Genomic DNA, 69,931 nt, shown 5'->3' with positions numbered 1-69,931 from the left:
AATTTTACTAAGTCCTGAGGATCAACCCTTACTTCTCTTTACTACGTATTTCCTTATTTATTAACCGAGAAGAAGAAATTTTATTTGAAATCAGAACGACAGTTGTCAATGTATATCATACATAATGGAGGGACTTGACTCAAACTTGAAAATTCATCCACTAATTACTAAAATTTCGAGTTATTCGAGTTGTATTTTACAACTCGGTTTGAACTTGAATTTTTTTCGAGTCGAGTTGAATTTATGAAATTTCAACTCGAAGTCATTTCGAGTTGAGTTTTTTCGAATCGAGTAAAAAATCAATTTTTCGAGTCGAGTGAGTTTTGCTCACCCCTATTTACATCTACTAACTTAGCTTCCACACTAAGGATTTCAACAAATTCACTAATTTTTTCAAACCTTTTAGGACAAGGTATAACCTTACAACACACTTAGACACCTAAAAGTCTCAAGTGTACAACCATTACTAAGAACAAATAGAAAACTTAGAAAACCTCACTAGAAATGTGTTTGCAAAATTCAAGAACAAGGAAGAATACTCAATAAATGAAACAAATGAGTACAGAAGTGTTTTTTGAAAGCACAAAGAATGTTGACTTGATTTTGGCTCAATATGATTGCTTTGGCTTTCTCTATAATCTCTTGTCTTCACATACTACCTGGAATCTTGTTTTTATACCCTTACATTCAATTCTAGCCGTTTGGGTTGTTGTGGGAGTTAATAGAGTCAGTGTGATAAATTTTTCCGCAATAAATGTTGCCCAGACGCCTTGAGTACCAATACTTGGGCTTGGAGTATCGGTATTATCTGCATTAAATATAAATATCTAGTTGTTGGTGAGAGGGGAGTATCGCACTTTAGTTAGAGTATCGATGTCATTATTAATTCTTAGAGAGTATCAGTACGAAAATAGTCTACTGGAATCGTGTTTGTCAAAAACTTAAAGGGAGTATCGGTACCAGTATCAATACACTAGTGTATTTTTACACATTAATACTGGTTCCTGTATCGGTACTACAATGTATTTTTACACATTAGTATCGGTACCATTATCAATGCTATGTGAACACTATTAGTATTGTTTTTGCTCTATCGGTACTCTAGGTTTGAAAATTGATTTTTGACTCAATTAAGATAAAAAACCCTTTGTAAAAATGTTTGAAAATTATTTACAGTATATGACTTGATTTTTTTCAAAGTAGTAAGGAGTAAAGATGGAGTTTTTGACTTTAAAAAGAATTTTTATATTCAAATGGTTGAATTAAATATAAGCTTGAAAATTAAATTAAAAATAATCTTAAAATTTCTTTAAACTTATTTACTTTTGGTATATCAAAATCACAAAGCATGATTCAACACACCTAAAATGATAATATTTGTAACGTTAAACACTGTGATGAGTCAAAAAATATTTGAAGTGTCCATTCGTAAAAAAACGATATAATTTGGACACTTATTTCATAATTTAAAATTATTTTTATTATAATTATTATCGTTAATTGTCATTAAGAAATATGAATGGGGCGCACAATCTTCTTTCCGAAAAACATTAAGTTTCTTAAACATGAAGTTGGCAATCGTTGCTCCTATTTTCGTTGCCATTAAGTGGTTGGATAAAAAAATCTTCAAACTATTCTTGTTCTCATCTTCTTTCTTCTTATCAACGTAAACTCATCTAATTTTTTTAATCTCTTCAAATTTCAAATAGAATTAATAGTTAAAATATTTTGATTTGCTATCGTCAACTATCAAATCAACTTGAAATTATATTATATTAATTTTTTAATTAAACGGAATTTTTTCATCGTTAAAATTAATCGAATTAGACAATTTTCATTTGTTCTAATTTTACTTTGTTTATTGTATGTTGTTATTGGTGATTATGGATGTAGATGATGACCAAATTATATTTGTGATGGTAGCTTGAGGTTGATTTGATTGTGGATGATAACTATAGTTTGTGGTTGTGGTGTTTCAAATCTGAGATGAAATAGTAGTGATGAATGGTTTGATGATTGTGGAAAGATTGTGAAATTCGAGTATGATCATTGTTTTGTTTAAAGATAATGGTAATCAGGAAAATATCGAATGATGATATCATAAGAAAAATAAGTTAGTTATTATTAATTAAAATAAAAAATTTAATAACGATAATTTATAATAATAATAATACAAAAATGAGTTTAAAATTTAACAGTAGTGTTATAAATTTTAATTACAAACTCTCTAAAAATTCAATGATCATCAAACGTAATTTACTTTGAATAGATTGAGAAAGAAATGAGGTGTGGGGAAGTGAATTGTCCTCTACTCCAAACTTTTATTAAAAACTTCACTCTTATCTGGAATCCAGCGGTTCCTTCTTCTCACTTTCCTTGGTCTGACAAGAAATAAATAAAGCAGAAGAAAAAGCGAGAGACGGAAGAACCCTACCGCTTTACGTTTTCCCCTGTTCTCACTCGTTTTCTCTCCTTTATATTAACTGCCCTAAACCCTTGCTCACCATCATCTGAGAAAGGTGGGGGTAGAGACCGGCGTTGGAAGTATTTGGAGATGGGCGGGTTGGCAAAACGCTGCAATCTTTTTCCACCGTTGCGGAAATAATATTTGTTTTGCCTACACCGCCCATTCCAAACATTTCCTCTGCTCCTCTCTGTCCCCTGTTTCTCTCATAAAAAAACACAAAGAAGATATGGAGATGGAGGGCGAGGGAGAGGGAGAGTGGTGTTGGGAATAATAGGTATGGGGGAATGGGAAGTGTTATATTTCTGTCCGGCAGAATTAATTCTTCCCAACGCCTCCCATACCCTTCATTTCCAACCGTTGCTCCCCCTCCCTCCTCCCTTGTTGCTTATCTTTTCTGATGATCTTGGTCTCTGATGGTCTTTTCTTCTCTAGTGTTGTAAGTGGCGGCTGCTTGGGTGATGCAACGTCTGGGGTTTCCTTGAATTTGGACTCTAATAATCCATTTCTTTATCGTTAATGTATGGTTAATCTATAGGTAATGCAAAATTGTTTAAGAGAATATGAAAAAAAGTTAATTTAAATATTTATTTTATAATTTTCAAAATTTATATTTAATATATTAAAATATATTTGATGTGAGATTTTTATATTTTTTATTTTCATAATTATATTGGATTAATGTTTTATTTTCATTAATAATTTTAAAATTTTATATTTGTATGCATACATATTCCTATTTTCTCTTTTAAAAAATAAAAATTAATTTATATATATATATATATCTTATATGGTATTTAAAAAACAATAACATATAAAAAATAATACTATTAGTAATTTAATTTAAATATTTAAATAATTTTTAGTTGTTCGTGAGCTTTTTGAGTTATGTATCAAGTAGATCGTTTAGTTTGTTAAAAATTCAAGTCGAATCTATTTGATTATAGTATTGAGCTTTGATCAAGTTGAATTCGACTAACTCGTGATCTATATTGTCTCATTTGCAATTCTAGTTCTAGACACACTTTCGTGCTTAAATTAATACTTTGTTAATAAATTTTAAAATTAAAAATTGAAGGTAGTTAAAATAATCTATATGTTTAGCAATCCTAGTTATTGATTGGTTGAAACTAGTTTTGAGTTTGATTTTTATAATATTATTTATATTTTAAAGTATAAAATAATCTATCCATTGTCGGGGTTAAACAACTCAAGTATTACATTAAGATCACTGGTTCAGGAACTAAGCAGACTGGCATACACCATAGTGAGTTGAAACTGAGCACCCCCGCTACTTTCATGTATCACCATATTAATGAACTGATTAGAAACCTGGAGAATATCAACCACAATTGTTTCAGGCCAAAGCACCCAAATTCCACCACTAAACCCGTGCGCTTCAACTCTGAATGATCTAGGGAAACCCAACTTAAAAACCACATCATCAGCGGTATTTCCACTAATATGTGGTTCAAACACAGCCATAAGGGATGGCTTATGCTCACGAACGAAATATTTGAGATGACGACAAAATGCTCGGCTCGCCGCACCCTGACAATTCTAACACAAAAACTTCATTGCGAAATTTAGAAAAATATAAACACCAACCTTAGAGTTCGGCAGTAGCAACATCGCCCTCATCAAGATCAATGTGATCGTTGGAAGCATAGGATTCCTCATCCTCCGATGACTGAAGCATGGGAATTACCCCTCCCGCAGACCTCACTGCGTCACCTACGACTTCTGCATTCTCCAACATATTTGATAAGTGTGTCGCCAGATCCGACGCTTTCATCGGCGACTTTATATATGTACCACGAGTCTGCCGGCCTACCACTGCTATTTGTTACTCTGTAGTTGGACCTTTCCTGCTCTCTCCATTTTCCAGCTACCACCCTTATCAAACCTGGAGGAGTCACCAGTCTCCTGCTCCACAATGGAAACAGCTCTATGTTCACCAACCTTGGTATGGTTCGCATGCTCCACCACTAGCACAACAGATGAGTCAACAAGGAGAATGATCACCTCCAATGTTTTAGATATCTCTTGCTTTAACCTTTTTTTCTCTGGGTTCAACACCTTATACACATTATTCTTGGGGACCTGACGAATGGGCTTTTTACCCTCAGTACGTAGCCATGCATCTTTGGATTTATCCTGCGCTACAGTCTCTCTACCGAGAACAGCAAACTGAGATTCCAACCCTGGCATACCTGCATTCTTCACAATCGGTTTATCTGCTCCTCCCTTATGTCGTCTGTCAGCTACAATAACCCACGTACCAAATAGGTTCGACTCCGACACCTCAACCTTATCTTGACTAGATTTATCCATGATCCGAACAGGTCCCTTCCCTTCCCTTCCCCGAGTCTAGTCTCGCTTCTTTATTCAACTCACAAATTCCCTTGGTATGACCATATACCCAACACGCATAGCAAATGTTTAGCAGCTCCTCATATTCAATCCTTTGGAGAAAACCATCTATCCGAATACACGAGAGAGGCGGCTTTGTAAGATCCATAATGAGTGCTAATCGAGCAAATTTACCTCGTCCCCCGGCGTCCGTATTGTAATCAATTTTAATCACTCTTCCTATAAAGGATGTGATATGTCTGAATAGTACCTTGATATAGTAGCGAAATAGTAGTCGTGGTAATTGAGCCGAGACCATCACGTAACTCGGGTGTTTTTCTGAAATAGAGAACCCTCTACCCCAGGGTTGCATCGTAAGGAAGCTGCCATATATGGTCCACGGACCCTCCGTAAGAACTTTGGCGTAATCATTGGCGTTAGAGAATCGAACAAGGAAGTAGTAGTTGTCAAGGTCGTCAATGTGTAACTCACCCATCGGTTTCCATAGACTTTGCACCCTAGCCACAAACGTTTTGTATCCAATCGTGTGACTTAGGAGCCGCACTATGATCGCGTTTCGTAAGTTCGCATTAATTTGGTCGTGAACTCAGTCAGAAAATTGGATAGATGGAAACTTTCCGGATCGATCCATTAATATATCTTCTGCCAAAACCGTTACTTCATCATTAACGAAACTAGGGTTTCTACTGCCCTCTCCATTCAATTTTGACTGTCCTGCAAGTTTACTAGCATAAGACTCCTTCACCTCACCAAGCTTTGGAGTCGTATCCCGCTCTCCCTCTCCATCCGGAGTCTCAAGATCAACAGTCCCATTCTCTTGGTCCACGCCATCGTGGCTATCTCCATTGGTATATCTTCCAACTTTTCTCCCGTGTTTCCTCCATTACAACCCTTCTTATGAGCATGTTCTGCCTCTAAATGATTAGGTGAAGCCGACCTTTCCCTCACCGGCCCGGCATGAATCCCCGGTATCGCCTCCGGCGGTTTCCCACCGGGATTTTCAAAGGCATTCAAGTTTGACGGTAGAGGCAAGTTTCCCGCATAGGAGTCCATAACCCTATTTCAATTAACTAATTTAATAACTTTTTATGTCGATATATATATCGAATAAAATTATTTCCTAAAAAGCATTCATGTAATAGATAATTACATTTGAAAAATATAATATAATTTAAAAGTTTACAAAAATATACAATAAATTTCAGTTTTTATTATTTATCATTTAAAATATTAAGAAAAAAACGAGAGCCACTTAATTTTAGTAAATTAAAAAGAAAATTATTAAAATAAATTCAATATATATTATCCAAACTTAATCGAAGCCTGAATGAAACTGAAACCTAAATCTTTCTTGGATGGCAAGTTTCTCATTTTTCTTTCTATAAAAACCAAGTGCAACAGCAAAATATAAACCCGATTTCTGATTATTCTATCAAGTTCAAATTCAAACCTAAACCGAAAACACTTCCTCCAAGAACTCATAACGGCTATGGCTTTCTTGTATTAAAAGTTTAAGAGCTCCAAACTCTTCCATGCTCATTCCATTAATGATCGGTTCGTCCCAGTTCATGATTTCAAAGCAGAAATCATTTCTTCCAAGCGTTACGGCCACGGTAAGGATTTCGATTTGTTGATCAGCGATGCCGAAAGTGACCAACAGTTCACCGACAAGTCGTCGTAATTGTTCCGTTTTGATTCGTCGCGTTACTGGATTGCCTTCGTTCCCCATTGTTGTCGGCGAAAGAAAACCCAAGATTCCCAACAATCCATCATCTGCTTCAAAAGATGTTCAAGAAAACGTGGGACTTTATTTTAATTCAGTCCCTGAAACCCTAATCGTGAATCCAAGGAACAGACAATGTAAAGAAGACAAAATCAATGGTGGGTTTAAGATTGAAACTGAAAAAGGATTCGTTAAGGGTTTTGTTCAAAAGAGCCGAATCCCTCCACAGGGATACGTTTGCTATCGGTGTAAAGTGACCGGACATTGCATTCAACATTGCCCCACCAATGGCAACCGTAGCTTTGATTTCAAAAATGTTAACACGAGTTCGAAGATGTCTGTTTCGAGCTCAAACAATTCTGGGATTTCTTCGATTTCCAGTAACGGTACTTCAGTTGATCAAAAGATAGCACCCGAATTGTACTGTCCGCTGTGCCAGAACACAATGAAGAATGCCGCATTGACAAAGTGTTGTTTCGCTAGTTTCTGTGATAAGTGTATAAGGGAACGCGTCGTTTCCGACTCCGGAGGAAAATAGCTGCCGACCCGGAGGAAAATAGCTGCCGATGATATTCAGCCAAATATGACGCTTAGAGATGCTATCAGTCGAACCGTGAATGTCGAAAGTAGAGGCGCCACCGCCGTGAAAAGGAAGCAACCACCTGCAGAGGATGAGACACAACAACAGAAGAAGGTTGATGGTGGTGGAGCAGAGTTTACGAGGAAGAAGCAGAGGGTAGCAGAGTGGGGGCAATGGCAAAGAATGCCACCACTCACACAATTAATTATGGAGAAGAGCGTAGGCAGGACAAATTTAGAATTTCTTTCAACTCAACATGCTGTACAAGGAATTTTCCAATATGTTCCAACTTTTACATGCTGAACACTTGTGTGCTTTTATTTTAGCAATGTAATTACAATATTTGGTTTCATTTTCTTATCTTATTGCATTGAGAATTTCAGGAGTTTTGTGCACTCAACTTATTTTTGAGAAAAATTAATAACATCACAGAGAAAACATCTTTTTTTCTTCAGAAAAAGCAAGATAGCACTGAACTATTAATGGTGATCAATTAAAAACTAAGCTCTAATAGATTCACTCCACACATCCATTCTTAATATTCTTTACAATTACGGGGAGAAGAATATTATTTTAATTTATATGATCCGCATGCGATAAAGTTCTTGTTAGATTTTATTTACTTTTTCATGAGCTAAAACAAAAATCGAAACTGAGATCCCATCATAATAAAATTTTTGGTAAGCAATTTTTTTGTAATTAGTGGATTGATTTTCCAACTTGAGTCGAGTTTCTCGAGTCTGTCTGATATATATATATATATATATATATATATATATATATATATATATATATATATATATATATATCACATATGAAACAAATATCAATAAATATATATGTATTGTATATGGCTATACAAAATCATTTAAATTGAAATAAAATAATATCATAATATTATAAATATTTAGAATTAAATTTAAACAAAAATTCAAAAATTTGACTCGACTCGCATTTTATAAACTCGACTTGAATTTTTTTTAAGACAACTTCAAGTTAAAAAATGACTTGTCAACTCGAATAATTTAAACTCGACTTGAACGAACTTTGACCCCTAATTATTCTAAAGCATAGTTGTCTTGGTTCCAAACTGCATTAATGACCAACGTGCAATTGGATTTGAGAATAACTCTATTTATATGTGATTCTTGAACCAAGGATGGACCAGAGTACTATTATTTCAATTTCAATGACACAAGTAAACGTGTAGAAAGTTAATATTTAGCTGCACCAGTCAACACTTTAATATAAATAAAAATAAAATTTTTAAAAAGTCAATAAAAAATTCAACACATAATTATGGACATTTTGAAACCAAGAACTTAAACTCTTTATATATACATGTTGAATCTTTTCCCTTGCTTCCACAAATGATACACAATTCTTTTGTGTTTATGCATTTTCAAGTATATAAAGAATGCTGTGTGTTTGAACTAGTTGGAGGTTAAAGCGATGAAGAGAGAGGAAAAGATAACTGATATGGTTAAAGAGAGTCATGAGTTATGAGAAGGTCTTGACATACCATTGCTGTTGCTCATCTCCATCACCGTATTGCATTCAAGCTTATGATTCACGGGAGTGATCCCAGCCCCCAACAAGAACAAGAAGAATAAGAATAAGAAAGGTGAATGGGGTTATCTATTTCTTACCTTTCTTGCTCTTGTTGGATCTGGAATCACTCCCATGAATCAAAAGATAGCCGATCCTTTATCAGTTGAAGCCAATGGAGAGAGAGGTTCCTTCCGTCGTGGCTGCCGGTTAAGCCTATGGAGGTTGAAGCTTGTTGGAACTCTTGCAATGTTCTTGTTGATGTTATAGTCATTTTCTCATTCGAAATTGAAGCGCATATGCATGCACACATTTAAAGTTTGTAACGAAGTTTCTGATTTTTCTTATTGATTGTTAAAGCTGTCAAATGCTGGTGGGAGGCTTATAATTGCTTCGGATGGCATATAGGATGCCTTATCGTCCGAAACCGCAGCAAAATCTTACCGCCCGTTACCAGCCGAACTTACTGCTAGACTAGTTATTAAGGTGATCCAAGTTATTGTCACACGGTTACTCCTTTTAGACCAGTTGTTTTTCCTGTTCTAATATCGTTTTGTTCAGGAAGCATTAAGGACTCGAGGTTAAAGGATGACACTACTTGCATTATCGACAACATAATCCCCCGCCTCCTTCGCCTCTTCCCGGAAAGCCATGGAAGGAAAACGCCGCAGTGGAGTTAAATTGGCATATTCTTTTCAATTATAATGATAGCATGTCTTCAATTCTAATTCTTTTGACAGAAGTCCTTTAATTTTTTCACCAGATTAGGCAGTTGTTTCAATCCTACTACGATGTGCAAATGTATATGTTCCCACTCATCTAATAATATATGGTATCTAATAATATTACAGATCTTGAGGTAATAAAATTTATGTGTTTCAAAACGATCTCATTGATTCTGCTTTCTTACATGGTTCCATACTCTATTGATGAGGTTCCATGGAATAGCCTTTCCCTTGCTTTACTCGCCTGCAGTTTTTTGGCACAATCCAAAAAATAAAATACAAATGATGAAGACTAATCCAAGCAATAAAATAAAATACAAATGATGAGCTTTCATACTCTATTGAAGACTAATCCAAGCAAGTAAGCAAAATTGAAGTCTTTCAATGCAGTTCGGTGTTAACAGTCTACAAAAAGGTGCAATTTCCATTACACAAATGAAGATGTCAATCAAGCTAAGTTGCAGTATTACCTGTTCTTCCCAATTTACGCAACTTGTAACGATGGCGAGCAGAATATTTTGGGTTAATGAACCGGACTGTATACCGACCCACAGGCCAATACCTTTCAACTGTAGCCAGAAGGCAAGGGTGGCAGCGGCAGGGATCCCGACAAGATAAAATGCTCCGAGGTTGACATAAGCTCCTATATGCTGCCATCCGCTTCCCCTTGCAACACCTGATCCAAGCATGTAACAATTTGTAAGACTGCCTCTGTAACATTCATCTCTCGGAAGTATATTAGTTTTTCACCAAAAAGATAGCGAGTTTAACCTTGAAGAACCCCCTGTAAGCCGTCAAGAATAACAGACATACAATCCAAGGGGGCCATGCTTGTCACAGAATCCACCACTTCCTTCTCATTGCTATAAACATAACCGAAAACGTGTCGGCTCGCAAACAGGATTCCAGAAACTATAAGGGTGTTTAAAGCTTCAAGAGCTATTGCAGCATACACCGCTACACGCGATGCTTGGGGGTTCCCTGCCCCTAGTTCATTCGAAACTCTAGTACTATTTATACAAATAGAAAATGATTCTTAGTTACATTAACTTGGTTTGAATAAGTTTCAATTTTGATCAAAAAAGAAATACAAAATAAGTAGTATGTGCATGCATATCAGGGCATACCTTGCTGCAGCACCAAGTCCGTATGGTATGGCATAAAGTGTTGATATGGTGTTGAGACTGCTTGGGAAAGTAGAAAAACTTATTAATATAATAATTACAATTTGATGCAACTGAAAAATCATACCATTAAGCTTTGGAGGATACCAGATGCATCAATTCAAAATGATAGCAAATGAACATACCACACAGATAAGACAGATGTTTCCAGCTCTGGATGTGGTAAAAGCCCAGACAGAAGAATAAGTACCTCAAATGACCACCATTCAAGACTGCAATTGTTTGAATAAAGAAGACATTACGGATCTTCAACAGCTTAGGCATATATATTCAGGTGAGGAGAAGATATAATGTACCAAATCATAACAGCAGAAGGGATAGCAAAACGGAAAAACTCTCCAATTCCTTGGAATAACTCTGTTGCAACGGGGACACGAGTTTTTGCACAGGCGGGAGAGTACCACATATAAAGTGCAAGGAAAATCGCATTTAACCAGTTTGAGATACTAATCGCTAATGCTCCTCCTATATTTTCTAATTCAAACTTGAACACAAGAGCCCAACATAGAGGTATATGTACTAGAAGACTGGCACAAGAGCATATGAGCATGGGAATGATCAAACTAAACTTTGTGTTTGAAAGTAGCGAACAAGTGGTTGAGAAGTGGCATAGGCAAATAGCGACGGGATAAGCCACCGGATAAATTTACCGGCTTCGTGTGAAATTAAGGGATCTTGACCAATGAACACAAGTAACCTTCCCATGTATAGCCACAGGAGCGACAGAGGGAAGCAAACTAAGATCAAACAGAATATAGCAGTGTAGGTATGGATTCCCACTTTTCGGTACTGTTGAGCTCTGTAAGCTTGTCCACACAGTGTTTCCAATGCACAAGCCATCCCTAGCTGATAATCACAATACAAATTACAAAATTTAGTTGATTGATATTCTTTAAGTTCAGATAATAATAGTGGGGACAACTGACAATTCCAGTAATCCAAAATTCTGATCTAGACTTAGCAGCAAACCAATCATTCAACTATTGTATTTCTTTCTTTAATTTGCTAAAGTGATACTGATTGAATAACTACAAGTCAAAAGGCATAAATGATTTTCTGTCAACACACATACTTGCTGCCCAATGGATTAACTGAAAAATAAAGATTTCTCAAGTCAACATAAGCCCAAAAGGTCCAAAACATTAAAAAAGGATAAACTACTCCAATGGTCACTAATTTTTAGTTAAGTTTTTGTTTTCACCACTGATACTTCAAAAGTCACAAATTGGTCACTAACGTTATCGTTTGTTACAAATTGATCACTCGCCGTTAACAGACGTGACGGAAAACGCACGTGGACTGTTAACAGCGGTTAACAAGCTTACCTGAATGGTATAATTACTCAAATAGTCCATGTTATTTATATATTCTTTCAATTTGATCATATTTTTAATAAATTAAAATAAATTTATTTACGAATCAGGAGGTGCCATGTGTCATTGGTTACACACCTGTGATGAGACATATCATCATTTGATTGGAAGATTAAATTTATTTTTAATTTAATAGATTTATTTCTACCAATCATAGGGTGACACGTGTTACCCTCTATAATTGGAAGAAAATAAAGCAACAAAGAAGCAAGTGGAAGATTTGAACATAAGACCCTTGAGCGATAACACAAGCCAAACCATTGTGCCAAGACAACCACTTGATATATTTTGGACAACAAATTATCTTAAATTTTAAAATAATCTTTATTTTTATTTTAACTTATTAAATATTTTTATTTTTGTCTTAATTTATTAAATATTTTTTATTTTAATGTATATATATATATATATATATATATATATCTTTATCATCACTTAAAAATATAATTTTTTTAAATTTCTTAACTTGAAATATATTAAATATTTTATTATTAATTTAAAATTTTTTTTAATTTAAAATAAGAATAAAATATTTTTAAGTAAATATAAAATAAATATTATACATTTTTAATTTAAAATAAGAGTAAAATATATGTTTTATATTAAATTAATAATAAAATATTTAAATATTTCAAGTTAAGATATTTAAAAATATTTTTAAGTGATTATAAAGATAAAATATATTTTTTACATTAAAATAAAAATAAAATATATTAATAAATTAAGACAAAAATAAAAATAATTAAAAGTTAAAACAAAAATAAAGAGAAAATTATAAAATTTAAGATATAAAATATTATTAATTTTGAGTAAAGCATTTACATACTAAATATAAAATATACCATTTGTTGTCTAAAATATATCAAGTGGTTTGTAACACCCCCAACCCGTATCCGAGTCCGAGGTGTCACATTGACTTTTCAAAGTGTTTTTCCTTACAAACGGATAAAATTTAAACTCACATTTCAAGAAAATGAATATTTTGCATTAATTAAATCAATTGGTTTTCAAAACATATCAGAGCATATTTAACTCAATTCTATTAGTACATGCCAACTATGTTCCAATAAACAAAATACATTTAATCATCTCTTTAATTTTCTGATCTGAAATTTGTAAGGGAGATGCTAACCTGTCTTGCTTCTCTTCAATTCTCTTCTCGTTTTCCGGAACCTACGTGTGAAACATTCACACGCTAAGTCTATGACTTAGTGAGGCATAATAAAACATATAACATGATGCACACATACAGATATATTATACTTATCATATCATATATATAACCTTATTATCATTAGTCCTTTTTTAACATATAGACTTATACTTATCATTTATGCATAACATATAACACATTTTGCAAGAGCACAAATAGCATCACACAAGATATATTTATGTTATCTCTTTCATTAACCCATGTATACTCGTGAGAACTAAAGATATGCGAGTACATTGAGGTTGTGCACATATGATGTCACCATAGCTCGTATAAGTCCCACTAAGTGGCATGTGAAATATGTCCCGAAGGACCTATGCATATGGCCCGAAGGACCACTATCCATATGTTCCGAAGAACATAGGTAACTGTCCATATGTCCCTAAGGACATAGGTAAACTATTCATATGTCTCGAAAGACATAGGTAACCCTCGACTCTTGGCATGTCAACTATACCATTAGCACTCCTGACACTTACATGGGCATTCTCTTTCATATCATTTCACATATTCACATCTACATTTCACTTTTCATATGATTTCATAATCATTTGTCACTTAGCTTATCACACTTCTCTTGTGTTCATATGACATGTATATCATTGCCATCTCTTGTTCACATATGTTTCCCATACATCACATAAACTCATATCTTCTTATCACATAGCTTCTTATCATATCATTAACATAACTTATATTAACTTTCCAAGTCATTTCATATTAATAATTCCATTGCTTAATAACATATTTCATATATGTAAATAATAACTTATAACATATCATATAGCTTATGCTTCATTCTCTTATATTTGCCTAAATCATGTAACATATTTCATACTTATATATATATATATATATATATATTACTTTGATTATTTCTTTTATATACAAATTAATCTATTTACTTAATTCAATTTCATATAACTCCTATAATCTTTTCATATGGCTCCATAGATCTCTATCATACAACCCATGTGTCATAATTTTATTTAAGCATATGAATCTTTCTATCCAGCTTATCTTATATGTTCATATCATTACTTATGTTCAAGTCACCTAGTTGATATACTATTCTCATATCATCCTATAAGTCAATATTATTTAGTTTATTACACTTCTCATTTAATAATATAATTCTATTTTACTATTTCACCTAAATGATCATACGACTATGTACTTGCCCAACTCACATTCCTATTGTTTATACAACCTTTACATTTGTTTACTTGGCTCATATCATTTCTCATAAACTCATTGTTAGGATTTTCGGAAGCTCGAATCGACAACCTGAACGGTTTGCAAAGAGGGGTCGGAACGGTTTTGTGTTTAGGGAGAAAGGAGATTGAAAAATAGAGAATTGCAAAACGATTTATAGTGGTTCGACTTTTCTCAATCAAAGTCTACGTCCACTACCTTAGCTCCTCACCAAGGATTTTCCAACAAATTCACTAATTTGTTCTTTCTTTTGAGGATAAAGAGTAACCTTACAAACTCCCTAGTTTTTCTGGGCTAAACTAGAACCTTTCCCTAGCTTTTACACGGGCTAAGCTAGAACCTTTCCCCTTTACAAAAGGATAAGAAATGTAAACAAGAAAACCTCTATAAGGTAGGTGTTTACAAGATTGAGCTCACAAGAACAAAATATATACAAGAGAAAGATGAAATAAGAATGAAAAATTCTTCTCTTGTGTTTGATTGCTTGGATAGTTGTTCTATTACTTCTTCAAGTGTCCTTAGCTTGTATTTTTAGCTTGGAATGTGTTTAAAGTCATATCTAGCCATTGGGGATGTTTTGGATCCGTTTGAGAATGATTTTTCTGCAAAAATAGGCTGCCCAGAATGGGGGGAATCGGTACCCCTTCATAGGGAATCGATACCCCTTCATAATATTCAAATATTATGACCGTTGGGCTGATGAACAGTGAGGGAATCGGTACCCTCAAGGGGGGGAATCGGTTCCCTCCGAGTAATCTATTATTTATCGGAGCCAAACCATGCAGGGGGAATCTGTACCCGGGGAATCGATACCCCTGGGGGGAATCTGTTCCCCCTTGGGGGAATCTGTACCCCTGGACAATCTGATTTTTCTTGAAACCCTTTAAAAAGAAAATATTTTTGGCTCGATTAAGGCTCGAAATACTTTGTAAAATTGTTTTAAAATAGTTTAAGTATAAAACACAATTTTACACTTTAGTAAGGATGAAAATGAACTTTGAAAGACTTGGAGTAATATTTTGATATTCGAATAATTACATCGAATATACTTAGAAATCTTTTGTAAAATCTTAAAATTCATTTAACTTAATTTGTTATATCGAAACATCAAAATGTTTTCAACAATCTCCCCCTTTTTGATATAACAAAACATTTGAGTAATTTTAAGATTTTGAAATCAAGTTTGAAATTACTCCCCCTTACTTTAACACTTCTCCACTTTAACACCTTCACACTTTTGCCCCTTTTTGTTAAATAAAAAAGACTCTAATATTTGAAGTTCAAAATAACTTTGGAGAGTAAGTAGTAAATTTGACATTTTAAAAATCATTTGAAAAAAAATCAAATCTCCCCCTCAATAAATGCATTCCAAATAAAATTTTTCTTTTAGGATCTTGACACTTAAACAAAATTGAATTTCAACAAAGAATAACAAACATGTTAGTAGCATATGAAATTCAATATATCCAAGACTAAAATACTTTATGCAATACCAATTGTTGAATTTAAGATCATATGCATAAAGTTTTCTAAAAATGTTATGCATTTGAAAATTTTTGATGTCAATTATTAGAGGGATATCATTTTTATTTAAACCACATGCATAAACATTTAAATTTAGGTCAATTTTTTTTAAAGATTTATAAAATCAAAGTATTTGAAAAGTTGATATCAATTGTTAGAGAGATATCATTTGCATTAAAACAAATTTTGACCAAAATTTAATTATGATGAACTAAAAATTCTGAAAAATTATTACAATTTTAAAATGTTCATCATAATCATCTTTTCAACATACATGAGATTAAAACAATGATGCATAATCATTTAAAACCAAAACTCATGCATGCTTAAAATCAAATGAGCAACCAAATAATCCAAAATTAAAAGTATTAAGCTTAGAGGTTACCCATTCCTTTTTCATGTGTGGCTAGAGCATCTTGAATATCATCATTTTCATCACAATTGCTTCCACACACCTACAAGAGACATTTAAGTAGATTTTGGTATCCAAATTGCTTTGGATCCTTGAACGTTAGTTACAATGCCCCTTGTTCCTTTTGGAACCCATACTTGCCTAATTTTAAAATGTTTTCCTTTCTTGAAAGGACAAGTATGTTCCATATGACCATGATAATGGCAATTTGAGCATTTTTCCATTTTTAAACATAATAGATTGTTTTTAGAAATTAATTTTTTTATTTTGTTAAGCTTTCAAGCTTAACTTCTAACTCAAAATTTTCCTTTTCTAAATCATTTATTTTGATTTTTGAAAGTTCTAAATCATTTTTCAAAATTTCATTTTGATTTTCAAAATCAACTCTAGCTTTCAAAATCGATTTATTTTCAATTTTGAGTTTTGAAATTAATTTCGTATATTTGGAATTCATGGTCTTAAATCCCAAATACAACCTATTATAAGCATCTTATAACTCATCAAAAGTAAATGAATTAAATTCATTTGGGTAAGAAGATACCTCGAATTCTTCTTGAGTGGTCATGAGGCATAGGTTGACTACTTCATCTTCATCATTGGAATCATCTTCATCACTCCAAGATGCAACAAATGCCTTCTTCCCCTTTTTCTTTAGAAGAGGACATTCATACATGACATGCCCCTTTCTTTGACAATCGAAACATACCAGGGGACTCTTCTTCTTGGTTGATTCATGTTTCACTTCCTTGGAAATCATGAATCTCTTGAGTTCCTTCAAGAGCTTGACCATCTCTTCTTTTTGTTCATCATCGTCTTCACCCACCTCATCACTTGAATCTTGATAGCTTTCATTGATGCCTACATCCTCATTCTTCTTCTTCTTCTTCTTCTTCTTATTTTTCTTCTCTTCCCTTTCTTCATCTTCCTTCACCATCATCTCATGAGTGAGAAGGGAACCAATTAGCTCGTCGAGAGTGAGAGACTTTAGGTTTCTTGCTTCGATAATGGCCGTCTTCTTTGATTGCCACTCCTTTGGAAGAGAGTAAATCATCTTCCTCACAAGCTTCTCATTTGGGATTACTTCTCCATATCCATTGAGACCGTTGACAATCATAGAGAATCTATCCATCATAGCTTTGATGTCTTCATCGGGTTTCATCTTGAAGTTCTCGTAGCTATGATTGAGAAGACTTTTCTTTGATTCCCTCACTTCGTCGGTTCCTTCATGAGTGACTTGGAGCTTATCCCAAATCTCTTTGGCACTGGAACAAGATGAGACTCTTCCATATTCATTTGGGCCTAAAGCACAAAATAGAATATGTATAGCCTTAGAATTAAGCTAAAAATTTTTCTGCTCTTCTCTACTCTAATCGTTGTACTTGCCGGGTGGAAAGGAGTAACCGTCCATGATTGAGTACCAAACTCCTAAATTGTATGATTGAATGAAGTACATCATCTTATTCTTCCAATGTGCATAATTTGCTCCATTGAAGAAGGGTGGCTTGTTGACCGGTTGTGAATCCATAATAGGATATTCTTCAAGATAATAAGCACCAGAGGAAAAAGTCATTTCTTTGTCGGTTCCGTCGGGAATTGGTAGAGCTTCTTCTAGGATCGTCTCAAGATGGTTAAACCTTCTTAACGAGTTAGGCTCTGATGCCAATTGTTAGGATTTTCGGAAGCTCAAATCGACAACCGGAACGGTTTGCAAATAGGGGTCGGAACGGTTTTGTGTTTAGGGAGTAAGGAGATTGAAAAATAGAGAATTGCACAGCAATTTATAGTGGTTCGACTTTCTCAATCAAAGTCTACGTCCACTACCTTAGCTCATCTCCAAGGATTTTCCAACAAATTCACTAATTTGTTCTTTCTTTTGAGGATAAAGAGTAACCTTACAAACTCCCTAGTTTTTCCGGGCTAAACTAGAACCTTTCCCTAGCTTTTACACGGGCTAAGCTAGAACCTTTCCCCTTTACAAAAGGATAAGAAATGTAAACAAGAAAACCTCTCTAAGGTAGGTGTTTACAAGATTGAGCTCACAAGAACAAAATATATACAAGAGAAAGATGAAATAAGAATGAAAATTTTTTCTCTTGTGTTTGATTGCTTGGATAGTTGTTCTATTACTTCTTCAAGTGTCCTTAGCTTGTATTTATAGCTTGGAATGTGTTTGAAGTCATATCTAGCCGTTGAGGATGTTTTGGAGCCGTTTAGGAATGATTTTTTTGCAAAAATAGGCTGCCCAAAATGGGGGGAATCGGTACCCCTTCATAGGGAATCAATACCCCTTCATAATATTCAAATATTATGACCGTTGGGCTGATGAACAATAAGAGAATTGGTACCCTCAAGGGGGGAATCGGTTCTCTCCGAGTAATCTGTTATTTCTCGGAGCCAAACCATACAGGGGGAATCTGTACCCGGGGAATCGATACCCCTGGAGGAATCTGTTCCCGGGGAATCAATACCCCCTGGGGGGAATCTGTTCCCCCTGGGAGGGAATCTGTACCCCCTAGACAATCTGATTTTTCTTGAAACCCTTTAAAAAGAAAATATTTTTGGCTCGATTAAGGCTCGAAATACTTTGTAAAATTGTTTTAAAATAGTTTAAGTATAAAACACAATTTTACACTTTAGTAAGGATTAAAATGAACTTTAAAAGACTTGAAGTAATATTTTGATATTCGAATAATTACATCGAATATACTTAGAAAATATATTGTAAAATCTTAAAATTCATTTAACTTAATTTGTTATATCGAAACATCAAAATGTTTTCAACACTCATTTTTATCATATTCTCATATTATTACCTAATTTATCTCATATCATGTATTCGCGTAGTCTTATATTTTATTTCCATATATCTCATAGATCTTATCACATAACTTATCTTTTATACTCATATAATTTCTTAACTTATTTTATATTCTCCTATTATCACTTAATAGTATTTTTACATGAATCACATATCACATACAAGAACAGATCAATTCATATAATCAAGCATACATACACTCATATTAAACAAATGTTCATGTTCATAATTTCATGCGTAGCACTATAGGAAATAGACTTGTTGCAAGTCTTGTTTCCATCAAACATCGTATACTATTAAATATGCACTCACTTGGCCTCACTAGTCAATACCAATCTCTTATCTCTTTATTGATGATCGTTGCTTGTCGACTTGTCCGGACATTGCTCTCGATCGTTAACTACAAAATCATACATATTATATATCTATCAACATTCCCAATATCATGATTCTAATTCTTCATTTCTTAAACTAAAGGAAATGTTACTTTCAATTCTTACTTAAGGTAGGTATCGGTACATTCCTTAACGTGTGTATCAATACACTACCTATGTATCGATGCACAAATTACATTCGAAAGTTTTCCTGTTCAAGGGGGTATCGATACACTCCTTAATGTATCGGTACACTTTGAACATTTTCCATATTTTATTCTTGATGTATCGGTACCTATTGAATGTGTACCGATACACACCAACCCAGAAATCAATTTTAAGTACGAAAATTCCTTCTTTACAACTTCAACACTTCATGTTCTATCCCCTTTCATATACTAAACTCAAATACACATACTTAAGCCCATTTATACTAATTTATCACGTCTTAAATCTCAAAATCCTATCCTCTACATGGATTTCAAGAATTATACCAGTTTTTTCCACTTATTCTAAATCCAATTCTATCACTTCATATCTCTTTATTAGATTGATGACAAGTCAAATTTAACTTCCAATTCTAATTATGAACTCTATTCCAAGTTCCCATTCAAGAGCTCCTAATCTTTTATCTCTCCTAACTCCATCATCCTTTGTTTTTAGTATAAATTAAGCTTTCCTTAAGCTTAATTATCATCTAATAACCATAAACCAACTATAATTTCAACAAATAATTAACAACCAAGAAACTCACATTTGGGAGTTGGAGCAAACGGGAAGAAAAAGAAAGCTTCTAGATAGCTCTCTTCCCACGTGTTATCTCCCTAAATAAGGAGATAAAAATATCCTTTAAGCTCAAATTACCATAATACACTTTTAATCCTTCCATAATTACCATTTTATCCAATACCATAATATTTCACTTAGTCCCTAATCTTTTAACTTATTTGAATTTGAGCACAAAGTTTCCAAAATTTACATTTTAGTCACGAGCTCAAATTTTGGGATGTTACAAATCTCCCATCCTTTTAAGAAAATTCATCCTCGAATTTTCACTGCACACATTGATAAGAACATATTTTCTTATGTTCTCATGTAGTTTTCTTTACTTAATCTTTCCTGTCATCGTTAGAAACTTGTTTTTCATTCCCTTAGTTCTTCAACTACCTTTCTCTTTTATATCTTCCTCTACTATCACTTATCAGGTAAGCAATAACATCAATTCTTATTACTCAAAATCATAAATCGATCAAAATTCCTTATCGATCTTTAATTGTCTTGCAATAATAACCAAACTTTTATTTCATCTTTACTTAAGCACCTCATAAACTTCTTTAATACATATAAATTATTATTTATTTCACTGATTATGTATGCTTAACCAAGAAACATAACTTTAAATCTTCATCATAGATGGTTAAAACTTACACTTTGCAGATTCAAACAATCTCTTTATTCAACCTTACCTACTTTTCTTATTTCTGTATCCACTTATAATTCATACCTCAATATAACTTTTATCATCTCTGTTCCTTTAAACTTCATCCTTTTCAATTCCTTATAATATAAATCAAGATTCCCTTATAGCATAGGGTATATTTTTTCTTTAATGTCCACATACTCTTGTCCTATCACCTATACTCATCTCTGAGTACCAATCTTCATTGCATCCTCGTAACTTTGATAACCCACTTTACTTATACAAAACTTCATTCTTTATCATTTTTCGTACTTGTATTTCATTCTCTAGAGCCCATTTTTTAAAATGTACCAATACTTATTTCCTTACCTACATCATATCTATATGAACAGAATACACAACCACATTCAGAGTCATATCATACTTGATTAACTTAACTTTATCTTTCCTTCAAATCTTATAACTATATCACCTTTACTATTACCGTTAGTTAATAGCAACTATTAAATCTAGACACAAGCACTGATCAACCAATCATATGCATCATTTCCAATCGAAATTATCCCAACCATAGCTTACTTAACTTATCAAATACACATTTATTCTCATACACCATGTAGTTCCCGTTATTCAAACTTAATATTCTGACTTTCTTTGTCTTATAAACTGATCACTGATGTATCAATTCTTAAACTCTTCTTATCAACCCTTAGCTTTACTCAACATACACATCCTCACTTCCTTCACTATACCACATTACTATGATCCAAATATACAACTGTGTCTAGATCCACTTCATATTTGGTTATCTTAACCTGACAATATCTTAAAATCTTATAATTCTAATACATTGTTATCCAATAATCTTGTTAGCCCATGCTAACTCTTTCCATCTAAAATACAAACCCTTATTATATTCACACTCTTGCTTATACACCGTACTATCACTTTGTTGCAAATTCATAACTTTGGTTTCATTGATCTTATAAACTTGCCACTGATATATCTTGAACTCTTATACAAATTCTAACCACATCCTTTGATCTTTTAACTTTCTTATGGTAACACTTATTTACGATATTCTATCTTATTCACGAAATAACAAAAATTCTCTACATCACTTTTCTGTTTCAAAATAGTGAAGATCTTCTATCACTATTCTGATATGATTTCAATTTTCTGAAATCAACATTTGATTTTACGAGGCACTTCATGAGGTGTCTGCTCTTCATCCTACCTGGCCAGGGCAGGTGAACTGCTATCACCATCAGGTCTATCACCTCTCACTTCTTTCGAAACTCTCATTATTATACTTCTATTATAACGTATAAATCTAATTCTATTAGCAAGACAATACACTCCTTACACTATCAGATAAGAAAGTTTCACTTTATGTTGGCATGTACACATTTTAAAAACTCTTTTACCTTTGGTTTAAGCCTAGAATCGGCTAAACCTTAACTCTGATACCATTAAATGTAACACCCCAACCCGTATCCGAGTCTGATGTATCACATTGACTTTTCAAAGTGTTTTTCCTTACAAACGGATAAAATTTAAACTCACATTTCAAGAAAATGAATATTTTGCATTAATTAAATCAATTGGTTTAAAAAACATATCAGAGCATATTCAACTCAATTCTATTAGTACATGCCAACTATGTTCCAATAAGCAAAATACATTTAATCATCTCTTTAATTTTCTGATCTGAAATTTGTAAGGAAGATGCTAACTTGTCTTTCTTATCTTCAATTCTCTTCTCGCTTTTCGGAACCTACGTGTGAAACATTCACACGTAAGTCTATGATATAATGAGGCATAATAAAACATATAACAAGATGCAGACATACACATATATTATACTTATCATTATCATATCATATATATAACCTTATTATCATTAGTCATTTTTTAACATATACACTTATACTTATCATTTATGCATAGCATATAACACATTTTGCAAGAGTACAAATAGCATCACACAAGATATATTTATGTTATCTCTTTCATTAGCCCATGTATACTTATGAGAACTAAAGATATGCGAGTAAATTGAGGTTGTGCATATATGCTGTCACCATAGCTCGTATAAGTCCCATTGAGAGGCATGTGAAATATGTCCCGAAGGACCTATGCATATGTCCCGAATGACCACTATCCATATGTTCCGAAGAACATAGGTAACTGTCCATATGTCCCTAAGGACATAGGTAAACTATCAATGTATCTCGAAAGACATAGGTAACCCTCGACTCTTGGCATGCCAACTATACCTCTAGCTCTCTTGACACTTACATGGGCATTCTCTTTCATATTATTTCACATATTCACATGTACATTTCACTTTTCATATGATTTCATAATCATTTGTCACTTATCTTATCACACTTCTCTTGTGTTCATATGACATGTATATAATTGCCATCTCTTGTTCACATATATATTTCCATACATCACATAAACCCATATCTTCTTATCACATAGCTTCTTATCATATCATTCACATAACTTATATTAACTTTACAAGTCATTTCATATTAATAGTCCCATTGCTTCATAACATATTTCATATATATAAATAATAACTTATAACATATCATATAAATTATGCTTCATTCTCTTATATTTACCTAAATCATGTAACATATTTCATACTTATATATATATATATATATATATATATTACTTTGATTATTTCTTTTATATACAAATTAATCTATTTACTTAATTCAATTTCATATAACTCCTATAATCTTTTCATATGGCTCTATAGATCTCTATCATACAACCCATGTGTCATAATTTTATTTAAGCATATGAATCTTTCCATCCTGCTTATCTTATATGTTCATATCATTACTTTATGTTCAAGTCTCCTAGTTGATATACTATTCTCATATCATCCTATAAGTCAATATTATTTAGTTTATTCCATTTCTCATTTAATAATATAATTCTATTTTACTATTTCACATAAATGATCATACCACTATGTACTTGCCCAACTCACATTTCTATTGTTTATATAACCTTTACATTTGTTTACTTGGCTCATGTCATTTCTCATAAACTCATTTTTATCATATTCTCATATTATTACCTAATTTATCTCATATCATGTATTCGCGTAGTCTTATATTTCATTTCCATATATCCCATAGATCTTATCACATAACTTATCTTTTATACTCATATAATTTCTTAACTTATTTTATATTCTATTATTATCACTTAATAGTATTTTTACATAAATCATATAGCACATACAAGAACAGATCAATTCATATAATCAAGTATACATACACTCATATTAAACACATGTTCATGTTCATAATTTCATGCGTAGCACTATAGGAAATAGACTTGTCGCAAGTTTGTTTCCATCAAACATCGTATACTATTGAATATGCACTCACCTAGCCTCACTAGTCAATTACAATCTCTTATCTCTTTATCGATGACCGTTGCTTATCGACTTGTCCAGACATTGCTCTCGATCGTTATCTACACAATCATACGTATTATATATCTATCAGAATTCCCAATATCATGATTCTAATTCTTCATTTCTTAAACTAAAGGAAATGCTACTTTCAATTCTTACTTAAGGTGAGTATCAGTACACTCTATAGTTTATCGGTATATTCTTTAACGTGTGTATCGATACACTACCTATGTATCGATACACAAATTGCATTCGAAAGTTTTCATGTTCGATGGGGTATCGATACACTCTTTAATGTATCGGTACACTTTGAACGTTTTCCAGATTTTACTCTTGATGTATTAGTACCTATTGAATGTGTACCGATACACACCAGCCCAAAAATCAATTTTAAGTACGAAAATTCCTTTTTTTCAACTTCAACACCTCATGTTACATCCCTTTTCATATACTAAACTCTAATACACATACTTAAGCCCATTTGTACTCATTTATCACGTCTTAAATCTCAAAATCCTATCCTCTACATGGATTTCAAGAATTATATCAGTTTTTCCACTTATTCTAAATCTAATTCTATCACTTCATATCTCTTAATTAGATTGATGACAAGTCAAATTTAACTTCCAATTCTAATTATGAACTCTATTCCAAGTTCCCATTCAAGAGCTCCTAATCTTTAATCTCTCCTAACTCCATCATCCTTTGTTTTTTTGTATAAATTAATCTTTCCTTAAGCTTAATTATCATCTAATAACCATAAATCAACTTTAATTTCAACAAATAATTAACAACCAAGAAACTCACCTTTGGGAGCTGGAGCAAACGGGAAGAAAAAGAAAGCTTCTAGATAGCTCTCTTCCCACGTGTTATCTCCCTAAATAAGGAGATAAAAATATCCTTTAAGCTCAAATTACCATAATACGCTTTTAATCCTTCCATAATTACCATTTTATCCAATACCAGAATATTTCACTTAGTCCCTGAACTTTTAACTTATTCAAATTTGAGCAGAAAGTTTCTAAAATTTACATTTTAGTCACTAGCTCAAATTTTGGGATGTTACATGGTTGCCTTTGTTCAATGGTTTGGCTTGCTTTATTTCACTCAAGGGTCCTATGTTTGAATCCCCTCACTTGCATTATTTCACCAGAGGGTGACACATGTCACTCTCTGATTGGTAGAAATAAATATATGAAATTAAAAATAAATTAAAATAAATTTAGTTTTCCAATCAAATGATGAAATGTGTCATCACAGGTGTGTAACCAATGACACATGACACCTCCTGATTCGTAAGAAAATTTATTTTAATTTATTAAAACTAGGATCAAATTGAAATAATATATAAATAACATGGACTATTTGTGTAATTATACCATCCATGTAAGCTTGTTAATGACTGTTAAAGGTCCACGTGTGTTTTCCCTCACGTCTGTTAACGGCGAGTGACCAATTTGTAACAAATGATAATGTTAGTGATTGATTTATGAATTTTAAAACATCAGTGGTGAAAACAAAAATTTACCTAAACATTAGTGACCATTGGAGTAGTTTACCCTAAAAAAATACTTATATATAAAAGATGGAGGGAATGCATGTGGTTGGAAGTCAAGAGATCCAACCACAGATGGACAATATGAAAAGGGGACACCAATTTCCACGAGTAAACTCATTAACTCTATATGGGTATGGTTTGGTGGAGCTGGAGTCAGAATCGAACTTTTAATTCCATACAATCATGTTAAATAAGGAAACCTAATTGCCTCGAAAAAGACAAGGAAAATACAAACAAAGAGAGCTGGAGATTGAGGACGTGTTAAGTTTAAACATCACCATCGGTATGACAAGTTGAACAGGTAGAAGAAAAATGCAAATTGACTTACAAGAAAACTGAAGCCGGTGACCCCGGCAAGAGAGATGGCAATGGAAGAGCTAGAGAGAGCCAGCTCACCGAGATGACCCACCATCATCGTCGATATAACTGGCAAGAGGTACTGCGATATGGTCACCGCCACCATAGGGCCCGCAAGGTAACCCACCCTTTTTATTTCTCCCGCGAAAGCAGCCCATGTTAAGAAGGGGTTGTTCTTCTCCTCCTTCTCTAATTTGGGTATTAAACTCTCTTCCATTCTCTTCTTCTCCTGTGTGTCTACCATCATACCATTCTCTCTTTAAGTTTTAAGAGCCGCCCTTTGGAAATTAGAGACACAAAACAGAAAGATGACAAAGTTTGGCTTTATAAGTTTAGAAATGGCGTCCATCACGTTAAAACGACATCCATTTATTAATGTCAATCATTGAAAATAACTACTTTTTTAGTGCCATAATTGCTTAAGGAGGCGTTTGAATGGAGGATTTTAAGATTCCTAGTAGGAATATTTTTTTCCTTATTAAGAATACTCATGTTTGGTTGGGTATTCTTTCCAAAGTGAGGGTAATATTTCTTTCCCAACAGTAAATATTATTGGGAATGTTATTCCCCCACAGCCTTTAGGTATTCTTTTATTCCCGTCTCCTAAGGGCTAAAATACCCTTCTTTTCCCGTTTGCCATATCTTCTTCTCCCAAGCGATGTTGTTTTTGCCTTCGTGCTCTCTCTCAATGGAGAGCCGATGCGTTCGTTAACAGTGTCAAGAAACTTCAACGAAGAGAAATCTGCTCTAAGCCACACCGTGCTTTCTCCATCAGCGACGCTCAAGAGCGCTTCCGTAACATCCGATTGCAGGTTCTTTTTTTCACTTACTTGCCCTAACTTTGCCCTAACTTTTAATTCTTTTTTATCATTGCGCTAATTTCCTTGTGCATTTTTAAGTTTTTATTCTTTTTTTCTCCATTTCCTCTGATTTTTTGTTGTTCAAATTGCTCGAGAATTCTTCTTTATTATGATATACAGATTTAGTTGAGGTATCTTACTCGTCCAAACCTTAGCTTAACGCCTCATCCTTTTCCTTTTCTTTTTCGAATTTGCGATAGAAATTTGAACATTTTAGCCCTTGTTGCGAATTTATAGAACATCAGAACTCTTAGCTCTACATCTTTAATGTTAAAATTGATTTGATAAATATTATCCATTTAATAGTTTCTACTCCAAGTTTTGCATTGGTTTATAATAAACAACTGAAATGGCTGGAGCGCCTACAATTTTCAATTTCATCTTTACGAGGTACTGGTGCAAGCCTCGTGTACTTCCGTTGTTCAAACTTTGTTTTTTTTTCTTTCTTTTGTTGGTTTAAATCTTTAATGCTGTTAACTATAAAAGAAAAACATTTGAAACGGTGGGACTTTTGTGTCTTCCTGACGTTAAATGAAAAGTTCAGTGAATGATAGCTAATAAAGCTTTATTTGAGAAATGAGTACGAAATGTAGGAGAATACCTTGGCTGATTTTGAAATTTAGATGCTTTATTTCCATTTGCTGGTGTTCCGGTAAACATGTTATATTGTTGCTATTTAAATCAGTTTACCTTTTGTTGAATAGTAATATATTAATTGAGTAGGAGATACAGAAGGACATCTCTTTTCTCTCATTTACTTGGAAGTCTATCAGCTAAAAGTTTTGAACGTCAATGGGTGATATGTTACTTGTTTAGCCTCTGTGTATTACTATTCTTATTGAGGTTGCTTATTATATTTGGTGATATGTTGTGTAATATGCAGGAGAAATATGATACTCATTATCCAAAAGGACATTGCTTGATGGTATTACCGTGTATGAGGAAGAGATCAAAGATTATAGAGATCGTTGCTACACAAGACATTGTTTTTGCTCTTGCCCAGTCTGGTGTATGTGCAACATTTAGTCGAGGTAGGAACCTTGTTTTCACACTTATAAAATTATTTGGATGGGCATTTCTATTTCTGTTTGTGTCAAAATTTAGAATAGGATAAAAATTATACGATGTTATACAAGGTATTTGACCTAAAAAATTATACGATGTTATACACCATATCGGATAAAAATGTTCAAGAGATTAAGATAAGGTAATACTCCTTTTCATGATGGTAATTCTTGCTACAAAAATAAAAATTCATTCAATGCTGATTTTTTTTTCATTCTATTTCTATCAATATTTGATAGTTTGGATTCCTTTTGGTTGTTCCTTGTACAACTTGCTTTCTACTTCCTAAAAAGTGAAATCAAATGATAGATAGCAAAAATTGATACTAAATGAGATTAAAACAGAACACTGATTGTAAAACTTTCTATTTTATCATCCAGAAGAATTACAGTATTATATTGTGATAATATACAAGTATCGTTTAATCCAGACAAGTTTTCATCTTTCTCATGGAAGAAAATGTACTAATTAACAATCAAATGGTAGCTTGTTTACTTGGAGTCACTGTTTAGCAATTGACTTTGTTTCATCATATCTTTCTTGACACATTGAACCAGTTCAATCGAGAATCGGCTGGTCTGGGGGTTCATCTGTTTAAAATTGGAAATTTGAAGAATTGTTGTGAGCAACTTCAAAGCCAAAACCAAACATTGAAATAGGAAAAACCGGATGAGCAAGTTATTTTTAGGTTCTTTGTTAATAGGGTCTTTAATTCGATCAATCGAACCAATTCAATTGAGAGTCGGCTGATCTAGTGGTTATAAAATTGGAAATCCGAAGAACTGTACTTAAAAACCAAAAATTGAAATAAAAAAAGATGGATGAACAAGTTATTTTATGGCTTTTGAATTTCTTTTTAGGTTCCTTGTTAATATGGTCTTTAATCGAACCAATTCAATCGAGAATCGATTAATGTAGTGGTTGTAAATCATTCATAAATATAAACAAATATAAGAGCATACTTTATTCCATTAAAAAATAGATTAATTCAAAATCATTTAAAAACATTAAACTATTAGTATTTTTAAACTTTAAATAAGTAATATAGAAATATTTATCCGAAACGATGAATGCCAATGGTTTATGTAATGAACTTTTCTGTTATCTTGAGTGATAACAGTAGAAAAAATAGAAAAAAGATGATAAAATAGAAAAGAAATATTTGAATTATAGATAATATGATTTTTAGTGTTATATTTTCTTACTTATTTGAATTATATTTTTGTAATATAAATTAATGAGATAAATAATATTGATAAAGTATGCAGAATTAAATATAAATATAAAAGATAAATAAATAAATTATTATATATAGAAGATATAATAAATATTATATCTTAGATAACAAAAATAGTTTACATCTTTTTATTATTATGAATATCTATGAAGAATTTCCACAATGTAAAATGTTGATGTAAAATTTTAATATATTTTTACATAAATTATGTAAAATTTAATATTAATTAAAATTAAAATAATATATGATATATTTAAATACTCAAGTAATATATTATCAACAAATAGAATTTTTATATAAATAACTTTTATTTAAATATTTAAAATTTCACTTGTTAAAAAAATATAGAACAAGGATAATTTGGTAAAATATACATTCCAGTAATCTTTTATTCCTTCAACCAAACACTGTAATCTTACATTCCTGCCAAACCAACCAAACACAGTAATGTAACATTCCAGTAATCCTATTCCCTGGTAATCTTTTATTCCCACAAGTAATCTTACATTCCGTGAACCAAACGCACCCTAAGTGTTCACGTCCTTGCATGACCTAGTGCCATTAGGGTAAAATACACAATTTCTTACTGAATTTTATTTTTTCTTATTTTATTTATTGTATTTTTTATTCTTTTAATTTACTCATTATACTTTTAAATTACTCATGTTTTGATCACTCTAAATTATTTTACTATTATTTTCATATGACATGATTTTTTTTTATTTTAAATAAAAGTAATGTAAAATATAAAATGAAAACATAAGATGATCAACAGTGGACGGTGATTATTTTAAATCTTTTTAAATTTAATAATAATATAATATTATTTTATTATTATTTTAAATTATTTTTATATTTAATACTAAAAATATCATGTGTGGAAATAATAATAAAATAATCTAGAATAAGCAAAATAGGAATAATTCCAAAATTCAGTGCAGAACAACCATCACATGTATATTTCAACCAACCAACTTTTCTTTATTATGCGCAGTCATTAACTCCAAAAATGGGGTATAGCATCAAGAAGTGTAGAACAATCAGCCACTCTCCTATTCTTGTCCACTTAGCCTCGATTAGTAAAAGCATAATATGATAATAAAGATTAAAGAGGGGAAAAATAAAGGAAAATGAGAACTAAAGAGATAAAGAAGAGAAAAAACATATAGAGGAAGAAAAGAAAGAAAGAGTGAAATTTTACCTAATATATGTATACAGAAGGTAGTAATATCTTACTTCTAAAATGCAGAAAGATATTATAGATTATTTTTAGATCAGATCAGATAAAAAAAATTATCTTAAATTTAATCATGCTTCAACCCCGATTATCATCTTAGGGGTGAGCGTTCGATCGAGAGTAAAAAAAAATCGAATTATTCAAGTTGACGAGTCCTATTTTATAATTCAGTGTTGACTTGAAAATTTTCGAGATGAGTCGAGTTGAATTTTTTAGTTTCTATTTAAATTTATTGTAAATATTTACAATATTATGTCATTATTTGATTCTAATTTAAATGATATTTTATAACCAGATACAATACATATATATTTTTCGTGTTTTTTTTATATTTGATTTACAAATGTCATACAAAGTTGAGAGACTCAACTCAAACATGAAATTCAATATACTCATTACTAGAAATTTCGATTTATTCGAGTTGTATTTTATAACTCGATTTGAACTTGAATTATTTTCGAGTCGAATCAAAACAATCGATTTTTCAAGTCGAGACGAGTTTTGCTCACCTCTAATTCACCTCACAAAATCCATCTTATTCTGAATTTGAAATTAAAAAATAATAATTTTATCACCTTCAGTGAGGTTGAAATTTTAAAAAATAATTTTTTGATTTAATAAAAAGATAGAAATACTAGAATAAGGGAGAATATTTTTTCAAGATAATCTAAAAATGTTTTAAATGTTTTATTACATCAAAAAGGAGAGATTATTGAACATATTTTGATATACCAAAAGTAATAAATGTTTTTAATAAATTTTAAGATTATACTGATTCGTTCATTCGAATATATAAATTCTTTTTTAAAGTAAAAAAACTCCATTATACTCTTTACTTTATTGGAAAATTGAGTCATATACTAGAGATAATTTTGAAACAATTTTTATAAGTTTTCAAACTTTAATCAAGTCAAATTATTTTTAAGCACATTAGTATCGATATTGTTCATGTGGAATCGAAACAATATCGATGCTAAAAGCTTAAAAATAGACAACAATACTGATATTACTCAATTAAAAATACACAACAATACCGATATTACTCATGGTAGCACATATACTCGTTATGTTTTGTAAATTTTAGTAAGCTATTTTGGTACCAATACTCTCTCAGTATCGATACTAGTATCGATACCCGAAATGATAGTACAAATACGACCCTTGTTTTTTAAAAGATAACAAATTCCAATATATCATTTTGGTACAGATACTCATCTAGTATTGATACTACTTATAATAATAATATCAATACTCCTTTGATCAATACTGATACCTTTATTTCTCCAATGACTATATTTTTGTAATTAATGCAAGTAGTATCGATACTCTAAGATTGAGTATATATACTCCAAGTGTATGAACAACATTTATTGCGGGAAATCTTCTCCCAATGACTATTAACTCTATAAATATCAAAATGATTAGAATTGAATAAAGAGGTATAAAAACAAGATTTCAAGTTATATGTGAAGACAAGAACTCAAAGAGAAAGTCTAAACAATCAAATAGAGGCAGATTTAAGTCAACATTCTACAATATTTCTTTTGTTTTCAAAGAATACTTTGTACTTAATTTGTATTCATTTTTTTCAAGTGTTTTTATTGTTCTAGACTTGTGCAAAAATTTTCCTTGTGAGTTTTTTGAAGTTTGTAATTTGTAGTTTTCTCTTTGAGAGAGTATTTTAAGAATTTTGGGTATAATTGTTGAGAGGTTGTAAAGTTTAATGTATCCTCGAAGGTTAATATAAATTGGTAAATTTGTGAAAATTCTTAGTGTAAATAGTTTAGGTAATAAAACTACACTTCATCGAAGAAGTTGAACAAATCTAAATTCTTACGTTCAATCTTTTCAATTTTTCTTTAAGCTTCCATCAAAACTTTTAGTTGTCAATTCATCTCTCTTTCGATTATTTTATCTATTTGATTGACTCAACACTTTAATCTAAATTATGTATATAAAATTTATACTTGTAAGAATATTAATTTGATATATATAAATACACTAATTTAAAATTTTAATAATTTTAAGTGGATAGTAATAGTTTTTTTAATAGTAGGGTAATATTTGTTCAGAATTTTTCTTAGTCATTGATAACGCACACAAACTCGCAACAACGGCTTGAACTTAAGATTTCTAGAAAGAACAATATTTCATTTAACCACTGGGACCCTTTAATAAACTTAATTTTTTAATATTTTAGAATAATTAAGTAAAAGTTTTTTAAAATTTCAATGGGGCTAATAACAATTTTTCTAAATTTTGAGAGGTCATGCGCCTTTAGTCTCGCCACTGCCTGCTTCGGTACACTGAACACCTGCTTCTGTTAAAGAGACGGATTTTTAAAAGTTTTTAAAAAAATATAAATTTATAAAATTCAAGAGTTAACGAAAGTAAATTATTATAATATATATATATATATATATATAAATTCTGCATATTTGTGGGTTATAAGCTTGGCGCTTGAAGTGGATTCATTTTTCTGCATGAGTCATATTAGCAGCATCCTATAACTGTTCAGTTTTAGAATGCAAACCAAGGATCAAGACCGCAGAAAATAAGGTTCTATCTGGTATTATATATTTTGTCATGTACTGCTGAAAGTGAGACAACAACATTTTTTTTGGTATAAAATGTATGTATTATATTTAAAGAAAACCAATACAACCAAAACATTAATGAGCACCTATCAAAACTCGATACTCAAGAACAAACTCCCCAAGCACTACCCACTTGTGAAGTCACCTATCTTTACAAATACTATTAATCTTTACCTGTACAATCTCAGTAATAGAAGAAAGAATATCATCTCTAGACAATTGTAAATTCTGAAACCCAAACAAAATATATAAACGCACTCCAAGCAAGTTTAAAGATCATGGCACAAAACGACTTACCTCTTGAATTCGCACATGCCCCTTCCTTGTAACAAACCCTAAAGTGGTATTAGAATCCTCAAAAAATTTAAGCATAGGGTGACACAAAGTGGGATGTTTTCAATCCCAAAGTGCTTGAAATGTGTCTTACAAATAATGAGCCCTTCCATCCTTTACTATGACATTCTCTCTCACAGTGCATGCATTTCCAAGGCAGAAGATATGCCAAATATGGTGGTTTTAAAAAAAATTCACATTGACTGGAAGGAAGATACTAATCACATTGGCAGTAACTTCTTATCTGTCACGGTTTGTTAAAAACAATGTGTAAAATACACAATGATTAAGTTCCTTTTCCCACATCATCAGTATTATGGAAGTTAACATATCATTATGTTATTTACCGATAGTTTTAGTCATCAAAACATAATTTTTAAAACGTTAATAGTAAAACTAAGAAACTTATCGAAACTTTAATGACCGTGAGTATAATTTACCCTTTTACGTATAAACAATGTAAAATTAGAAGTTAGCGAACTATTGCACTATCGAACTTTAGTTTCTTCAAATTCGACAAAACAATAAAAAGCCCAATAACTAAGCTCAAATTCTCAATGGGCTTAGCACTTAATTATCGATTCTTTCAAAGTAATGTAGGATTATGCTATGCTTCTGGCAAATCCATGAACCTCCTTCTATTTCAACATACCTCCTTTTTTTGCCCTTACACCCATTGTTACACTCCTATATAGTAAATTAACGTAGCTGATAATTTCTTTAGAACACGAACCAAGAAACCTTAGTGATTAAGGGATTTGTTGTTATACATTGAGATCTCAGGTTCGAGCACTACATATGTCACGATATGAGTACTCATTATTAGATAGTTGAGAAAATCTTTGAACAAATTCTACATTACGTATACCTCATATTTATCACACAAAAAATAACTAATAATGTTTCTAAAAGTACTAAAACAGGGTATAGATGCCCGAGAATATAGTATTCGTTGAGTGAGTTCACGATCGAATATCTATCAGATGATGTTTTAAAAACTTTTTTTAAAAAAAAGTCGAAAGTTATCTTCAACAATTTCATATAACTTTAAAATTACCAGTTTTATTAGATATGCATATTCTAAATAATTTTAAAATATTGTAAAATTAAAAATTGATTTTTATTATGGTACATTAATAAAATAATACTAAATATGGGTGCATTTCACACCTAGAGAGACTTTCCAATAAATCCTTTTAATTAATGTGTTTGCTTGGAAAGAAATTAAAAACTGTCAATGTCACATTCTGGTGAACCAGCACGAGATTTCTTTGGGTACTGCATGTTGGATTACACAAATGATTTCGGGTCACAACTGGTTGAGAAAATAGTACAAAAATCAATGTAAAAGCATCAATAAATAATTAGACAGCCTTGAGCTAGAGCATATCTAGCCACCCACCAACATCAAATTTAATTTCTATATATAAATGTGAAAGAAAGAGATGACGACATGCCCACCATAATGTTCCAAGTCATTTTCTACCGTAAAGAAAGTTTAGAGTTTGATTATTTATCACCCAATCTTGAGATAAACTATTACTATACATTGAATTGATTGCTTAACTTTTTAATCTTGTATATTAAGCTCCAGCCATTTGGCAATTGATTTAGCAAACAAAAATACTGTTTCATTAGGGCGAAATTTCATTTGTCCTAAATTTTATATTAAAAATGAATCTATAAAATTTTAAAGAAGAAAATACATTATTAATAAAAAAATATAAAAAATACTTAAATCATATAAAAATTTTAATTTTTTTTATAAAAACAATTATTCATATCGATCGTCTTCGATCTATCTTGCCTGGTCCCAACAATAGTGTTGGAACACTCGAACTATACTTTTAGTGATGGAATTTGGCAGTGGATTTTGATTGAATCATGGTGACTAAGAAGTTCATAGACATTTGGCCTTTAATCCCTCCATTTTTGGCTTTTGATTTGTTTATTTAATTAGCACAGACTGGAACTTCATTGGGTGGTGACTGGTGACTTCTCCCACTACGAACTAGTAAATTAACAATATTAAAAGAGAAATGAGTCAAGTTTAAGTGGGTGTTGACATCGGTTTCAATGGCATTGATCAAGCAAAATCTTGGGCCCCAAACCACCGTTGGTTTTGTGTTTTAGGCATTCGAAATATTAATCCCTAAAAGTTAATTAAAGAATCTATTCGCATGTCTCGTTAAATCATGTTAGATATTTGATTGAAATTCTAATTAGATTTTTATTATAACTCTATTGGTTAAAGATTATTTGATGATTAAGTTTGTTTAGTTAAAAATTCTTATGGAAAAAAGATTCTTGATTACTAAATATTTGACGAATGTGTCTTAGATTTTAGAATTATGAGAGATAGATAATTCTTTTGTAGTCTCCGTAAGTTTTAAGATTTATATTTTAGAGATGAGTTTTGTAGGGAGAGTGTTAGCGTGATTTGAGATTCTTCGAGTTTTGATATAAATAATATATTTTAGGATATGTTGATAAATCGGGCAAAATAAACGAAAGAACACAAGAATTTTAACGAGGTTCGGCAATGTGCTTACGTCCTCGGTGCTTAGGCGGCGCTAGAAAATTTTTTTATTCAATGATAATAGGTTTAGGTTACATCTCTATTTATAATAGAAAAACCCTAGTACATAATTATAAAATTAACCATGTACCGTACCACCAGTATATTTATGAGTCATACCTTACAGGATACATGTGAATTATTGTGATATCTACGTTTATAGTGAATTATTATTCTTCTCATTCGTAGAGATAAACAATATTGAATCATATTAAATATAGTCTCTACACATATTTTATTTTATATTGATTCAATTCCGATTATTTTATGTTTATAAATTCCTAAACTATTAGTTACTCTAAACTTTGATTTCATGTGGGAAATTTAATTTGATTTTCTTCTCACTTTCCGTCTGACCAACCGCTAGGAGCCGTGTATGTCAAAAAAACTAGCTCATCATACAAAAATGAAGAAACCCTTTTTGTTCATTTTCTTCCCTAATTGCACTAGTTTTCAAACCTATGAATATGGTTTTTGGGTACCTTATGCAACTTTCCTTTTTCTTTTCTCTTTGATTGGCTGAATATGGAAGTTAAAAGTCCAAAAGGATCCAATCAAGAGTGGAATCTTATTCCCACATGTACCACCTACATAATATATATCTTCACCATTCATATTATATCACCTTCTTTCCGAACCACTCATTTCACCGGCAAGAAACTTCCAGTTACTTGCTTATAGGTTTCGAAATTGGACCTGTTGAAGAATCTATCGATCGATTGTCCGACGAACGATACTTCAAAGACTTGTCACCGACCTTCTATGGACATGTTGAAAGGCTTTTAGGACCCTAAGCTTCACTTTGCACCGAAAAGAAAAAGTATGAATAATTTTGGGGGTGACGGGCAACAACCACCTGCCCTTTTGACCAATTAGTGGAGTAACCCTAGAGTAATGCAGTAGGTTTCTTGGTCTTACATTATCTTGTTTAAGTGCTTGCACGTAAGCTTGTTTTTGCCCACAAGCTCTCTGAAGAATGCCATTGTTTTCTCAACCAAATGCATTATTAATTCCTATCTCTATCATGTTAATAATGAGGCCTTGAAGAAACCTTTTTTTAATAAAAAAAACTTACTAATTATTCCAGACAATATGGGACATTAAGATTGCAGCAGCTTATGATCTAATCAAAGCTTCAAATTTCAAATGTGGGGTAGTTTTAGAAAATTTGGTATTTTGCATGTAATGGGTCCCCATTTTCCATCATCTTCTACTCTACTTGAGAGAAAAGAAACAAAAAAAAAGAGTTTACAGCTTGTACCCCTTTCTTCTTTAAGCATGTGACAAGACAAATATTAGGGTTAGACTTTTTACAATTCACTTTAACATGTCTTTGTTTGTACTCACACAGACAACTTACTGTTAATGAATTCTTTTAGGGGAGATGCTTTAAGACAGAGATGTTGTTCCACTTGAAAAGATAGAGATTTGGTTTGAAGTTGTAATCCAGCTTGACATGCATTCTTATAGCTGTCATTACGGCCATCGGGTCGTGAATTTTACATGCATTCTTTATCGATAAGGTTGAAGGTTGCAAACTTAGGTTTCTGATTGGTAACACACAAATAATTCAAGGCATCTTGTATGACAAACAGCTGACCTGGATTGGATTTGATGCTAATTATGTCCCCAACTTGAGTTCCTCCCCTCCAAGGTAACAGGCAAAGATTCTCTCAAAATTAAATGTTGCATGTGATTTCTAAAGTATTTTTGGACATCACCCTTTTGAATTTCTTCATGTCGTTTTGTCATTTTAGAAATAAAGTAAGGTACAAAGTGTGGTGTTAGATTTGGAGAGTGTCATCAGACATCAATCACCAACCAAACCAGTCAAACAGTAGGTTGTGTTCCATTTGATGGATCATGTTGCAGTATCCATGATGGATCAAGGGATTGTAAGACGGTGGTATCTTTACGAATTTTAAATTTTTATATACTTTCAATATTTTATATTGGTAATATATATTTATTCTTAAAATTTTATAAGTTTATTTTTCAATATAAAATCATGTGTCCATCATTAATCCCTTTATTTTTTTAATTACTTGGACCCCATTTTTTTCTTAGAATGTTAACTTTTCGTTTAGTCGGATTTAAATTCATGTACTTATACATGTTGTAATAGAAATTATATTGATCAAAGATTTATTAGTCGACTTCAATAATATAATAATAGTAATGGAAAGAAGAAACTATAAACTTATATACATATATCACATGGAAATTTTTCTTCTAAATTTACATCTTAAGATATAAAATTTATATTGGCGAGGGGAATTAAGTGATTATAATTTTGAGGGAAAAAAGTATGTGCAAGTGAAACAAATAATTTCCAAATAAATAAAAAAAATAAAATTGTTTTGAAAATGTACAAAGATCCCAAGCAGCAAAGCCCGAGTCAAGGCCTGGCCGGAGCAAGACTAAGGTGCAAATCTAAGCCCAATGCTTCGTCAAAACTGGGGCTACCGTCTCCCTTAGAAAACCTACTCAACGATGGCCCATCAACCGCCCGTCCATGGTGGTGGGCCCCACCTTGCATCACCGGACTAACGCCTACCCCCGGCTCCCCCAAACCACTACCCCCACCCCCGTACGGTACCCCCGTCGGCCCCCTCCCCACTCCTCCACCGCCACCGGCGCTTGGGATCACGCAACCATGTGAGATGTGGAAAGGAGGCGGACCTCCTCGAGGCAAGTAAATCCACGACGGTCCAGCCCCAGCCGGTACCACGACAGGTGTAGCTGACGCCAAGAGATGCGGCGGTGGAGCAAAGGCGGAGATAATAGGATTCCTACCGAACGAAATGGCAGTGTTTCTCGTTGCCTGAAGTTGAGCACGCTTCATCTGTTGCCTCTCCTTCTTATGAGCGTTCTGATGACCTCCCAAAGCTTGAGAGTTAGCAAACTCACGGCAACAATACTGACACTCGTATTTCCGGTCACCACAACCAGCGAACCCGCCCGGCTCGGAATACGACCCGGATGACGGATCTTTTGCGCCACTAGACTCCATAACATCATCATCTTCCGAGAAGTTAAACCCGAATAGCTTTAAACGTGCGGTGGCGTTGCTGCTTTTGATGCTATTATCACCTTGGTATTCTAGCTCCGCCATGATAGAGAAAACCCAAGAAATAGAAAGAGAAATGAACAAAGCGTAGAGCTAGTAGTTTAATGCAAAACGCAAGGGACAGAGTTGCATGTGTGGGGGTATATATACATGATAAAAAGTGTTTTTCTATGACATGAACAGTATAAGGTTTCGGATATCCCAAGGAGAGAGTATAAGGGAACACGACACGACCCAATAACACACTTGACTTGGGACCCTCACCTCTAGGGATTCAAATTTGTCTCCGGGTTAATATCTCCATTCGAATTTGATCACAATGTTTACAATTGTATTTAAATATTTATTATTAAATTGTTGGAAATATTTTGAGTATATATTATCATTTAATTATTCTAGTTAATAAAAATTATCTCTTATTCATAATATAATTCTATTTTATTTACACCAACAGACTCAAATGTTATTTGTATTTACCCCTAAAATTTTATTTTGTATCAACTATTTACAATATATATATATATATATATTAATCTTAAAAGAAATTAGATCGGTCACTTAGTTTATTTATAAGCAAACTTTTGTTGAGAACGTGAAGCAATGGGGTTAGATTAAAGCAGATTTGGAGGTTAAGGGGAGTGTGATGTGGACCACTTTGGTGTAAGAAGAAAAGGTTTGGATGGCCAATGAGAAGCTAACAAAGTTGTTTTCAGACATTGGGTGTGTTAAAATGACAATGTTCTTACACGACACGTACAATTCCAGGGAGGTAGTTATGGGTGATTTTGAGGTCTACAGAGTTTAGGTTAGATAGGTCGATGGCTGTGCTAATGGTGGGCATCAACATGGCTTTAGGATTAAACAAAATAGTATTACTAACAAACAAAACGAGGGTGTACTAATGAAAAAGATTCCATTAGGAATGATGACACATGTTGGAAAACTGGAGACCTTTCTTTGTTTAATCAAGTATTATATTAATTAATCAATTAATTAACGAAAACAGTGATGGGAAATGTTAGTGGAACTGTCTCCAATGGGACGCCGTGATGCCTATCTCTTAAATTCCCTGCCAAAGATCTCTTCTCCAAAAAAAACCCCTTTTTTTTCTCTCGGTTAATCTTGGTTTCATTTGTCTTGTTTTATCTCTCTTCCTGTCCCGCGTTTCACTTCAGCTCAATCTCAGGAGCCGACACCGCCACCCACCACCACTCTCGCTTCCATTTCCCTCTAAAAGAAAAAGTCAAACTATATCCAACATGTAAATTCCTACATGCATGTATAATATTTTGTATAAATTGTCTCATTAAATATTTAACGTTGTTAATTACATAATCATGATATATATGAAATCATTTGTATTTGTTTATGCTTTTTTTTCTAAACCTCCGAAGATAGATCTTCGTACCTCAAAGTCTTTGAAAAATCCTTTCGTAGTTAGTACCCTAGCAAACTATAACCATATGAGGAACCTTAAACATCTAACACATCTTAGAAAATCAGGACCTCTTAATACGATCTTTGATAAGTTCATGTGACACCCCATAATTAAATTTATTATTAGTCGATATGCACTTAGACTGTTAGCTATAAATAGGGACAAATGGAAGTGGTAAGGGAGATCAAAGCAGCTTCAGGTACTATGATCAGAATTATGATAAAAAAAGTAAAATAGTGATGGGGTTGTGGACCAGCTGAATCCCTAGGGCTAGCAACATGTTTCACATTAGATAAACCTTAAACTCCCTGCCATGGCAGCAGTTTCGTGGAAGTTCAGTCAACTCAACCATGGTAAGCTAGGGTAAATCTCTCACTTGCCATGTTGTAATATATATATATATATATATAGGGTTTAGGGCATCGGAATCAATGGATGGAGATGAAGAAGAAAATGACGGAATGTTGAGGCGTTTTAAAACTAGGAAAACAGACCCATGTTTATGCGTTGATGATGAATAATAATTATTTAGCGTGATTGACGTTGAAATCTATATTTGTTTATGTAAATTTCTTGCTTTGCCTTTGTCCAAGATCTATCCGAATCTTACTAACTACGAGAGAGTGAGAGAGTAAAGTTTTGGGGTTTCTTTCTAAATTATAATCTCTTCAATAATTTACCTCCCACTTCCAAAGAGAATAATTAATGTGGTACTATTAGTAATAATTTGTATTATACTATGCAAAAGCTCTTACCAAGTGTTAGTGTTGGTCACAACTCCAAACACATGACCCACCTCTGTCTCCCCCTTTCTCATGTGTATTCCATTCAAACACCTCTTTCACTTTTGTCCATTTCCCCCCATAAAAACATCCCACACCCTCTATCCTTTAGTTTCGGCCGTTAGATCCATTTCATGATTATTACTAAGATCTACATGTGCCCCCTCCTTTTGTATTAGATAAAATATACTCCATTAGAGTTCACTTAATTATATTAAAATTATCTTTTAGATTTTTAAATATTATAAAATAATAATTAAATTAATTAAACTATTACCAAATAATCCTTATACCATTATAAATAATATTAAATTTGGGTAAATTTAATTATCATTTGTGATAAATTGATGAATCTAATGACGCTTTATAATTGTTCGGGAAGCTTAATGATCGTTTCACATCATTTGAAAGTTCGCTTATCAAAAGATTATTTTGACATAATTCAATAACCTGTTGTATACTTTACCCTTTTACATTTTATAGACTAAGGGGTTGTTTGATTGTCTCTTAATAGAATCATTCAGCGCTGAATGCTGAACCGTTCAACATTCAGCGCGTTTATTTCGCACCTCTGAATGATTCAATGCTGATTGATTCAGCAAAACAGTGATGAATGATTCAACGCAGAAGTATATTCTGAATTATTCAGAGCCATTATCAAACAACATGTCACATTCAGAGCTAATTCATACAGAGTCTCTGAATCATTCAGCATTTGAATCATTCAACGCTTAATCATTCTGAAGTAAACAAACAACCCTTAAATGTTCCTATAAAGATCTAACCTTTGAAAATTGTTCATATAATGATTTTACAATTCAAAACGGTCAAATAAGAATATAAATTTGAAACAATATTTTTTCAATATAATACTTGAGCATATATAAAAATATCATGCCCTTATTTAGATAAATTTAGAAATATTAAATCTTTATTCGATCTTTTAAAAATTAAATTTGTACATGAATAATTTTAAAAATATTAAGTTATGAGTAACCAGTTTTATATTAAAAAGTAATTTTATGAAATATAAACTTAACGTACACATAGATGTATATATCTTGTTATTTAAAAATCTTAGTTTGAAATTTTTTTTACACGTTAAAAAGGAAAAGAAATTCATAAGCATATATGTATGTATGTCAAACCTAACTTGTGTTTTAAGTTAATGTCCTTAGATTCTTTCTTGCCCTTTATAACGACAAATTTCTTGCAGGTTTCGACAAGCAGGTAAGAGATGCGATGGTTGTGATGACCCATCCCATGTGGGTCCATCATTTTTTTATTTGAAACTCCTCTGAACATGCATGTTTGTCACATACATAGGAGACCTGAAATTAATATGCTCATAGATTTTGGACTTAGATTGGGATCTTCATTAACTCAGATGAGGGCAAAAAATAACAACTTGCCTTTACTAAAACCTAGTGACCTTTTTGCTTTATTTTATGTGTGGGTTCAATGATTTTTCCCTTTGGGTCTCTCTTCCTCGGTCAGTCCTTTGTCCGTGTAGGGTTAATTAGACAGGTTGGGCCACTATCACCCACTATGGGACTCAAGCATGGGATTGGTGTCCTAAAAAAGTAAATGTGCTCTTAGGTGACCTTAAACAAATGTGAATGGTCATGTTCATAATGGTCAAGGGAGTTAACTGTTTTTTACTTTTTCTAAAAAATTAAAAACAAACTCCTTTTGAAGTTTATTTATTAAATCAGTACTCATTTATATATATTTTTTTTATTAAATTAAGGTGATTATAAAGTAGCATTTATTATGAGTATTTTCAATAATTTGACAACAAACACTCAATCACCCTACTGTAGTTGTTAGTGCTTGAATTTGTGACATCTAGAAACTACAATAATTTTTTTAATCACTTAGGTAAATTAATTCGTACAATACTCATTTATAATTATTTGTAGCTATAGTATCTAAATGTTGATCGAGTGTTTTTATTGCATGTAACAGGTTCAATTAGTAAATGAGTAAATTTAATTTTTAAAAAGTTAAAATGCGGTGCGTTTAATACATTTTTAATTAAAATATTTAATTTTGACTAAATCAATAATGTTAGTAAAATTAATCAATCAAACCATGTACTGTTAAATAAACAACAACAATGACGATGAATTTTATTTTTAATTAGAATGATAATAATTTTGAACTTCTATATTTATATATTTTTTCAATTTAATCTTTATTCTAAGTGAATTGACAAGATAGACCTTCACATTTATGAATTCTATAATTTATCCCAACTACGTATCACACCAACAACTTCATCATCGCCATCGTGCATGGCTTCGCTTTGATTCAATTTTCAAGCAACGAAACCGCTCTCCAGCAGCACCACCATGCATCGCTGGTGCCTCAAACACCGACACCAATGAGTCCTAGTTGAGATGCTTCGATGTCTGGTACTACCACTACCTCCCTTGTTCTCCCGCCTCCTCCACCTCCACCTCCACCTCCACCGCCAATCGATGACTAGGGAAAAAATGAATACAGCTTCTAATTTAAAACTTATAACTTAAAATATATAAATGAACAAATATGAATAGTTTGATTAACCTAAAAATGCTTTTTCAAACGATATTTTTAAAAATATTTTTGGTTCAAACATACCTAGTTTAACAACATGAATCAAATATATTATTCGAATTCTTAATTCAGATAGATGTAAGATTATTATAAAATTATCAAATTATTTTTCTAAAGTCTAATTATGAATAAGAATAATTAATGAGAGTGTCTAAGTGTCAAAATTAAGATTAAATAAAATCAATTAGTAATGAATTTCATGACGCTAGTCATTTAACCAAAAAAATTAATCAATTAACAAGTCATTAAAAGTTTATTAATTGAAAAATAAGACCAAAATTGATACATGCATCGCAAGGCTCACATCAAAGGAAGAAGTAATAACTCTTCCTAATGATCCACTCGTCCAAGCTTTGGAAAAGAAGATCAAAACAACATCAGACTTATGACGACTTTTTGCATCGGATCCTGATCTTATTTGTTCGACATATCTTCTGGAGATACAACCGTCTGTCTCTTATCTTTCCAACGGTTCTTGAATCGCATCAATCCAATATCGGTAACTCAAGATATGGCCATTTTACTGAAGACAGTGCGCATGCAAGAAATCCTACACGGGATTAATACGTGATTTTGTAAATATTACGAATTTTCAATATTTATATTGATTATTTGTAATATAATTTAATATAGTATGAATTATCTTTTAGGATCAGATTTATTATTTTATTAGGAATTAAGGTTGAGTTAAAACAATATTTTTAGTTATTATTATTTTATTAGGAATTAGAGTTAAGACATGTTTAGTTTATTATTATTTTATTCTTTAGTTATTTAGGACCTTTATAACTCAGCCCCTATATAAAGGAGACTTCATTCAATTTTGTAAATAAGATTTCTTTGATTAATAATACAACGAGAGTTCGTTTTTGCAAGTGTTGATTGCCTTGTGCCTTCGAAGCTTCTTCTCCTTGAGTTCTTTCAAGTTCTTGTGAGGGAGATTAATCTTCACACTCCAATTTGCCTTTCCATCACAACTAGGAGGGTTGATTAGAGCCATATTATCGTGTTTGCCTTTTCATTGCGACTAGGAGGGCTCGATAGGACACTTATCCATCTATTTTCCACAAATTCATCCTCACCATCATCGTCTTTACCGTTCACCTTCATAAGGGAGATCTTTTGATTTCTTGGTTATCTTATTTTATTTTCAATTTCTTTATCTTTTGTTTATCTTGTTCTAATCTTATTTCTTACCTTGTTTTCAACACCTCAAAGAAACCCTAAAAGAACCCTTGCTATTGCCACCAACTTCTCTATTCATTTCTCATTGTTCTTTATCGAGTCTAGAGATTTCTAGGTTTGATTCTTCAACAAGAGCAACATTCATTAACCCGACACCGCTTCCCTATCAAAAATTCAAAATTTAATTTCAAAAAATAGCCATGTCAATTAATAATCAAATTAAGTCAGTTAATCTAATTAGATTAATAAATACCATAATCAAATATGAATTTTATGACAATAATTATCTAACTTAAAATCAAAATAATCAATTAATAAATTATTAAAAATTATTAACAAATTATAAAAATTAAGACCATAATTCAAGAGGTTTAAAAATATTAAAATTTATTAATAACATTATTTAAAAATTATTAATAAAAAATGAAAATTAATCACGTTAATTATTGCTCATTTAAATAATTAACACCCTAATTAGTTAAATTAATACCGTAGTCATATTATTAGTCAAAACATACCAATTATTGGCCACGCATAGTCCAAGCAAGAAAACCAGGAAATTCAAAGCACTTTCACGCCAAATTCAATTAAGGCAATTAATATTTTAATGGTACTAATTCATCTCATGAAAAGGTTGGACATGTGGCATTTAATCGAGCTAAGAAAATCCAAATTAAAAAACATTAAAGCCTATATTACACGACAACATCACATTAATTAAGCCTAAATAAGGTAGCCAATTGAGGGCATTTTAATCGTGGAAGGTTTGAGTTTGCGATTTACCCATAAAGAAGTGTAGAGGGGTCTAAGGGTTAAAAATGGGTCAAGTTACATTATAAAACGACTCTAGTATATAAGCTTAGAAAACCTACTATTCTTTTTCATTTTCTCCGACCACAGCTTCTCAAATCAAGACCAAAGACCGACAACCATCGTTGAATAGTGTCATTCGTCGTTACCGACCACTTTCGACGGTGACCGAAAATCCTCAAAACTCATCTTTTAAATAATTTTAAGCTTCGAGTGCAAATATGAGGTTATTTTTTTTAGGGAAGACAAGCAAAAATCAATTAGATTTAAGCAAGCAAGTTTAGTTTGTACCTTCTTTAAGTTTAGAAATTTTCTGACAAACGTTTGTTTGCGTAGGATATACAAGTATATGTGTGGTCATGGTTACTCGCCATTTTTTCTCACAATACTTCTATTCTCTTTCACAAGTTCCAAACTCATCTTGATTCTCTCTGAACTTTCGTGTCTCCTTCATCGATGTGGTGAGGGGTTTTTATAGAAGAAGTCGGAGGGGAAAAGAGTGTGGTGTTGAGAGGCTGAATTTTATAGGGATTCTCAAGGAGATTGAGTTGTAGTGGGATATATGATTTTATAGGATAAGGTGGTTTAGTTATTTTCTTAGAGATGTGGTAGTCGCAGAGTCCTCCTAGGAGAGAGACTCTGTCGGCGATGGCTAAGGATAAGAGAAAATGTTGGGTTTTTTTTTTCATTCTTTTGGAAAAAGATGGGCTATGCTTTTTTATTGTTAATAGATTTGAGTTAGTTTGAATTCGGGCCTAAGTGTTGGGCCTGAACAAAATTTACCCTTACAATTGTCCCTCTTTATCTAATACTGAGCAACAAGAATAGGACAAAGACCTAAAATAAAAAATTTTGTCCGGATATCTTAAATTATGAATAATGTACTCTACTTCTTCATAATAAAAGAATGCTAGAGTTTGCTCAGTCTTAAAATTTTTTTCTACTCCTCCATAACAAAGGGACGCTAGAGCTTACTTAGTCTTAGAAACTGCTCCACTCCTCCAAAACAAATGAATGCTAGAGCTTACCTAGTTATAGAAATATGTTATACTCTACATGACAAAGGAACGCTAAAGCTTACTCAATCCTATAAATTTGCTATACTCATCCATAACAAAGGAACGCTGGAGCTTACTCAATCTTAGAAATCTACTTTACTCCTCCATGAAGGAATGCTAGAACTTACTGTCTTAGAAATTTGCTCTACTCCTCCATAACAAAGGAGCACTAGAGCTTACTCAGTCTTAAAAATTTGCTCTGCTCCTCGATGATAAAGGAACACCAGAGCTTACTCGGTCTTAAAAATTTACTCTACTCTTCCATTACAAAGGAATGCTAGAACTTACTAAGTCTTAAAAATATGCTCTACTCCTCCATAACAAAGGAACGCTAGATCTTACTGGGTCTTAAAAATTTTCTCTACTCCTTGCTTAGAGCTTACTCAGTCTTAAAAATTTGCTCTACTCCTCTATGACAAATGAATGCTAGAACTTACTCATCTTAAAATTTTACTCTATTCCTCTATGTAAAATGAACACTAGAGCTTAATTGGCCTTAAAAGTTTGCTCTACTCCTCTATGACAAGGGAACACTAGAGATTACTTGATCTTAGAAATTTGTGTTCCTATCGTTAATAATGTGAAATGCTTTCAAATGCATGAATGCATGAACATATCCTTTATTATGCATGTAATTTAAATGTATGAAATCTTATTAAGAATCTTATGCAATGCGTAGAATTTTTCATTAACTCAATCTCTTATAGTTGGTTGGCATCTTTCTATCTTCTATATGTAGAGATCTTTGTTTGCCTCGTCTTCTCATTCTAGGTTTCAAGGATTGTCTGCTCTTACTTACTTCTCAGGCCCTTCAAAGATTTTAGGAGAAGTATTTATGAGAGAAGTATTGGATATATGAACTGCAAAACTACACCGTTAGCACTGACTGGAAATATAAACAGTAATTAAGAAGAACAAATTCGTAAACCGTGTCGTGGTAAGAACCACTGCCTTAGAAACGAATTCGCCCCGATGTGTGTAATCGCTGCAGTAGGCGGACCGTCCCCCGAAACCGAAGTGGACTGCTGGTGGTATTGTACTTTTTATCGGAAAGCACTCAGAGAGAACTCACAGAGAGAACTTTAGAAAACACTTTGTAAGTGAATTGTGAATGTTTTTGAATGAGTTGAGAAGCTGAATATAGCTCTCTATTTATAGGCTAGAAATAGGGTTAAAATCGTCTATAAAATTTCAGGATTAAATCTCTTATTTGTAACAGCTGAAACGTCTAGATGAACCTGACTCAGAAATAGTCCAGGTTCATTGTATCATTATTCAGCTATTATAACTCCCGAAATTATATCATGTAACCCCTGGAATTAAATCAAATAACTCATGTAACTCCTGATATTAACAGCTTGTCTCCTCTGTACAAAGCTGTAAATTAGTCCAGGTACATCTTAACGTTTCTGATTTAATTTAGGAATAAACTGTTTAATTTCTGATAACAAATAAATCAGCTTTTATTATTTGAAATTCAGTTGATATCTTTCACATTTTCCATTTGTTTCTTTCAAAGAGAAATTCCTCAAGAATTTTCTCTAACCACGATCATGACCACGACGCCAAGCCGAGCCGTGCCGTGCCGAGCCGAGCCGAGCCGAGACGAGACGGACGGCGGCGGCGGTGCGCGAGAGCCCCCCTTGTCTTCTCTTTAAACATGTGCAATAAATGTAAGGCCATAAAAAATTAATTGATATCTACATGTGATGCAAAAAATATAAAAGAAAGATAATGATATGTAGGAATTTTCATTTTATTAGTGCAAGTCGAGAATCAGTCATAATTGAAATTTAAGAGATAAGGGAAAACATAAAAGGTAAGCAATAGATGCTCCAGATACTAAGTGTGAAATATTTCAATGTTTCACACGAGAATCTTCTGGAACATTGCTTCTTCCTAGTAGAGATTGAATTCTTTGAAGTCATATGAAAACATGCAGGTTTCTTCATTCTCTACAAAATTTTCACAGAGATCCTCCCAAACACAATCATGGCCAAGCTGTCTTTACGGGTTTTCAACTTGCCCCTCATTTAGTTTACAGACGACCTTTGCGAGTTTTCATATTTGACATTTTTTTCTTTTTTTGAGTCGTATGAACCTTACTGGTTTTCACTTTTGACCTCTTTTCTTTTTTTTTTTAGTCATAAGGCCCTTTCATGTTTTCACTTTTGATATTTAACTATTTTCTTTTTTTCTCTTTTTTTGAGTCATGGGATCCTTTGGGTTTTCACCTTAACCTTTTTCTCTTTTTATCCAAGAGATTCATCTCAACACAATGTGTTTTGACTTGAAAACCACAATAGAGCAAACACTGAATTATCAGTTGACTCAATAATGTCACGATCTAAATGATAACTCGCTCATGAAGTTAAAGCTTTTAACTTAGAATATGATTAAGCAAACAACTACCTCCTTATCTATTAAGTCCGTTGCTATAGTGGAGTGCCCTAAGTCTTCTTTTCCTCTTTTTTGTTTTTTAAGTCACAATCTTTTCAGATTTTCACCTTTGACCCTTTTTCATCTTGGACGTCCTATTTTATGCATAATACTTCTTAACTGAGTCTGAATTTACAGGATTAAGTAATTTATTGTTGTCCATTTCATTCAAGATCAGAGCTCCACTAGAGGTTTTTTTCACAACACACAATCCTACCTAATTTGGAATCCATTTTCTTTGAAAGTCTCTGTATTGAAAGAATATTTTTCAGTATCAAATCACCTTCTTAAAATTATCTTGTATTATTTTTTTGTCATATGCTCAAATCATTCGTCTTTAGTACATTTATCCATGACATATTGCCTTTAATCTTTTCTTCATATTAAATTCAACTAATTGTACCTCCTCTGAACCTAGTCACCTTCTTCTAACATTAATTGTATTAAGAATCGAAGTGGAATCTTGACTTATATTGGCAACATTGCTTTCATACCGTAGACCAACGAATATGGTGTTGCTCCCGTGGATGTACGCACTAATATACAATATGCAAGCAAGGAAAAAGATAGATTCTTATGTCAATATTTATAAGTGACTGCCATTTTTCAACAATTCTATTAATGTTTTTATTGGCCACTTTGAATGCCCTATTTATCTTTGGGTAATAAGGCATTGAGTTGTGATGCTTGATTTGAAACTATTCACACACTTCTTTCATCATTGCATTGATCAAATTCAAAGCATTATTTGAAATGATTTTTTTCGGTAACCCGTATCAACATATGATCTCTCTTTATGAACTTGCATAATATTAACCTAGTCAAACTTGCATATGAGGCAGCTTCCATCTACTTAGTGAATTACTCAATGATTACAACAATGAATATATGGTCGTTGAAAGCCTTCGAAGTAATCAGTCTGATGACATTCATGCCTCACATTGAAAATAACCATGGAGTAATCATGACATGTAGAGGCAACATCATGGATTTTCTCTCCATAAATTTGACACTTGTGACATCTCTGAGCATAATCAACACAATCTTAACCCATGGTTGCCCAAAAGTATCCTTGCCTCATGATTTACCTTGACATTGTCAGTCCATTAGCAAGTACACCACAAATTCCTTCATGGACTTCTTCAATTTTCCTTTTTGCTTCATTACTTTCCACACATCTGAGCAATGTTTGATTGCTTCCTCTTTTGCAAAGAACATTTTTATCCAAGACATAACCCATCATCATTCTTCTAATTGTTTTTTTTTATCATTTTTAGTTGCTCCTTCAGTATACTTATGGTGCTTGATGTACTATAGAATGTCATCATACCACGGTCAACCATCTACTTCTTCTCTAACAGTGTAACAATTAGTTGTAGTATTATATATGCTCATTTTGATTGACATTTTATTAGCTTCTTTGTTCGTCTTGAACATAAATAAATTATCAATTTTATTTAAATTAATTTATTATTCAAAATAACTTTTATTATTTAAATTAAAATAAACCACTTTATATATATTCAAAATAAAAATAGATTTCATTATTTAAGTTAAAGTATAATTTTATTTATATAGAATTTCTTTTATGTAAAGTAGTAGCTACATATCACCTTTGAATTGAGAATTCATTATTTGAGATTTGTGTTTCATGTTAATTTATGTTTATAAAAAGGGAAGTTTTTTCTTTTAAATTAATTATAATATACTATCTAAATGACGACAATTAATGTTAATCATATAAAACGAAGTATTATATATTTATTTTATAATTCTTCATGTCAAATAATTTTTAATTATTTTTAGAAATTATAGAATCAAATATGAATATAATCTTTTTAACTAAAAATTGATATTAAATCATTAAATTATTAGAAATCATTAAAGTATTATCAAAGGTGGCACTTATATTTATTAAACTATTACCAAAGTTGGTGGCTAACTAGGAGTATAATTAAAAAAGATAATAAAATATGTATTATTTTACTATTAATCATATTGTTAAAATATATATAATAACAATAAATCACTCATCAATTTTTACTCATTTATCAAGTAAAAAATCATGTCAATGTTGGATTCAGATCCAATTTGGTAAATTAAACTCGATTTGGGTTACTTTCGGTTCAGGCTACTTTCTTTTCGGGTTGTTTTCGGGTCGGGTTAAAATTTGGTTCGGGTTTCTTTTGGTTTGGGTTAATTTTGGTTCGAGTTGCTTTAAGTTCGGATTAATTTCGGTTCGAATTGCTTTTGATTTGGGTTAATTTCAGTTCGGATTGTTTTCAATTTCAATAAATTTTTATATCGAGTATTTTTCGGGTCAGATATGGGTCAGATATCAGATCAAATTTGATTATCATGTTCATGTTAATATCAAGTATTGGGTTGGGTAAATCAGTTTGGGTTAACTTTGCCAGGTATAATCCTAGGTCAGGGACTTTGCTGGCAACAGCTAGAAGGGAAAAAAGATGTTGGATTTTTTTCATTTAAAAAAAAAAGGATGGACTAGGGTTTTTGTTGGAAATGAGTTTGTATTAGTTTGAATATTGGCTTAATTACCGGACAAAATTTATAATTATACAATAACATTAAAATTGATGTTGTCATTGTATAAACAAAAATTAAAGAAAAAGAAGAATACAACACAAAAATATTTTAAAAAAACCTGGGCTATAAAATAGAAAGAGGAATGCTAAATATCTTAATCTAAAACATTTAATTTTGGATAGTAATATTAATATAATTGTTATCATTATTCTTACAACAATCAAGTTATAAATTTAAGCGTGTTTATGTAAAATTGTCTTTGATTTAAGGGTTACGAATTATGAGCAGTATAAATAGTATAATTGATCAAGTTTTAAAGCAGTTAATATAGATGTCATTGCAATATTGAAGAGAATATGAATTTAAACACTCTTTAACCCCATCAAGAATATATTTGAATGGATTTACTTTTAAAATCTTGTAGTAATGTATCATTAATTTATCGTTTTATTCATTCTTGCAGACGCGTATTTCAATTCGAGATCTTCAAGGATAATAATTACTTTTTAATCATTAAAATCATTTAATTTATGAAATATTATTTATTTATATGTACATATTTACCTGATATGTATAAAAGTATATTTTTAATATTTTGAATAGGATTAATAGAATATAGATAGTTTCATAAATTTGTGAATAACTTTTCGATTCACAATACATTAAATAACTATCTTATATTTTTTAATATATTCTAATCCTATCGGGAGGGGAGGAGAAGAGGAGATTCTAGAGAGAAAAAAAGTGATCCTAATAAATCTAGAATTCATGTGCTAAGAGAATATGACAGAACAAAGATGATCAACTTGTGAATACAATGAAGGTCTCGAGAGTTTTAATTTTTAATTATATTTTAAAATAAATAGTATCTTAATCGTTTAATTTGTAAAATTTTAAAGGGTCGTTTGAAAAATAGATCAAGTGATTACATGAAAACACTAGCTAGAATTAAATTCTTTACCTCAATAGGAATTAGGAGGAGAGAGAGAGAGAGAGAGAGAGAGAGAGAGAGAGAGAAAATAGATCAAGTGATTACATGAAAACACTAGCTAGAATTAAATTCTTTACCTCAATAGGAATTAGGAGGAGAGAGAGAGAGAGAGAGAGAGAGAGAGAGAGAGAGAGAGAGAGAGAGAGAGAGAGAGAGAGAGAGAGAGAGAGAGAGAGAGAGAGAGAGAGAGAGAGAGAGAGAGAGAGAGAGAGAAGGGAGTTTGAATGAATCAGTGAGACAAAACAAACATGCTTTGGTTGGTAGCTAATGAAGCAAGACTCTCCATTTGGATTTGGGAGGGAACATATTCACATGCCATCACAGAAACATATATACGTACGTGCATGTATGATGAATCATAAATAATTTTTTAAAGAGAAAAAAATCTCAGTGACTAAAAATTCCTTATAATATACGATTTTAACCAACTTTTTTTGGATTTGCCAAAATGACCAATTAAATCGCAATGAGATCGATAATTCGCAACGCGATCTCCGGTATCGCAAATCAGTTTCCAGATTCGCAACGCGATTCTGACTATCGCATTGCGATTTTCCAAATTCGCATTGCGATTTTCCGACTATCGCGATTCGAATATGTAAATCGTAATGCGAATATGTAAATCGCAATCCGAATATGTAAATCGCAATGCGAATATGTAAATCGCAATGCGATTCTGACTATCGCAACGCGATTCTGACTGTCGCAACACTGAATTTCAAATTCACAACATGTTTTAGTTTCGCAACACAAATGTTTTGGGTATATAACTACGCAGCAGAAGCAACTCATAATCTAAATCCCTAATCACAACTCATTCCATCTCCATCTATCACTCTCTCCGGCGACATCCGTTCCTATATCCAACGACATCCTTCCCCATCCGGCAACAGGTTTTAGTTTCGCAGCTCGTTTGTTTAGTAAATTAATTTACAATAATGAAATCATCTAATGTTGATCATGTTTGGATAGATTTGTGTTTTGGAGGGTCATGGGAGAATGTTCATGGTGTTTTACAATATATGCCTTTACCCATGAATCTTCAACTAAAACTGTCATTAAAAAAGTTAACTTATGAAACTCTAATGTTACGTGTTGCAAATAAATTGAATTTAGAGCCCTTAAGTGGATTTAGGTTATCTTATCAGAGAAAAGGTAAAGTTTATTTGTTAACCGACAATGAAGATGTTGAATGATTCATTGCTTACATTAGTGTTTCGCAAGATGATGTTACATTGTATGTTGTTGAACCTAGAAGTAGTGAAGTTGGGTCAGTAGCGAGTAGTAATCAACTAAGTTTTTCAACCCCAGTTTATGGTGCTCAAAATTTAATGGTTCCACCACAATTTCATCACCAAGAAAATTTTGTTTCACCACATTTCCAATACCAAACACAATCTCAAAACCCACAACCTTTCCCCAATCCAAATCCCAATCAACTTTCAGCACCAAATTCCAGTTTTCGTATTAACCAGTTAGACGATGATGAGCCAACAGAAAAAATTGTGAGTACTAGTCGGTATTCGAAATTTGATCTTGGTCAATACCCGGACTTTGATCTTGGTCAATACTCGAATTTTGATGATGTTTCAGAAGAAGAAACAGACCCTGCGTGTAATGATTTTGATATTGATCAATACCCAAATTTTGATGATGAAACAGCCGCTGCCGAGGAAGATGTTGTTGATGATAATGAGGAGGAAGTTACAACTGTGAATGAACATGTTGAACATCCATTCTGTAATTCATATAACCCTGAAGAAGAAAAGAAGAAGAAGAAATCCCCGAAGAAAAGTCCCGGAAGAAAATGCCACGGGAGTATAACTGGAATATGCCAGAATTACTTCAGATACCGGAAGAAGAGTTGGTAAAAATAACAGTTGATTGTTACACAAAAATTATTCGTATCAAGAAAGGATGATTGTTTGATACAAAGGAAGACTTGAAGATAGCTTTGTATACGAAATGTGTGGAAGATGACTATCAACTAAAAGTTAACAAATCAAGCAAAGATCGTTTCGATACAAGGTGTATGATTGACAAAAACTGTACGTGGCGTATGATTGCAAAGAGGATAAAAAATTGTGAAATGTTTCAAGTTAGTACTTTTATTGATAAACATACATGTTCAAGAACCCAAGTTTTTCCTCACCATAGACAGCCAAACAAAAATGTGTTGAGTGGTTTTCTGGCTGAGTTAATGTTTTTGAATGGCAGGGTATCTCGGGGACATGAAATTATGACTGACATGAATGCTCGGTTCAAGATTAGTATCTCATATTCTCAAGCTTGGAGAGCCAAATGTTATGCCTTGGAATTGTTGAGGGGGTCGCCAGAAGCATCGTTTGCCCAACTGCCGGCTTATTGTCATAATTTAAAGTTGAAAAATCCTGGGTCGGTAACTCATATCAAAATAGATAGAGATGGACGCTTTGAGTTGCTGTTTATCGCCATTGGTGCTGCGGTTAGTAAATCAATATAATTTTGTTGACTCATTTTTGTTAGTTACATGCATTTCACATTTAAATGATTATATTTCTTGTGTATATGATTTTGTATATTCGTTCATTTTTTACTTGCATGCGCCCAGTTATTATAGTTGACGGAGCACATTTAAAAGGTCGATACCTTGGAGTAAACTTATTAGCAGTAGCCATGGATGCTAACAATGTGATACTGCCAATAGCTTACGGGGTTGGCAAATCTGAAACCTCTGATTCATGGATATGGTTTATGGGGCATCTTAGGGATTGTATAGGTCCTATTAGCAATCTGACAATCATATTCGATAGGGCAAACTCAATTGACAACGCTGTTAGAATGTGTTTCCCAGATGCTTTTCATGGACTTTGTGGTGTTCATTTATATAGAAATCTAAAATCAAGGTCTACTGGTATAAAAAATCACAAATGGACATACTGGAAGGCTGTAAAAGCTTATCGGGAAGTGGATTTTAATAAGCATATAAATTGTTTAAGACGTGTTTTTCCTTAGTGTGCTCAAACACTAGAAGATGTCGGGTTTGAAAGATGGTCAAGAGTACATCAACTTGGAGCAAGATATGGTTTCATGACGTCTAATAGTGCAGAATCAATCAACGCTCTAAGTCGTCATTCCCGGAAATTACCCATTACTATGTTAATGGAGTTTTTTCGAGCCTCTATTCAACAGTGGTACTACAAGAAAAGAAACCATGCAGGTATTATTTCTTTAAATTCGTAACTTATCATATTTTACTAAGTATTATTTATTTAAATTTACAGGAACATTGGAACATTGTGTTACACCATGGACTGAAAAAAAGATAACGAAACGTGTTGTGAAGTCAACGTCATGGAGAGTTGAACCATGTTCAAACACTTTGTTTGAAGTACTGGATAATAACTTAAATGAGCTTGTCGATCTAAATGCAAAGACGTGCAGTTGTATGAAATGGCAAACATCTGGTTATCCGTGTGGGCATGTTATAAAAGTTGCTCTTCATCTAAACCAAGATGATTCAAGCGCATACGCTATGGATTGCTACACTACAGAAGTATATCGACAGACTTATGCCGAGATTATCTACCCTATTCCACATTCTTCTGAGTGGGACATACTAGATGACTTACAAACAGTTTTGCCACCAGCCATGGACAGAAGGCTACCTGGTCGACCAAAAAGTCACGATCGTATATCGTCTAAGGGTGAAGAGAAGAAGAGATCGACATGTAGTCGGTGCAAGGAAAGTGGTCATACAAGGTTGACATGTGGATCACCAGTGCCATCACAATCATCTTTTCCTCTACCAAAATATGGATCCTCATCAAAATCCAAAGCTCATATGGTGTCAAGAAATAGGCAATCAAAATCGCAATCAAAATCAAAATCGCAATCACAACCGGCTTCACCTTTTGGGACTATTAACTTAGGTGATTTTTAAATGCAAACGTTGTATTATGTGTAAACTTTTAACATTTTCAGTTAGGCATGTATTAGTAACTTGAGTTTGAACATTACTATGATCTGTTCAGTTGTTATCACTTATTACACATTCATTAGAATATCGCAACGCGAATTTAACTAATATGTGTATTTTATGTGTAAACTTTTAACATTTTCAGTTAGGCATGTATTAGTAACTTGAGTTTGAACATTGCTATGATATGTTCAGTTGTTATCACTTATTACACATTCATTTGAATATCGCAACGCGAATTTGACTATCGCAACGCGAATTTGATTATCGAAACTCAAAAATCGCAATGCGAATTTGACTATCGCAACACGAATATCACTATCGCAACGCAAAAATCGCAACGCGAATTTGACTATCGCAACGCGAATTTGACTATCGCAACGCGAATTTGATTATCGCAACGGCTATTTGACTATCGCAACGAGAAAATCGCAACGCGAATTTGACTATCGCAACGGGTATTTAACTATCGCAATGAGAAATTCACAAAGCGTATATGCTGTTTTACAAAAAAAGACATATATTAGTGAATTACATAAATTTAAAAAAAATTAATCAAAATGAAATATAAGAAGAAATATAAGACTTATCCCCCATCGAAATAGCCATTGTCTTCAACCCCTAATAACACACCCCACCAAGACCGTTCAATCAACAAATGCATATCATCGTTGAGTTTGTATATGTCAGCGTAACACCCTTGGCTCCGCTCATGTAGATAAAAATCAACTACGGTCTTAGCCCAAAGGGTATTATCCAGAATTGTTTCCGGTAGTTGTTTCCTCTTCACTTCATCTGCCGGAATGGTACTGGCCGGTAACTTATACGAAAGCCAACAGTCATCCATCATGTCCGGCACGTGAGGGGGTTTCTCAATAATTTGATATATTACGCCGTGTGAATCGGGCTCTAGAGCGACCCATAGTAAAAAATCCATAAAATGCTTTCTTAAATAATCTTATATTTCATTGAACAACATAATTTTTCATCATTGACAAATGAATCAAATAATATAATATAATATTTTTTTAAAGATGTATCAATCACTCTTACATTGTGATAATCTTATCAGTAAAATTGCATACACAATCAAATTAATTAAAACATACTATAAAAATACGCAAAATTAAAATTTATCCATCAAATTGAGATTTTATAACCTTAAATTTTATAGGAATAAATATCTCAGTTCTCACACCATTAATAAAAGATTGACAGAAATAAGAGCATGGATAGGCTAGAGAAGATCGTAGGCGTTTCATGCCTCCCATAAAACAGCGTTTGGTAATAGGCAAAGGTTGGAACGCGGTAGAAAGATAAGTGTTAAGCACGTGAATCATACATGTCATTCTCATCAACCCCCAATCCCAAGACGGCAGCGGTTGTTTGCGTTAGTCAGAAAACAAAACAGTTTCGTGTACAATACTGTCACCCCAAATTTAAAAATACAACAAATACACGACGAAAATTGCACAAGAAAGAAAATATGACGAAAAGGCAAATAGAAACAAAAGTTTCCTGGACTTCCGTCCATCGCCGACTAACCGTCACTCCATCCCCACCTAGTGGTGGTGCGAGGCGGGGACCACCCACCAAAAGCCAATCATTGAACCAGTTAAGGACCGACCAAATTGAGTTAATGGATAAACTCCAATATGCTTTTCTCTAATATATTAACTCCATATCCCATTTCTTAAATAAATAAACTTAAACAAAGCATGAATATTAGGAAAATATAATACAGAGTATTAATTTACCCCATCAATAATAATGAATAAAAGTAAATAAAATAATATATTAATGACTAAATTTAAAGAAAACTAGTTTATGACCAAATTAAAAAATAATAATTGAACGACTAATAGTTGTAGTTTACCCTAAAAATTATAAATGCGTGGTTTTGGTTTTCCGTCCAAGTATCTCACCACCAGAATAATAGTAGTAGTAATCCCACAAGTACTTCCAGCTGACCATTTCGAGTTCCACGCTTCACCGGCCTGTCCCACGAACCCACCAACATGGATCTATCTTAACTTTCCTATCACCCAACTCAACTCTCCGTTCCTTCATCCACCGCCAATCCTCTCGGCTTCCTTTCATTTCTCCAAAACCGCCTCTTCAACTCGGCGTAACTCGTCGTTGCCTCACGGTGGCAGCCGCTGCAGCTACGAAGAAGACGATCGAGGCGTCAGCGAGGAGTTGAACTCCATTGCTTCACAGAATCTCGACTACGCTGCTGCTCGCAGAAGAGTTCGATCTGCTTTCGTCCCTGTCCACCACCAGCTCGATCATTTCTTGTTCAAGGTTTTTTTTACTTGCTATAACTCATACTACCTAAATTAGCAGTTGGTTAGATCTATGAGGTTTTTTTTTTATCATTTATTTAAAAATTTGATTTGCACCTATTTTTTTATTATAAATTGTCGATCTAATAATAATAAAACGGGTAAATGATCTATTTTGTCACTCACATATTATTAATTTTGTTTTGATCATTCATCTATTATCTATTTTATTTGATGGTGCATTACTATTTAATTAATGGTTGATGATTAAAACAGAACCAAAATATAACATCATTTATATTTTTTTAAGTGATAGTTAATCAAACAAAAACTAAGTAATGCGTGGGTGATTAAATAGGTAGTTACCCTTAAAAGAAGGTAAAATAACTATTAAATCCCTTAAGTTCATAGGTTTTATTAATCTAAAAACAGTGCATAGATCATTTGCATATTTAAGCCTCAGCAGTTTTCTCTCTTAAAATAGTTGACTTTAGCTTTTAGGTAGTCACAGTAGCTAATATTTGTTTTCTTATTGTCTTTTTCCTTGGGAAAAAATATGGAATTGGTGGCAGATGGCTCCTACTGGTGTAAGAACAGAGGAGGTACGCATTTCTTTTGTTCATTTGAATTAATCTTTTGTTTTGCTCAGAAACTGAAGAAAAAGAAAGTAGCTCAACTTACTCGAATAATTGCTTTATAAGTTTGTAACTGAAATGAAGGTATAAAGTTAGAGATTTAAACTCAACAATCTTGTTTTGACGTTTTTTTTGGTAGTGGATCGAGAGAAACTCAAAGGGATTGGAGATTTTCTTTAGACAATGGATGCCGGAACCTCGGGTTAAAATCAAGGGTACTGTATGCTTTTGCCATGGATATGGTGACACTGCACTTTCTTCTTTGAAGGTCAGTTCATGTTGTACTTCATTTCTGTAGCTGAACCATGTTCAAAGGACTTCATTTGATGCTTAGAGAGTTGGGATTTACAGCATTGCTAGGTTCATCGCGCATCCGGCTATGGCGTTTACGCTATTGACCACCCGGGATTCGGCCTTTCTGAAGGATTGCATGGCTACATCTATAGCTTTGACGATTTAGCCGACAATGTTATTGAACATATGCAAAAATCAAAGGTATGGGATTGTTTTAATTTTGCATTGGGAGGGGTTAGTTTCAGAATCTTTGTAATTTTGGTAAATGTTATGATCTTCAGAAAGACCTGAAGTGAAAGAATTGCCTTGCTTCATATTGGGACAGTCCATGGGTGGCTCTTACTCTCAAAGTTCACTTCAAGGATCCGCATGGATGGGATGGGAATGATCCTGTGTAGCTCCAATGTGCAAAGTAAGTTATCCAGTGCAATCTGAAGTTCACATTCTGTATCATGAACTCGCTTTCGACATTAAGTTGGTACGTTTGTCGCCGATAGATTGCAGATGATGTAAGCCTTCGGAACCGGTTGTGAAGTTCTTGACCTTTCTATCTAAACTTATGCCAACAGCAAGCTTGTTCCACAGAAAGATTTAACCAATTTGATGTTCAGAGACCCAACAAAAAGAAGATGGTTAGTCAACGTGTCCTTCGGTCACTCTATATGGAGTAGCTTATATAGTTTTGATGATGATGAGTTTGTATCCTCCTGTCTTCTCCTTCAGGCTGTGTACAATGTGATTTGTTACGACGACGGACGCGGTTGAGAACTGCAGTTGAACTCTTAAATGCCACCGAGGAAATTGAGAAGCAGGTCGAGAAGGTCGGTTTCTGATTAATTAGTTTCATATGCTGTTCCATTTCTCATTATCTACAAGCATGCAGGGTGCATGCTACAATCTGATTCGAAATTTGTTTCAAAGAGTTGAGGAATTGGCAGAGTATTTTGCAGGTTTCGTCCCCACTGCTGATTCTTCATGGAGCTGCGGATAAGGTAACGGATCCGGCAGTGAGCCGGTTTCTTTACGAACACGCGTCGAGCAAGGACAAGACATTGAAGCTATATGAAGAAGGATATCACTGCATTCTGGAAGGGGAACCTGATGACAGAATTTTAACTATACTTAATGACATTATTTCATGGCTGGATGCTCGGTGCTAGGTTCCCATCCCTGCAACATGCTGGAAGCAGATGCTCCGAGAAAATGAAAGAGCCGCCAGTGACCAAGATGCAAAATTCTTGGACTAATTCATTTACAATATCTATTATTAATAAAAAAAACTGATAAAATAAATTATAAATTAATATCGATAATTTATTTCGATTACAAATAAAATTTGTTTCTGATGGTTTTAGAAAAAATAATTTTTTTATTTTAATATTTTATATTTGTATAAGTGTTTTATAGCATTTATACTTTATATAATTATTAGGGGTGGCAACGGGGCCAGGACAGGTTTACATTACCCAATCCGTCCTCAATATTTACAGGTACGATTTTGGGGAATCCCCATTATATGTTTCGGGGATTTTTTTGTCTCTATATCCATCCCTTACAGATCCCTGCGAGTTTCGGTTAATCCCCGTCCTAAAAAAAATAAACAAACATTTTTGAAATCAATGCAACACCTAAAATTTGTAAGATATATTATATTGTCTCAAATTGGTCTCTATCTATAGTATGAAAGTTTCAAAAGTCAATATTCATCTAACACCCAATGTATATGTACAATCTTAATTATATTCAATCTCAACAAATCAATGTATATTAAATGAGAAAATATTTAAACTTCAATTTTAATTCCTTTGAGATGTAACAGTGATAACATGTAATCTCGGAATCTTATTATATATAACATTTTATTAAAATATATTAGGGTATATAAGTATGATTATAAATATATTTTAAAATTTTGTAAAATATCAAGGATTATATTTTCGGGAATCCCCACAGTTGTTTACACGGATATAGCAATCCCCGTCCTCATCCCCATTTGAGCTTCGGGTATAAAACTTCTCCATCCCCATCCATGTGGGTGAAGATTTCGGTTATTCCTCATTTTTGCCGGTTCGGATCCCTACGATTTTCGATTTTCCCACACCTGATTGTCACCCCTAATAATTATATTGTTTTTATAGTCTTTTAATGATTTTTATATTTTTTAATATTTATTAACGTGCTAATTTTATTATGCTATATGTCATCATTTTAGGTTGATAAAGGTCAATTGAAGTTCTTTTTTAACATAAAGGCTCAATTCACTTGTGTTAATAAGATTTTTAGGAAAATCTAATTACGATAATATTAATTTTTATTTAAAAGTATACTATTTTAATAGTGTTATATATGAGTTAGTGTCAAAGTTAATTAAATGATTTTACAAGTGAAATAGTTAATTACGATAATATATATTTAATTATACATGAAATGACAAAGGATAAATTAGTTAATGTTGATTTTTTAATAATAATAGCATAGTTGGCATCGTTTTAACTGTCTTTATTATATTTGAGTTAATTTGATAGATATATAAAAGTTTAGGGATTAAATGATTAGAGGCAGATCTGAAAAGAAACACGTATAAACAAGCGATAATTCGACAAATGCACCAAGGGCCGCTGATCTGAAAGTTCGTGATCTCCCAGAAGTAAAAAAAAAATCAGAGAAAACAGCAAAACATCAATAGAATTTCGACTTCTTTGCAGTTCATCAAAGAAAAATTTCCCCTTTGGCTCACTGCTGAAGAGATTCCTTTGTTCTGTCATAAAATGTCTCTCTTAAACCAATTGTTTAATAGAGGCGTTTTGGTGCAAAATGGTTAGTTTCCCCTCTTTTCTCCTTTCCCCCAATTGAATTGTCATGTATAACTTAATTCTGCCTTCAATTCGTATATAAGGCATGCAAGCATGCAATTCATTTGGTTTTTTTTTTTTCCTTTTTCTTTTCTCTCATGTTTGGTTTGTACAATTGTGTAGCAAAACATGCTTGAGCTTGGCAATCTCGCGCATCAAGTTGATGGACTCGTTGATCAGTTTATTTCATAATAATTTTGATTACCATTTGTTTTTCTTTGTGGGATTAGGTAGAACATGTTATCAGAGCAGAACATATGGGCTGCATATGAGATACTGGAGCTTTCTGTGAGTTTGTTCTTGCACGAGTTCCAATTCTTGAAAGCCAGAAGTAAGTTCAATTATAACGACTTTAAGAACTTAGGTGTTAATTTATTGGTTTTGCCTAATGGATTATTGTTTGTTTCCATTCCAGTACTTCTTATTTAATGGGAAGCAGTTTTTATATTTCGTTTAAGTTGTATCAAAAGATAAAGTTAAACACCTAGGCTGAGCAAAGCTAGAGGCTGAAATTTATCTTGTAACATGCATATGAATGCAGTTTAGTTTTCAAGCTGATTGTGAGTTGTGAAGTACAGTTCTTAAGTTTCTTCTCAACTGATAGCGCTGTTTTTTCGTTACCTTTAACTGTTGCTAGTTTGATGCGTATGCTATTGTTAAATCCTTATGCATGATCAACAGTTTATTGACTGGTTATCTTCCGTAAACTTAAAAATTATTCTGCCCTGATATTTCTCCTTTATGCTTGATTTGTTTATAACGAACCCTAATATTTTGTTTTTCTTGAATACTCCGCTATCAAATCTTTTTTTTTCCTATTTTTCATATTAATAGGTTCATGAAAAATCCAAATAGTAACCTCATGCGTCTGCTTTCCTCTAATTTGTTATTGATGGAAGATGCTTCAAAAACCCAAATGTAAGAAACTACCTAGGGTCAAATTTATGATATACAGCTGCTGATTTCTATGCTCTAAATCACTTAATAATACATAATTTGATGAATGTTCCAAGTATATATGAATGTGCAAGAGTTGGAGAAATGTAGAACTGCTTTGGAGAAGCAATTGCTTGTCACCCAGATAGAGTCCTGAAGTATTGGGCATTGTGGGGCCTTTATGCTTCAACAGTTGGAAAAAAATGAGGCCATAAACAAGGGAAAGCTGCTTCTGAATTGTTGCATTATCATTGAGCACTAGATTGTATAATCAGCTTTGATTAGAAATGAAACAATGAGTGTAATTATCAGGATGTTCTTATATACCAAGCATGACATGAGTGCAATGTCTCAGGATGTGTGAAATAAAAAATAATGTGATTTTCAGTTGTATTCTTTGGTAAGATACATGATACATCTGCATGGAGTGTATAGACTCTTAGTTTTAGGTGTTTCTGTGATGAGATGAAGAACCAGAGAATTTGAGTTGATGTTAGAAACAAAATACATTCTATCACAGAAAATCTTTCAATTGGATAAAATTTCCTCATCTTGGTCAATCCACTTTATTGATGCAATTCCTTCTTTTGTGCTCACTTAGTATGCATGCTATGTTCTCAGCAGGACATACAAATATTGTTTGAGGAGCAGGTTGTCACACCCATGTTGCTTGTTCTTTTTCCTGAAAGTTGGCTCGTCTCAATATGGATGATTTTCTTCCCTTAGAAATCATGTTAGGATTAACAATTCCTGTAATAGAACCAACTCTATATCAACAATGCGATTAAGGGAAGAAAAGTATTTTAGTGACATTTTTCCCATTTTACCGTAATAGAACCAAAGCAGTAAATGCATTCTTTCATTAAAAGGCAAAATTACAGGTTTTAGTTTGATCATTTGCTACATTGGATGGATTTTTACTGAATTAGCGGTATTTCTGAAGATATAACGAGGGTGCATAAGAGCAACAGCTTCTGATTCTTTTTCAGTTGTTTCAATAATATGTGCGCATGCATGTGTGATAGCCACACATTTTTTCTAAGTTGTGTTTTTGTATTATAATCTTACAACGTGTATCATGATGCAACAAGAAGCTATAACTCGATGATTTTTATGTCATTCTTATTTGAATAATGTTTTTCTTTATCCGAGAATTTGAGCTCTTAAGTGTTTTTTCCTAGTACAACCTAAGTACCCATTTTGACATTTCGTAGCACGTGACAGAGAGTGTCCTACAGAATTGCGAGAAGCTGTGGCAAGCATAATTTTTGCTGCTCCTAGATGTTCAGATGTGCCGGATTTATACTGGTACACATAATTAAATTATGTTTCAGAATATTTTCTGTGGACTATGCATACTATCCTTTGTTAGAGATATTCTGAGTTGTTTCTGGTTCTGATCCATGCTCTTGATATTATACTTCTTTATCTGCTGTTAAAGAAAAGCTTCTAGGATCTGTTTTATGCACCTATAATAGCAGAAATGGTTTAGGGAGTTATATTCAGATTTGTGCCTATCCACTCTGACATGCAAGCAACCCATCGAAATTCAAAAGAAGAAAAAGGTGCCATCTTAATGGTAAAGTTATCTCCAGGATACAATATAGCTCTTAGTACACATTAAGAATTTAGATAATCAGAACGGAAATTTTAGGTTTCCCAATCATCAAAATCTGTTGACTTTGTATCATGTGTCAGCTACTCTGTACTCTGTAGTTATCGTCTTCCACATTACTGAGTTCTGTACACTGTTTCCTATTGCCAATCTCTACCTTGTGGGGTTTTGTTATTTTCTGGAATAACTTGATGTTGATGCTATGCACAGGCTGGATCGAAGCAAGTTGTGCTGAAGCTGTTGTATCTCAAGCTCCCAGTAAACAAGTCTCTTTTACTTCACCTTCTAACGGGCAAATACTATTTTGCCTACTAATGCTAAGCAGGCATATCAAAACCAACAATCTCCCGCCACGTGAGCCAAATTGACTACTAGTGAATTGAGGCATCAGCTAAGAATGGTACGCTGCTGCTTCAATTAGGGAGATTAAAACAGAGACAAATTCTCGACCATCTGATGTCTTGGAAAGAGCTCGAGCTGCCATTGCCTCTGCGGACCGTGCAACAGCAGCTGCACGCGCAGCTGCTGAGCTGGTGAATGTGAAATTTGGTTCACTGAAACTAGAAGGGGCCTCATCGTAATGATTGAATGACCGGTTGGTTGTTCATCGCATATGGTTGTGATTTTCTTGAGCAGCATCTACTACTAATAAAACTATATGGAAGTTGTAGACAAGTATTGAAATTGCTTGAGGGAATTTGTAATGCTTATACCATGTATATTTGTAAGTTGGACATTCCTTATTGTCCAACATTTGATTTCCAAACCAACTGTTTCTAAGTGTAAAATAGTTATTTGTTGCTGGAAGAAGAAATTACAGTTGAGGACAAATCTTGGGTCTCAAATTGCTATTAGTAGACTTGCTGTGAATCATTTTATATAACAAAATTTCATGTATTGAGTTGAACCTAGTCTTTGATTTAATGAGAAGTTGTAAAAACACAGGTTTTGTTAAGCGAAAGTTTGAAATTATTGAAAAATAAGCACAGAAGGAGCCTCTAATTAAGGGATTGATACCGTGAAGAAAAGGGATTAGTCAGAGATTTATGTGTCGAGTCCCCCATGATATGGGGGTACGCGGCTCCATGGATATTTATGAGCGAACCAAAAAACTGTCAATGATGAACCGATTGAGTCTTGATAGAGGCATGCACCTAATGACAAATCGAAAGATTGCTCACCATCCTTCACTAACAACAGAATACCACCATCTGAACTATTTGCACGGTAACAGTTGTTCCATTTCCATTACAATTTTAAAGATATATTTTATAACCTAAATCCGATGTAGAATTGCTAATCTTCAAATACTAAATGACAAGAAGTATAATAGAGAACTGATTTTACATTTAAACCAAGAAAAATTCTCTATCCTTTTTCCCTATCACCAGCCAGTCTCATCCCACATGTAACAGCTTAAGCTTTAGCCTTTTTAGTTCTACACACATACACACACAATATATTCTAATTTTCATGTTTTCGACATACCCAAGCATGCAGTCAGAGACAAATGTGTATTACCAAAAAGCATAAAAAGCATAGGAGTAGTGAAACTGCAACTATTTATTTATTTTTTACGTGTATGTACTATTTTATTTTAGTCCCTAGATTTCTCCTTCACAAGACACATTCCTGTGCCGGCATGAAGCTTTAACTTCAGCTTTAGCGTTTTCTGGAAAGCTAATGCTGAAGTTTGGAGTAAAAATAACTCTTATTGAATCTGAAAATTTAGAGATTACTATTCGAATTTTAAAACAAACAAAATAATTTTAAAAGTAAACTACATAAATGATCATTGAAATATAAGAAATTCCTATTTTTTAATATTGAAATTTAAAAATAACGATTAATTATTAACGTTATTGTTTTGTATCGACATTCAGTGTTATTGTAATTATCACAATCAAAAACATCTGATGTAATGTGTTTAGGACGATTAATTGATCGTTTTAAACCACGTGACAACCTTTGACTAATCACTTTCACTCTCACCTTTCAATGACGACGTTATTCTAACGGAATCTCTTCTTTTCTTCCACCTCTCACTATACACTCTTGAATTAAACACAAGCCGAAGGGGAAACCTCTTGGTTTTTTTCGTAAAAAGACCTTATTTATGATATTATTAGGGTAAACAATACGTTTAGTAACTCAATTATCACTTTTGTTCTGATCATTCAACTATTTGTTTTTAAATTATATCTAACGTTACGTTTTACTTTATTTTGGTCACCAACCATTAAGACTGCTGATGCGATACTTTTATATTTTTAATGATGATATGATATTGCCTTATGGTAACACATCAAAATCAAAGTTAATTTTTTAACGGTGGTTGACTACATAAAAACTAAAATTAAATGTTAGGTATAATTTTGAAAAAAAATAATTAAATGACTAAACAGATAAAAAGTGATAGTTGAGGTACTACACTGTAGTTTACCCTATCATCAAAATATTTTTGTTTTGTGTTTCAAGTTCCATCACTTTCCTATGTCTTGTCCTTTTTTTAATAGTAGTTTTTTAGCTGGGCGTGCGAGGACCTTTTGAAACTATCAATAAGGGTATCATTTTTAAAGCTTTTGAACCTTGTTTATTTATGTAGGAAATTAACATGACTTTATCTTCATTTTAGTCCGATTCGACCCTTGGGTGTTGTCATCGGGTGATTAAAAAAATTTTTTTAGAGTTAACACATATTTATTAATTATTGAAAATTTTTATAGGGTGAACATAAATAAAATTTTAAGGAGAGTACCAATAGTAAAATAGACACTAATATAAAAAATTTGGATTTAAGGTAGGGACGTACACACCCTAAACTTGCTTTGATCTGCCACTGGTTACTACACTCGATCTCTCGTCATGGTTAAGGATTGATCGAAAGGGCATTGTGACAATCGTCCCCTCTAAAAATTTTAATTTTTCATATATTTTAAATTTCTTTTATATTTTGTATTGATAATATGTTTTATCCCCTAAAATTTATAAAATCACCTTTTAATATAAAATTCTACGTCTGATCTTCGTCCGTGGCACTATGCTGATATTTTCGGGAATTAGATCACAAAGCTGCGGCATTTGGCGATGTCTCTTTACAAAGAAACTGCAATCAACTTGCTGATGCCTGGTGTTACCTGCTATTCTGTTTATTCCGTTGTCTGTGATTAAACAAGCTCGAGTAGTTTACCAAAAAGAAAAACTTAAGTGTAATTAAGAGAATGTGTGAAATTAAAGTACCAAATGAGTGTTTAAGCCTAAACAAATAAACTAATAAAAAAAGCCGTACAGCAGCTTTAAACATCTAACTCTGGTGTTACATGGTAGAACTAACGTAGGCTATATAGAGTATAGGCGTATGATTGCTCTGCCCTTCTTATGTGTTTTTTCTTGTTGCATTCGGATCCTCTTTTCAGTATTTTGACAGTTAAATGCAGCTTTTTTTAGTGCATTACTCAGCCCGAAACATTTAAATCCCCCACATGCCTATTCCGGGTAGTTATGCGGTCGACGCCTAAAAAACGGTTAATATACAGTATGATCGTTAAAATTTAAATCGGTTATGTTATATTATTTAATCAGAAAATTATCAAGTACAATAACATATTAGGTAACGCTTATATAATGTAATAGATAGCGCTTATATAATAAAATAGTATTTAACGGGAAATATTATCAAGTACATAACATATTAGATAACGCTTATATAATGTAATAGATAGCGCTTATATAATGTAATAGATAGCGCTTATATAATAAATAGGTATTTAACGGGAAATATTATCAAGTACAATAACATATTAGGTAGCGCTTATATAATGTAATAGGTAGCGCTTATATAATGTAATATGTAGCTTATATTGACCTATTTTATAAGTAAATCCGTATATTATACTGGTAACATTGCAAATTTACCTATTACATTTAATTATCGGTTTTGATATTCATAAAGTGTCGAAACTTTTTATAAAAGTATCGACACTTTATGCTTGCACCTCGTTGGGCATATTTCATTCTGGACAAAAATATCGACACAAACTAAAAAAGTCTCGATACATGATTTAGACCTATTTTCTCATAAAACCGATATAATTATACCGGTTTTATTGACCATTACCTATTACATTATACTTATGGGTTTCGATGTTTTAGGGATCGATATTTTTTAATAAATGTATCGACACTTTTTAAGGGTACACCTTTTTTGGCATTCATT

At 32.7% G+C, this 69,931-nt stretch overlaps 1 protein-coding gene and 2 pseudogenes across 1 annotated transcript; 1 reads left to right on the top strand and 2 right to left on the bottom strand.

The window, feature by feature from the left end:
* Window positions 1-9,574: 9,574 nt before the first annotated feature.
* Window positions 9,575-26,592, bottom strand: LOC120151501 (annotated as a pseudogene).
* An 11,944-nt stretch (window positions 26,593-38,536) lies between these two features.
* LOC120151504 (zinc finger protein GIS3-like) lies at window positions 38,537-39,414 on the bottom strand. Its single transcript, XM_039163931.1, has one exon. It carries the CDS (start codon window positions 39,332-39,334, stop codon window positions 38,618-38,620), a length of 717 nt encoding a protein of 238 aa, XP_039019862.1. The 5' UTR covers window positions 39,335-39,414; the 3' UTR covers window positions 38,537-38,617.
* Window positions 39,415-58,988: 19,574 nt separating this feature from the next.
* On the top strand, window positions 58,989-61,609 carry LOC120151449 (annotated as a pseudogene).
* Window positions 61,610-69,931: the final 8,322 nt, after the last annotated feature.

The sequence above is a fragment of the Hibiscus syriacus genome, unplaced genomic scaffold, assembly GCF_006381635.1.
Source record: "Hibiscus syriacus cultivar Baekdansim isolate YM2019G1 unplaced genomic scaffold, ASM638163v2 tig00111059_pilon, whole genome shotgun sequence".
NCBI classification, from domain to species: Eukaryota; Viridiplantae; Streptophyta; class Magnoliopsida; order Malvales; family Malvaceae; genus Hibiscus; species Hibiscus syriacus.
This window is presented reverse-complemented; position numbering and strand designations above follow the sequence as displayed.

Bases quoted from the DNA above. Each gene is read 5' to 3' on its own strand.
- LOC120151504 (XM_039163931.1), bottom strand. From the start codon at position 39,334: ATGGCGGAGCTAGAATACCAAGGTGATAATAGCATCAAAAGCAGCAAC.